The sequence below is a fragment of the Melospiza melodia genome, chromosome 16 (assembly GCF_035770615.1).
Source record: "Melospiza melodia melodia isolate bMelMel2 chromosome 16, bMelMel2.pri, whole genome shotgun sequence".
Classification (NCBI taxonomy): Eukaryota; Metazoa; Chordata; class Aves; order Passeriformes; family Passerellidae; genus Melospiza; species Melospiza melodia.
Window position 1 is genome coordinate 1,880,909 of NC_086209.1, and position 54,132 is coordinate 1,935,040.

Sequence of the window (54,132 nt, forward strand, 5' to 3'; positions counted from 1 at the left end):
CTGGCTTGAACCCCCACCCTGCAGGCCTGGCCCCCTCCTCAGCCATGAGCCAAGGCTCAGGTAAAGCTGTGCCTGAGCCCAGAGCAGGAGCAAGGTCCTGAATCCCCCCCAGCTTCTCCAGGGACACACACACACTCCTGCAGCATGGGAGAGCAAGAAAACAGAGTCTTTCCCCCAGTTTCGGTTAAAAACATTCTTGTTACCAAGTAAATTTCAGCCTGGAGTATCTGACTTCACCAGGAAATGGATTTTCATGGGATCTGCTCTCCCAGGAAAGCACAAAGACCTTTTCTCATGAGGATGCCCCACAGCTGGCACTGACTGATCCTTGTTCTGCCACGTCCAGGGCAGCTGGGTGCCAAGAGCTGTAACCCCACAGCTCATTCCTGCAGGAACAGGGCTGTCTGCAGGGAACCTGCTCCAGCCTGGAAATGCAGGCAGCTAATTCCATGGCAAGGGGGTTTTACCAAATCATTCCTATGGCAAAGGTGATTCCTGCCCAGAGAGCCTCACAGCCCAGCCTGTGTTTGAACAGCTACAGCAACATCCTGTAACATTTTCTGGTATGTATTTTCTGGCGGTGAGGAATCCACCAAGCCCACTCCAGAGCCCAGAGCTGCCCTGGAACATTTCCTGCACTCTGCGCAGCCCCTCCCTGATGCTGAGGGGGAGGGCAGGGCAGGATCCCTGCAGTGCCCAGGGCTTTGCAGAGGTGCCACCAGCCCCAAGCCCAGCCGTGATGAGTCGCAGGGTGTAAAACCACTACACCCATTTGTTACAAGGGAATCCAACTGGTTTTTCATGAGGTGTCACTGCAGAGCTCTGCCAGAACGCCAGGCCTCACCTTCCTAATAGCAGGTGGCAGCAGGGCATTGTGTGTCCCAAGGATTCCCTGCAGGAATACAGCAACCTGCCCGTGCTCAGGGACACACCTGCACCCTCCTGGGGCTCGGGAGTGCCAGCACAACACAAAGTGGTGCTGTCAGCAGAGCTGGGCCACGGCAGAGGCAGCGCTGTGGCGGGGACACCGCGGTGCCACCGCAACACCCAAAGCCGCTGTGGCGCAAGCAGGAGATGCTGATTTATCCTCAGCAGCTCGGCCAGCTCCCTGCAAACAAGGCTCTGAGGCAAACAAGCTGCTCTTCCCCCTGCCCTGACAGGGCAGGGTTGCACCACTCTCCCCCGTGGGCCTGGCACCGGCCCGGGGCTTGCACAAGCACAGCGAAACCGGGAGAGAATTCTCCCGGGAAGCAGAGCCAGCCCAGCCCGCCCCGGCTGGGGCTGTGGGAATGTCCTGTGCTCCCTGCCACCAGCACATGGGGGTAACTGGGTGTACTGGCACAGAAAACACCCCTTCCACAGCTCCCCGAAACGCTGAGCTGGAGCCCTGCAGCGAGGCCTGGATCCTGTGTCTGGGATCCCCCAGTGCTTGCAGGGTGCACGTGGCACACTGCTCCCAAACCTCACTGAACCGTGGAATGCTGTGGCTTGGAAGGGAGCTCAAAGCCCCTCCTGTTCCACCCCATGGGCAGGGACACCTTCCACTGTCCCAGCTTGCTCCCAGCCCGGCCCTGGACACCTCCTGCACACCCCTGCAGTGCCCCCTGAGCCTTTTTGCTCCCTGGACATGCAGGGTCGTTTCTGACCTGCTTTCATCCATTTTTCCTCTTACCTATTTCTGGTAATTACATCCAAGCCACCCTTTTTCCTCTCTGGAGGTGTGTCTGGACCAAGGCTTCCCCCACGTTCCAAGGGCAGCACTGAAAGGAATTCCTTGGTCAATCCTCCTGAGCAAGTTCCCTTTGCAATCCCTGTAAGAGGGGAATGGAGGTTTTGGTCACCTTAACCCCACCTAGAAAAGCACTTGTAATCCTCTCTCTTCCCTCCCTCTCCCTTCTCCAGGATAAGCAACAGAAGATCTCTCCTTATCTCTCCCAGAGCCAAAACCAATCTCAGGTCAGCAAAATGAGGAGCTGCAGCAGGAAAAGCCAGGGAAGCAGAGAGAGGGAGATAAGGAGTTTGATGAGAGTGCTCCAGGGAACTCTTTGAAGTCGTGGGGAGCTCCTGTTGAGTGTTCTGACAGGGACAGACTGCACCTGCATGTGATCCTGCATGTTTGGAAGGAAAGTTTGATAATGGCAATTTTGCTTCACAGCCTCTGCTTGCTGACACACATAATACAGACTGGAAGCCATAAAAATCCCACAATGGTTTGGGTTGGAAGGGACCCCAAAGCCCATCCAGTGCCACCCCTGCCATGGCAGGGACACCTCCCACTGTCCCAGGGTGTCCCAGTGTCCAGCCTGGCCTTGGGCGCTGCCAGGGATCCAGGGGCAGCCACAGCTGCTCTGGGCACCTGTGCCAGGGCCTGCCCACCCTCCCAGGGAACAATTCCTAATTCCCAATATCCCATCCAACCCTCCCCTGTGTCCTGTCCCTCCCCCCATTGTAAATTGTCTCTCTCCGTGTTTCCAGTTGGCTCCTTCAGGCCCTGCAAGGCCACACTGAGGTCACCCCAAAGCTTCTCCTGTCCAGGCTGCTCCATCCCAATTCCCTCAGCCTTTCCTCCCAGCACAGCTGCTCCATCCCCCTGAGCATCCTGGTTCCTCCTCTGCACTCTCTCCAGCAACTCCACACCCTCCCAGTGCTGAAGAGGTGGCACAAAAACACATCCAGGCAGGGCACAACAGCAGGATCTCATCACTGCCCCAAAAATCCAGGGCAGGATTTATGCCTGTTAGAGCTGGAAAACAAGAGGAGGAGCTGGAGCAGGGCTGGAAGAGGCTGTGGATGGAGCAAAGCCCTGCTGTGTTGTGGCCAGGGATGGAGGCACAGCCAGGATCCAGCACTCCCTGTTTGCCTGGGCTTGGGAAACAGCAGTGCTCAGAGCCAGAGGAACCTGGCAGCTCCTGACTGCACCGGGAGAGCTGCCAGCCCAGGTGTGCACAGCCTGCCCTGGGTGCCACCTTGTCACTGTCCCCAGCCAGGTGTGCACAGCCTGCCCTGGGTGCCACCTTGTCACTGTCCCCAGCCCAGGTGTGCACAGCCTGCCCTGGGTGCCACCTTGTCACTGTCCCCAGCCAGGTGTGCACAGCCTGCCCTGGGTGCCACCTTGTCACTGTCCCCAGCCAGGTGTGTACATCCCTCAGTGCCACCTTGTCACTGTCCCCAGCCAGGTGTGCACTGCCCTCCCCTCAGTGCCACCTTGTCACTGTCCCCAGCCAGGTGTGCACAGCCCTCGGTGCCACCTTGTCACTGTCCCCAGCCCAGGTGTGCACAGCCTGCCCTGGGTGCTGCTCCCCAGCCCAGCAAAGCTCTGGGTCCCCCCTGGGACAGGGAACCCCTCTCTGAACCCCTCTCTGGTCCAGCTGAGCTTCCAGGGCCTTCAGCACCCCTGCCAGGACAGGGAGAGCAGTGACCCTGCCCTGCCTGGTGTCCAGGCACAGCCACGGCATTTTTTGGGGTGCATTGGAGCTGCCGGGCTGGGAAATGCCACCTAGAGGCTGAAGGTGATGTGTGGGCAATGAATTTGTAGAGAATTTTTAAAGTTTGATAGAAAGTTTCTGATTGTAATAGCGTGAATTTTAACATCTGTATTGTCTAACTCTTCACATGAGACTGAAAATGGAAGAGAAGTTTTAAAAACGCCTCTCAGCTGCCCCATCTCTAAGTCAGAAAAGGGCATAATCTGACAGGGATGTAGTGACTTACCTCTGGTTTGGCTTTGGGAAATTCTGGATCCTCCCCCTTCCACCAGAGCCCATTCCCTGCCCCGGGGCTGGGCAGTGCCCAGCAGGGTGAGGGCAGCTGGCCCAAGCACCTGGACAGGGATTGCTGCAAGGCCAAGGTTGGTAAAACCAGCTGTCAACCAGCAAATCAAAATTGCCAGGAAAAAAAAAGCCCAATGTGGGGTTTTTCCCCCCCAGAAAACAGCCAGAAGTTCAAATAAAACCCATTTAATCAGATATTTAATCAGACTATAGCAGCACATTGAGGTTAAGGAGATTGTGGCTGCCCCTGGATCCCTGGAAGTGTCCAGGCCAGGCTGGATGGGGCTTGGAGCAGCCTGGGACAGTGCAAGGTGTCCCTGGGGGAGGAATGGGATGAGCTTTAAGGTCCTTCCCAACCCAAACCATCCTGGGATTCCATAACTCTGTGACTGAGGCATTTCCCATCCTTCTGAAATTTGAAACACCAGAACTGCCAGGGATCCAGGAATTTGCACAGGGCAAAACTCCAGCTCAAACCTAAACCCCTCATTTAAAACCAAACCAGAACTGAAGTGCTTAGAAAGATTAGAGGGCAAAGAATATTTAACATACAAGTCAGAGCAAATAGCTTGGGGACTGTTGCTTTGTGTCCATTTCCTTGTGGAAAAGAGGTTTTTTCATGGACTAAGTGGTCAGAGCACCAAAAATCCCTGTGAGCAGCACTGGCAGGGCAGGGAGGAGCAGCTTGGGGCTGCAGATGTGCAGAACAGTGCTGGGGCTGCTCAAAGGCAGCTCCCAAAGATCCCTGCCCCAAAAGGGAATCATTTACATCCTGTTTGTGCTGAGAGTGGGATCTGCCCTCTCAGAGATGGGACACAAAGCTGCAGTGTCAGCTCTGTGTGATTTACTTGGGTTCTTTTGGAACAGAAATAAATCCTGCATGGACAAAGGAATGAAGCCACAAGTGAACACACTCCTTGTGGGTTCCTTCTGCTGCCTCAGGGAGAAGCCAAACCACCCCCTGATCATGGAGGGAAAACCAGAAGAGCTGCAATGATTTAGGAGATGGTGGCAGAAGTCCTTTCTGGCACTGGGCTCTCTTGTGGAGAGCAAAGCCAAAGTGCAGAGGGGAGCCAGCCCCAGGAAGTGTTTGTGCCCCAGTCTGGGAAGGGGTGGCTGCTGTCACCAGAGCAACAAAACACGGGACAAGGGTGGAGGGAAGGGAGCAGGAATGCTGGTGTGCCTGCTCAGGATTGAAGAGGGCACAGCAGGGTGTTTATTCACAGCCCAGAGAGTTCAGCAGCACTTTCCAAACACGAAGTCACATCCAAGAAACAAACTGTCAGCACAGCTCCCACATGGAATGACGAGGAGGAGGAGCAGAGACTCCAGAAAACTCCCCTTTCCTGGGAACTGCTGCCCTGTGCTCCACGTTGAGCTGTCAGAAATGATGGCCCACAGGCTGGAGAGGCTGCAGGCAGGGAGTCAGGCCCTGGCCCGGCGCAGGCTGGGGTAGCTCTGCACAGTCCTGGCGATGGCCTCGTCCAGGCTGACCACGGGGCTGTAGCCCATGGCCCTCTTGGCCCTCTCACAGCTGTAGTAGTGGAAGGTGCCAGCCAGGGCCACCCTCATGGGAGTGAAGGTGGCCTTGATGGTCACCAGGGGCCTGAGCAGGGCCAGCAGCAGGGCCAGCAGCAGGGCCAGGTAATAGGCCAGCCAGTAGGGAATGTGGTACTTGGGAGGGTCGTAGTCCAGGCCGGTCAGGATGCGGGACATGAAGGTCCAGAAGGGAATTGGTTCATCGTTGGTGATGTGAAAGGCCTGGAAGAGAGGAGAGGAGAAGCCAGGGGTTAAAATTGTGGTGGATTGTCACAGACATCTTTTCATTAAAATCCTTTTGTTAGGCTTTTGTTGTGGTGTGCTGTAATGTCCCATTTTGGCCTTCCAGGTCATTTCCCCAGGTGTGCCAATACCTCTCTCCCTTCCCCCTTGCCCCCATGCTGAGTGAGTCCTGTCAATCAGGCTGAACATTCCAGCAAGGCCTCGTGTGGTTGGTCAAGTTCAAAGGATGCCCCTATGCCCAGAGGTCATTGGCCTGTCTGGGTGTCACCTTCCCCTGAGACCCTGCCCCTCTCACCTGGTTGGTGGCTCACCTGTCCCTCCCCTCCCCCTGTCCCTGAGCTTAAAAAGGTGATCAGACCATGCGGCCATCGTTCTGTTGGAGCAGTTGCTCACGTTCAGACCTCTGTAACCATGGAATAAACCTCTGGACATTAAACCCTCCAGCAGAATCCTCTCCTTTTTCTCTTCACCATCGCCTGAAGCTATTCCTCCTGAGGTAAACGGGGTTCCTAACAAGCCTGGACTTGTTCAGTGCCCAGCTGCAACCACCAGCAAGCCAAGGTATCTCTGGGGTGATACACTGCAGTTGCTGCCTTTGGCCCAGCAGCGAGGGTCAGACTGGTCCAGGCACAATCTAACTGGGAATATTGGGAGCCAAATTCCAATAGGCTTTTTCCTGCTGAAGCTGAGAAGTTTCAGCAGCAAAGTGTAAACAATGGTAATCTGCTGCTGTGGGATGCAGCAGGTGGATCCGTGATTGCTCTCCTGTGGATGTTTGCATTTACTGACCACTCACAGCAGAGCTGGGTCTCACTCTGTGCTGAGACACAGACCTTTGTTATTCACTCCTTTTCTATTCTTAGCTTAGCTAGCCTTCTGAGAACTTTTCCTTCTATTTCTTTGTAGTATAGTCACAATGTAATACATATATATCATAAAATAATAAATCAGCCTTCTGAACATGAGGTCAACATTCTCGTCTCTCTCTCACCCTGAAGACCCTTGTGACCACTGTCACAGTGGATTTCCCAGGTTTGGCTCTGTGCTGGCCCCTCTCCTGCTCATGTGAGGACATCACACCCCTGACCTGGGCCAGAGCACACACCATCCTCACAAACTGCTTTGCACTGCCCACCTCTGAGTGAAGAGGGGGGAATCCCTGCTCTTCCAAGGAAACCAGCTGCTTCCAGCACTCCAGAGGCCAGGATTCCTCATAAATGTCAACCAAACTGGCTGCCACAGCACAGAGCAGACAGCTTAAAACACCCCAGTGTGCCCAGAGCACAGCAGGACCTGGAAAAGCTCCTCCTGTTCTGAATTGTGTCCCAAAAGCTGCTGTGTTTCCATGTGTGCCTCCTGGCTGCCCCCAGTTCTGCCTGGATTGCCCTTCCCAAGGAGTTTTAGAGCAGCAAATTCCAGGATATCCATCCAGCTCAGCCCAGCTGGCTGCACTCAATGCTCCCCACAGATGGAAAACCTGGAGCTGCTGGCCTGCAGGATGATGTGCAGGGCCCTGAGGAATCAGCATGGATTCCACAGCAGAGGCTGGGGATCCCTTCCCTCCCCTCCCTTCTCACCTTCCCACACAGGGGGGAGCCTTTGTGCAGCTTTTCTGCAGCCAGGATGTGCCCATGCACCACGTTCTCCACGTAGGTGAAATCCACCAGGTTCTTTCCATCCCTGCACACAGAAAAGGAATTTAGCCCCAAGGCAAGCTGGGCTGAGAATCTGCTTGAGGCAAAAAGGACTTCCAGCAGGATAAATTCATCCCAAGCTTCCTCTTCTCCCTCTCTCTGGTGCTGCAATTTCAGGCCATACTTTTAGTGTTTCATATTTAATAAGGATTTTAATTGCCAGAACCTCAAAGACCACAAGTGGTATAAATTAACAGCAAGTAATCTGAGCTGTCTCATATTAATGGCACTGCTCTTTAACAGCTCAATCCATACCAGCTTTTCTCAGGGATATTCCTCTGGCATTATGGACACTCACCATGGCAGGGAGAGAGCCCCTGCCATAGGATTTTTAAGGAAAAAAAAATGGAAAGTGAAAAATAACAGAAATAACACAACTGATTTCCTTTTGTTTCCTTCCAAAAGGGCTTTGTAAATCCAGCACTGACTTTGCCCCAGCTCTGAAATGCCTGGGCCTTGCTCACCCAATGATGAACTTCATTTTGCCACTCTGAGCTGCCTGGATGAGGATGGGAACCAGCTGAGGGTCCCTGGGACCAAAGATTCCATGGGGACGGATTGCAGTGGTGAGGAAATTGTTGTCTGGGTCGTTTGCACTGAGCACCTCCTGCAGGGAAAGAGGAGAAGGAAATCAAGAAGGAAAACAGAGCTCAGCAATGCATCCCACTGTGGAGCCTTAACTTCTTTTCTGGCAGGGTTGGGATTAAACTGGGAGATGGTATTTCTTGTTGGGACTCAGATGCTTATTTATGTTACAATCTCAAAAAGCCTGAGTTCTACAGCACTTCACTCTAACAAACTAAAAATGGAGCCCCAGCCCTCTCTCTACAAGGCCTTTTAAGGATAAACTGTCCAGTTAAGAAATGACACCTCAATTATTGTTGTTTTTAACCCAATAACCAACAACCTGTGGCCTGCAATGGGGACTTTTTTATCCAATTACCCAAAACCACCCAAACCTATGGAAAAGAAGGTGGAGAAGAAGGTGGAAAAGAAAGGAAAGGAGGAGGAAAGGAAAGGAGGAGGAAAGGAAAGGAGGAGGAAAGGAAAGGAGGAGGAAAGGAAAGGAAAGGAAAGGAAAGGAAAGGAAAGGAAAGGAAAGGAAAGGAAAGGAAAGGAAAGGAAAGGAAAGGAAAGGAAAGGAAAGGAAAGGAAAGGAAAGGAAAGGAAAGGAAAGGGAGGTGGAAAGGGAGGTGGAAAGGGAGGTGGAAAGGGAGGTGGAAAGGGAGGTGGAAAGGGAGGTGGAAAGGGAGGTGGAAAGGGAGGTGGAAAGGGAGGTGGAAAGGGAGGTGGAAAGGGAGGTGGAAAGGGAGGTGGAAAGGGAGGTGGAAAGGGAGGTGGAAAGGGAGGTGGAAAGGGAGGTGGAAAAGGAGGTGGAAAAGGAGGTGGAAAAGGAGGTGGAAAAGGAGGTGGAAAAGGAGGTGGAAAAGGAGGTGGAAAAGGAGGACCAGCCTCTGCCCTGAAACCTCCATCTTGCCTTATACATATTACTATATTCTAAACCCTTAAACCCTAAGTTTCCCACCCTGTGATGTCATACACTTCTATCCAGACTCCACACCCACAATCCCAGCTCTGTCATTCTATTCTGGAAGCTTCTCCACAGCCTCAGGTCAATGTAGAGCTCTCCTGGCAGCACAGAAAGTGTGAAAATCTCAGCACCCAGGGCTCCAACATCCCACAATGATCACTGAAGGGGCTGGGGGCTCCCCATCTCCCTGGGAAGAGCCAGTGGAAGAATTATTATCCCCTCCTGTCTTTCCAGGTGATCCTTCCTTTGTTCTCATCTCTTTTCCCAGTTCTCCTTGATAAGAAAATCAGACACAAAGCAGTTTTTATGGTTGAGCACTTAATGAATTGACAAGGGAAGGGAACACCCCAGAAGCCAGAGGAGCTCTCCAAGCTCCTGCACTCCATGAACCCTGTGCAGGAGCTGGAGCAGAGGACACTCAGGAATTCCATTTCTGTCCCTCCCAGCAGCTGTACCCACCCCAGCCCTCCTGGATCTGCCTCAGGAGGGGGTGATCCCACCTCCCTGGAGCTCCAGCAGCACATTCAGCAGCTCTGGAGCAGATTTCATTCCCTTGGGAGTTCCTAAACCACGTGTTTTCATTTCCAGCAGCTGCTGGGATTTCTATGGAGGAGGCACAGACAAAATCCTTTGAGTTTCCCCCAAAACAAAGCCACAATCAGCAGCACTGGGGCTGCCCCTGATTGCTGCTCCTCAGCTTCCCCTTTATCAGTTACTGCAAAGTGCTGGGGAAGGAACAGATGTTTGCACAATTTAAATTAATGAAGCTCCAGGGGAGGAAATTCCTTCCAGCCTCTCACACTGTCAGCATCAGCATGGAAGGGACTCTGAATTCTTGTGGCACAAAAAGCACAGATTCTTCCCCAGCTGAGTGCAAGCCATGGAAAAAGGATCCAGGAAAGGTCTGCTGCCTTTGATTGAAAACATTGTTACCCCAGATTTAAACCACAGATGCTGCAGCAGTAAGAGCATGAGAAGAGCAGATATTGGTGCTGTGCAAGTGTCCAAAGCAGTGAACTCTCAGATGTGTTTTACCATGAATATTTTCAGTAATGGCCTGTGCCCCTCAGCTCAGGCCATGTTCCCACCTCCTCTCCTCCTCACTCAGTGCCTTTTTCACATTCCCAACTCCAAATTCAGGATAAAAATCAGGAAAAGCAGCAGAGAGGACAAAAACCTCCCCTGAGTGCTGTGAAACCAAAGCTGTGGCAGAGAACTGGGATTATCCTGTGGCTCCTCCATGGCAGTGACACCTGTGGCACCTTCTCTGCAGTGTCACACAGCATTTCATTCAACCTCTGTGGTAATCCATGGCACAGCTTGATTTTATTCCCTTTTTATTAATTGAATACATCCCAAAATAACAATTTAACCATTGGCAAATACCTTCTCCTGCAGGATCTTGGTCTCTGTGTAGTAATCAATGGGTTTTTGTGCATAGGGCAGATCTTCTGAGCCATTTTTTATGTCTGTGCCCTCAAAAACCACACTGGCACTGCTGGTTAACACCAATTTCTGCAAGAGATAGGGGAGAAAAGAGTTGTTTAAAGCCTAAAATAAAAAGGTCATTATTTACAAAGGCTGAGTAAATATAATAATGATAATAATGATAATAATGATAATATTTAACCAACTGATCCTACAGAAAATAACCTGAGTCTAACAGAAGATGAATAGAAACTGCAGGTAAGAGAATTCCTCCTTTTTAATTCATTCTGTCCCATCATTTAATGCTACCCAAAGGAGATTAAAACATTCCAACAAACCCCCAAGGCAGTCAGTGCAGGGGAAACATCTCCAGGAAAATCAGAGGCTTGGAACACTTAACACACCCCCAGTGTTTTACACAAAGATTTGCCCATCTTGGCAGTAACAGATCACAGTGGATTTAACAAAAAAAAAAAAAAAAAAAAAAAAGAAACCTTGGATGTTTTTGTTTGGTGACTTAAATGAAATAAATGAAATTAAAATAATAGAAATTAATATAATTAATAAATTTTAAATAAATTAAATTAATTAATTTAAATGATATCATGGGATATCAAAGTAATTTAGGGAGAAAATTCAGTCTCCAATTCCAGGCTGGCTTCCTCAGGCTCTTCCTTTTGTGGGCAATTGACTTTCTAAACCAAAAGGCACTGAGATTATGGCACAAGTGAGCTCCTCCTCATTCCATGGTGAGGAATTCAGGGAGGGAGTTGATGCCATGAATATCCCCACTGCTGGAAAAGCCATCTCTGGGCTGTCCCCTTATAAAAGCAGGAAAGAAGCCACTTGTGAGGTGTTGTTCTCCCAGGGTGACTCTCCCAGGACAGATTTTAATGGAAGCTTTTCCATTCCAATCACAATGTGGTTTTCTGTGGCAATCAGGGATTGAGTTTACACCAAGCTGGAGGCCCAGAGTCTTTTCCACTGGTTTTCATGGGCCAAGTGGGAATTCATTATCACAGAGCCCTTTGTCCCCTCTCAGACAAGGCTGACCCTGGCCCGTGCTGCCAATGTCACAAAGTCCATCAGCCCCTCCTGCTCTCAGGGCTTTTCCAGCTTTACCTGCACTCCAGCTTCTTTGCAGGCTTCAATGACTGCCTTGGTTCCCATAAAATTCACCTTGTAGAACAGCTCCCTGTTGTCACTGGAAGGGGCTGGTGAGGCACAGTGGAACACCACAGACACCCCTTGCAGGGCTGGCAGCAGAGCCTGCAGGAAACACGGGGGAGAAGGGAATGGAGCAACAGCCATCAGGAGAAAACAACAGCAGGGAAATAAACCAGCTTTTTTTCATGGAAACAGCTGCATTTCAAACCATGTTCCTCCATAAAGGTGGGCAGCTGGATGGGACTGGCATCCAGGATCTCCACAATGTCCTGTGCTCAGCATACACCACATCCTCTCTTCTCCCCAGAGAAATCCTGGCAGCTTCCCCAGAGCTGGAGGCTGGCCAGGCTGCACTCCCTGCAATCCCCAGGTGCAGGCACAAGGCTCAGGACTCCCTGGAGTTGGGTCCCTGAGGAAGCAGCAGGTTTAAAGCTCCCCATGGTACTGGCTGAGTGCAGGTGACTGTCCCAAAGTCACCTCCCACATGGCTCACACAGGCCATGGCCAAGGCTCCCTCTCATCCTGCCCTGACTGTTGGGAGTATGAGCTGTGCCATTCTCATGGAGCTGAGAAGGGCTGGGAGAGACCCCTGCAATTAGCTCAGGGGCTCTAATTACCCTGTAAATCTCAGCTAACAGTAATGTCATGTAAAATCTCAGCTAACAGTAATGCAAAGCACCAGGCACAAAGCAGTCCTGTGTCACAGACACGTTTTCTGAAAAATCCTTTCCTTAGGATTTTTCCTCCTGAGAAGCTGGGAGGCCTCAGGAACAAAATGCAAACATTGATTATCTGCTGCTGTGGAATGCACCAGGTGCATCTGGGATTGGTCTCATGGGGTTGTTTCTAATTAATGGCCAATCACAGTCAGCTGGCTCAGACTCTCTGTCCCAGACACAAGCCTTTGTTACCAGTCTTTCCTTCTGACGAAATCCTTTCTTTTAGTATTCTTTTAGTATAGTTTTAATATAATATATATCATAAAATAATAAATCAGCCTTCTGAAACATGGAGTCAGATCCTCATCTCTCCCCTCATCCTCAGACCCCTGTGAGCACCGTCACAGTCCTGCCCTTTCCAGCTCACAGCAGAATCCAGACATCAGACACCAGATGTGTTTCCTTCAGAGGCTTCCAAGGAAAAGTGCAAGGCCTGCCTGTGCCCCTGCTCCTTGCTCACCTCCTTGTCACACAGGTCTCCCAGGAAGAAGGTCACCTGCTCACTCTGGAAGCTCTGCTGGATGTCGAAGACGTTGACGCTGTAGCCCTTGGCCAGCAGCTGCTCCACCATGTGCTGCCCCAGGAACCCCGAGCCCCCGATCACAGTGCAGCTCCTGCCAGCCTGCAGGGACAGGGACAGGGACAGGGACAGGTCAGGACAGGGAGAGCCTCCCTGCAGGGACAGGGACAGGGACAGGGACAGGGACAGGGACAGGGACAGGGACAGGGACAGGTCAGGACAGGGAGAGCCTCCCTGCAGGGACAGGGACAGGGACAGGTCAGGACAGGGAGAGCCTCCCTGCAGGGACAGGGACAGGACAGGACAGGGAGAGCCTCCCTGCAGGGACAGGGACAGGGACAGGACAGGGAGAGCCCCCCTGCAGGGACAGGGACAGGACAGGGAGAGCCTCCCTGCAGGGACAGGGACAGGTCAGGACAGGGAGAGCCTCCCTGCAGGGACAGGGACAGGGACAGGTCAGGGAGAGCCTCCCTGCAGGGACAGGGACAGGGACAGGACAGGGAGAGCCTCCCTGCAGGGACAGGGACAGGTCAGGACAGGGAGAGCCTCCCTGCAGGGACAGGGACAGGGAGAGCCTCCCTGCAGGGACAGGGACAGGGACAGGTCAGGACAGGGAGAGCCTCCCTGCAGGGACAGGGACAGGTCAGGACAGGGAGAGCCCCCCTGCAGGGACAGGGACAGGGACAGGTCAGGACAGGGAGAGCCCCCCTGCAGGGACAGGGACAGGGACAGGTCAGGACAGGGAGAGCCTCCCTGCAGGGACAGGGACAGGACAGGACAGGGAGAGCCCCCCTGCAGGGACAGGGACAGGGACAGGTCAGGACAGGGAGAGCCTCCCTGCAGACACACAGAGCAACCAGCCTGAGCTTCCCTGGGGCTCAGTGAGCTGCAGTTCTGCTCAGCAGCTCCACCAGAGGAATCTGAACTCGGACATCAAAGCTCTGTGCTGTCCCAGGGAGTTGTGAGTGCAGACACTCTGGTTTTGGGGTTCTGGAAGGACTCTGCGTCCTGCTCACAACCAGGAGGCTCAGGGAGGAGGGAAGGAAAAGAAGATTGGCCCCCATGAACTGTGCTTGGATAGCAAAACAAACAGAATGTGAAGGGAGCCTGCAAGATAGAGAGAGATGGTTTACAAGAGCATGGAGAGGCAGGACACAGGGAACGGCTCCCACTGCCAGGGGGCAGGGATGGATGGAATATTGGGAATTGGGAACTGTTCCCTGGCAGGGCAGGCAGGCCCTGGCACAGTGCTCAGAGCAGCTGTGGCTGCCCCTGGATCCCTGGCAGTGCCCAAGGCCAGGCTGGACAGGGCTTGGATCACCCTGGGACAGTGGGAGGTGTCCCTGCCAGGGCAGGGGTGGCACTGGAGGAGTTTTATGTCCCTCCCACCCCAGAGCAGCCTGGGAGTCTGGGCTGATTCTGTGATTTGCCTCAGCCTCCTGCCACAGCTACCTCAGAGCATAAAACCATCACCATGATCAGACCCTGTGACCCTCAGGGCCAAGAAAGCAGCCAGGTAATGGCAGGGGCTGTCCTTTTGGGCCATCAGTCCTCCCTTTCTCTTTCTTTAGGCTTTGTAAATCAGTGATTGGAGACACTAATTAACAGAGTTCAGTCTGGCCACTCGTCTGACTGGACTGAGCCCAAGCACCTCACTGGCAGCACAGAACATCCAGGCCCTGAGTCCCAGGGAGCTGTTACACAAAGAATGCTCTGTGCTGCCTGGAGAGAGTTTTACTCCTGGTTGTAACACAACCCCCACCTCTGCAGAGAGCTCTGAGGGAGCCACACAAAGACAGGGATTGTTCACAACTCTTGAAAGGCCACATCCTCAAAGGATCTGCTGCCAAGTGTTGGGTGATCCACAAGAGAAATGTGAGGAGCTCCCTGAGTTACATCAAAGCTGCTGCAGGTATTTGGGATGGGCCTTGCAGAGGAGAGTCTGGTCAGGGTCTGGAGCTCCTGTGAGGGGCAGCTGGGAAGGGACTGAGGCTGGAGAGGAGCTGGGAAGGGGCTGAGGGAGCTGGGAAGGGGCTGAGGGAGCTGGGAAGGGGCTGAGGCTGGAGAGGAGCTGGGAAGGGGCTGAGGGAGCTGGGAAGGGGCTGAGGGAGCTGGGAAGGGGCTGAGGCTGGAGAGGAGCTGGGAAGGGGCTGAGGCTGGAGAGGAGCTGGGAAGGGGCTCAGCCTGGAGCAAAGGAGGCTCAGGGGCCCTTGTGGCTCTGCACAGCTCCTGACAGGAGGGCACAGCCGGGGGGTCGGGCTGTGCTTCAGGGAACAGGGACAGGAGGAGAGGGAACGGCCTCAGGCTGGGCCAGGGGAGCTCAGGGTGGCATTGGGGACATTCCTGCACTGAAAGAGGGGCCAAGCCCTGGCACAACTGCCCAGGGAGGTCTGGAGTCCCCAGCTCTGGAAGTGTTCAGCCAACAAACAGATGTGGTTTGGAGAAGATGAGGGGATTCAGTCAGAGGGCGGATGGCTGCTGAGGGACTGACAGAAACTGTTTCAGCCTGTCCTCAAAGGCAGCCACTCCCTTCACGGACATTTCCCTTCTCCCTGCACCCCTTCCCATGAGGTCCCTTCCACCCTACACTGCTTTGGCATTCTCTAATTGTTGTGCACTCTCCAGGAGCCAAGAGCACCCGAACTGCTCTGAGATGTGCCTGAAGGGAAGTTTCACTGCAGCAGAATGCTGCCCTCTGCCTCTGAGCCCCACGGCACTGCAGAGGCTGCAAAGGAATCCCAGGATCCCAGACTGGTTTGGCTCGGGAGGGATTTTAGAGCTCATTTTATTCCACCTTCCACAGGGACACTTCCACTACCCCAGGGTGCTCCAAGCCCATCCAACCTGGCCTTGGACACTTCCAGGGATCCAGGGACAGCCACAATTATACATAATTTTATTATAAACTCTCTATAATTTGATATTGCACAGCATAATATTTATGGCAAGCCAAGCTACGTGTCTATATTGATTTTAAGGTATGAATTCAACCTACCCAAATTAAACCTTGGAAAATCATGTTTTCTCCCCAGAATTATCATTAATGCAGGATCAGCCTCATGTCTTCCCTAGTGATGTGCAGAATATTTATGAATTTGTTTCTGCAAGACAAAACTTCCCCAAGCACCATTTGAGGCCCCAACTCACCGATCTGAGGCGTGTGGCCATGGCTTGGGTGAGGCACTGTCCACCAGAATCCTTGAAAAAAGGGAGAATATTTTTTATTCCCAATAAAATAACACATCTCTAGTTACAGAAATCAAGCTTTGGAACCATTATGCTGAAGAAGGATGAAGAGAGGGAGTTAATGCTCCCTGCTCTTCCAAACTAAATCAGCAACTAAAGGTGCTGGCCTGGCTCTTTGGTGCTGATTTTTCGGAAACCCCACTTGAAATTCCAAGGAAAAAGAGGTGGGATCAGTGCCTGTCCAGCTGGAGCACTGAGCTGGTTTAAAGCAGGGGCACAGGGTGACCCCCCTCTTCCCTCTTCCACACCCTGTCTCTCAGCACCCATCCCTCTCCAGAATGCACTTTACGAACTGCAGCAGCTTCAGTTCCCCCTCAGCTCTTTCAGCCCCATCCCAGAGCCCCCCATCCTCCTCCTACCCTCGGCCTTGAGGGCCTCACCACAGCCCCCAGCACCTGCTCCGCTGCTCCCGGCACGTTAACACAGCTCCCAGCTCCTTCCCCACAGCCCCCAGGGCCCTTCCCCCGGCCCCCAGGTCCCTCCTCACGGATCCAGGCCCCGTCCCGCAGCCCCAGCCCGTTCCCCGCGGTTCCCCGCACCTCTCCCGGCTGCCGGACCCTCCCGGACCCCGCTCGCCGCCGCCGCCCTCAGGGAGCCCTGGCCACGCCCCCGCCTGCCCTTCACCAATCAGCGCAGCGCTTCCGCCCAGACCACGCCCCACTAGCCCTGGTCCCGCCTCTTTCCCTGGGGCGAGCATCGCGCCAGCCCGCTCCCGCTCGCTGATTGGTCTAACCCTCTTTCACTCCGGCCAATCGCGTTGAAGGAAGGAGGAGATTCTCCCACGAGCTCATTCACCTTTGGCTCCGCCGTCACGCCAGCCAATAGGAGCGCGTGTTGCCATAGCAGCAGCGTGGGGGCGACAGCCAATGGAAGGGCGCGATATTGAGGCTGCCGGGCGTGAAGCCGGCGGGATGGTGAGGGCGGGGAGCGGCTGTGAGGGCCTCAGCGGCGGTCAGGGGGCGGCAAAGGCGCTGAAGGGGCTGGGAGGGCACTGAGTGGGGCCGAGGAGACTCAGAAGCTGGGAGAGGACTCCAGAACTGTGACGGGTGTCAGGGGCTGTGATGGTGCTCAGGGGTTGTGAGGGGGCTCAGGGTTTGTGAAGGGGGCTCGGCACCTGTGGTTGGGGCTCATGGGCAGTGGGGGGGCTCAAAGGCAGGGAGGTGGCTCAGGGGCAGTGAGGAGGTTCAGGGACTGTGGTGGGGGCTCAGGTGCAGTGGGAGGGCTCAAGGGCAGGGAGGGGGCTCAGGGGCAGTCATGAGGGCTCAGAAGCTGTGGTTGGGGCTCAGGAGCTGTGAGGGGGCTCAGGGTTTTTGAAAGGGGCTCCAGGGCTGTGATGGGGGCTCAGGGGCCATGAGGGGGCTCAGGGGCAGTGAGGAGGGCTCAAGGGCTGTGAGGGTGCTCAGGGGGGTCATGATGGGGCTCAGGGGTAGTGACAGGACTCAGGGTTTTGATGGGGGCTCAGGGGCTGTGAGGGGGCTCAGGGACAGTGAGGGGAATTCAGGGTTTGTGAACAGGGCTCAGGGGCTGTGATGGGGCTCAGGGACACTGAAGGGGGCTCCAGGACTGTGATGGGGGCTCGGGGGCCATGGTGGGGCTCAGGGTTTTCACGAGGACTCAGGGGCTGTGAGGGGACTCAAGGGCAGTGAGGAGGCTCAGGGGCCATGATGGGGGCTCAGGGGCAAGGAAGGGGCTCAGGGGCAGTGAAGGAGGCTCAGGGGCAGTGAAGGAGGCTCAGGGGCAGTGCTGAGGGCTCAGAAGCCATGGTTGGGGCTCAGGGGCTCTGAAGGGGGCTCAGGGGCTCTGAAGGGGGCTCAGGGGCACTGAGGAGGGCTTAAGGGCTGTGAGGGAGCTCAGGGGCCATGATGGGGCTCCAGGGCAGTGACAAGGCTCAGGGTTTTGTTGGGGGCTCAGGGGTTGTCATGGGGGTTCAAGGGCCACGATGCGGCTTAGGGTTTATGGAGGGGTCTCAGGAGCACTGAGGGGGCTCAGGGGCCATGGTGGGGCTCAGGGGCTGTGCTGGGGGCTCAGGGGCTGTGAGGGGGCTCAGGGTGCTATGATGGGGCTCAGGGTTTGTGGAGGGGTCTCAGGAGCATGACGGGGTTCTGGGGCAGTGACAGGGCTCAGGGTTTTGCTGGGGGCTCAGGGGCTGTGAGGGGGCTCGGGGGCCATGATGGGGCTTAGGGTTTGTGGAGGGGTCTCAGGAGCACTGAGGGGGCTCAGGGGCTATGACAGGGGATCAGGGGTCAGGGACGGGGCTCAGGGGCCATTATAGGAGCTCAAGGGCAGTGATGAGGTCTCAGGGTTTGTGAAGGGGGCTCAGGGCACTCAGGAGGCGCTTGGGGCCGTGAGGGGGGCTCAGGGGCCATTATGGGGGTTCAGAGGCCATGAGGGGGCTTAGGGGCACTGAGTGGGCTCAAGGGCTGTGACGAGGGCTCAGGGACCATGAGGGGGGCTCAGGGGCACTGAGGGGGCTCAGGGGCTGTGACGGGGATTCAAAGGCCATGATGGGGCTCAGGGTTTGTGGAGGGGGACTCAGGAGCACTGAGGGGGCTCAGGGGCCATGAGAGGGGCTCAGGGGCTGTGTTGGGGCTCCGGGTTTTGCCGGGGGCTCCGGGGCAGTGCCAGGGCTGAGTCCCCGTTCCCCCCCGACCCCGCTGTCCCGTGCCGAGGCCTGCGGCTTTAAGAAGCCGTCGCTGGCGGCCGCGGCGCAGAGGAAGAAGGCGAATCCCAAGCTGGAGCTGCCGGAGGAGCAGCAGCGGGAGATCCGCGACGCCTTCGAGCTCTTCGACACCGACGGCAGCGGCAGCATCGATGTCAAGGAGCTGAAGGTCGGGGTTTCCCTGGGGCTGGAGGTCACTGAGGTTATAAGGGAACAGGGCCATAAATGCTCAAATAACGTCAAAAAGCACTGAAGGTTCCTGGGTTTCTCCCTCCTCCCTCCAGCAGAACACCTGGTGGGCAAAAGGCACGGTTTTCTCTTTAATTGCAGCTCTTTACTGCTCTTATGTAGTGTGTTTAGGACTAGGCTGCCCAAAATTTATGTATAATTCAAAATTCATGTATAATTCTGTGCTTTGCGTCCCAAATCTTTCTCTGTGCATAAAACATCATAAAAAGGGGTTGTGTCCATTGAAAAGGTGGTGGAGGGGTTCCTCTTGTTGAGGATTTTATGCTTTGTTTTTATTGTTATTGTTGTTGTTGCTATTATCTGGCCCTTTATCAAAGGAAGAAAACATTTTCCCGACAAGATTTTTATCACCGGAATGAAAAATAAACTTATTTAAATTCCCTGTGGTTGATCAGTTAAAGATGGCGAGAGTGTGTGTAGGAAATTCCTGGATTAGCTGAGGCACAATTCCAGAACAGGAATGTTTCTATCCCTGTTTTCTGCATCCTGATGTGAGTGCAGAGCAGCCTCACTCTCAGCCTGCCCCTGTTTTCTGGGAGACCCAGAATTTTGGAAACTTTTTCCCCCTCTCCTGTGGTTTTGGTGACAATTTTGTAGGATTTGTAACTTATTTTGTCCTTCCAGGTGGCCATGAGGGCCCTGGGGTTTGAACCTAAGAAAGAAGAGATCAAGAAAATGATCTCAGACATCGATAAGGAAGGGACAGGAAAAATCAGCTTCAGTGACTTCCTGGCAGTGATGTCACAGAGAATGGTATGGATGTTTCACAGCTCCAGAGGGAATTTTGAAGGTGGATGAGGAGCCTTTATTTCCTTTTGGGTTTACAGGGAGATTGAAGCTCTATATTTTAATATTTATTCTAAAATATTCTATATTTTAACCTTAACAATTAGATGTATAAATTTGGGGTAATCCCTATCCTAGAGTCTCTCATTTTTCAAGGAAAAATTAAAATCCTGATATTATTAACAGGTTTCTTTAACAAGCAGAGGTGAATTTTGTGTTGAAAAAAGGGAAAACAAGTTTTTCTCACAGCTGGAAACCAGCTCAGGCCTGCAGGAAGCTTTTGGAGGGTTGATGTCTGGCATGGGGGTGTTTTCTTTCCTTGAATTCTAATTTACAGATTAAATCTCTGGTTTGAAAAATCTTTTCAAAATCCAGATATTTAATAGCAGGGGACCCCGAAAGTGAAAGATATCTGGCTGGCAAGGACAGAAAATGATCCCTGAAATTCTGGAATTCTGGTTGTGTCTCTGTCTCTGTGTGAATTTTATGTGTAATCCTGCTGGTTGAGCTCCTTTATTTGTCCCCAAGGGTTTCTCAGTCTATCAGATCTTTTCTAACTTTATTTTGAGTGTCACCTACAGTATAACCACTCCTGTTTTACCTTAAACTTGTCCTTTCTTCCTTAAGGCTGAAAAAGATTCCAAAGAGGAGATTCTCAAAGCTTTCAAACTCTTTGATGATGATGAGACTGGAAAAATCTCTTTCCAAAACCTCAAACGTGTGGCCAAAGTGCTGGGGGAGAACCTCACTGATGAAGAGCTGCAGGTTTGGACCTGGTGCTTTTGGGGTCTTTGTGCTGGAGCTGGGAGGAAAATCCAGCACTGGTGGGAAGGGAGGAATTCCTGGAATCTGTGGGGTTTGAGCTTGAGGATGGGTTGAGCCCACATGGATGTAGGACTGGGATCATCCATTGCAGCTCTGTGCAGCAGCAGAGATGTGAAAGGAATCACTCTGCTCCAAGCACTTGGTTTCCCCCAGGACCTTCCCTATAACATTTCCTGCTCAGATTTCTCTGTAAATACCCCACCACAACAGATTGCAGGAAGTATTTTGTCTGAGCTTGAGCCAACACTGTGCCCTCCAGCACAGCTAAAGAGGGGCTGGAATTCTGCATGAATCAATCCAGTGATTCCCAGTAAAGGCAGAGCTGAGTGCTGGCCCCAAATCTCTTGCAGGAGATGATTGATGAGGCAGATCGGGATGGGGACGGGCAAGTGAGCGAGCAGGAATTCCTGAGGATCATGAAGAAGACTGGCTTGTACTGAACCCAGTGGGATTTGTGTACATTCCTTAGGGAATGGGAGCCTCATTTTGTGGTGTCTTGCTTTCTTTGGAGGCAGCAGAAAATACAGGTCAGTTCTGTTAGAAGTTTTTTGTGTAAACATTTTTAATGGCAAAGGTGTTTGGGACCAGTTTGCACCACTCTGTTTACAAGCAGCAACGTGATTGCTGGTTATGATGTTTACACTGCTTTGAATACACAAATCACATTTTTGGGACCAAATTTAGATCCTTTTCTGACTAAAAAAATGGGTCCAAACAATTCAATTTGGCAAAGACATGACTCAGAACCAGACAATGTCAATCTATTGCTCAGTGTAAATCTACTTTGGGTTTATGGCTTGGTTTTGGCCTACAGTGAACTCTTTTTATGACATATTTGCAGGAACCACCTTCTTACAACCTGTTTCATGGGATTATCCCTTCCCCCCTTTTCTAGGGCATTCTTTAAACTCAAAATAAAATTAAACTGCTGCAATTTACCTTGTGGTCAGTTCACATGGCTAGGGAAATCTTTGCAGAAGGAAATTCCCAGTGCTGCTGCTGAGGGCTCTGTGCTTGCAGGAATGCTCAGAGGCTGCAGATGGGATTGGATTTCAAATAAAATCTTATTTTTAAGCCATCAGAGTTGTGGAAAGAGTTTTGATCCCCACTTTGCCAAAAAAAGATGTGGCCAGGCTGGAGAGGATCCAATGGCCACAAAGATGATCCAAGGCCTGGGTAGTTCCCATGTGAGGACAGGCTGAGAGAGCTGAGCCTTGGAAAAACTGGGGTTTAGGGGAGATCTTGTCACCATGTTTGGTATGTGAAGGGTGGCTACAAAGGAGAAGGAAACTCCCTTTTTCTGAGGAATCATGGAAAGGACAAGGGATAATCTGTACAGGACACTCCTGGGGAGATTCTGAATGGGCACCTTGGCACAATTTTTCACCATGAGGCAATCAGCTGTTGGAAGTGGTGGATTCCCTGTGTTTGGGCACTTTGGGATCCATCAGGACAGGCTGCTGGACATCTTCTCTAGAGAGCATTTTTATCAAGAAAGGCTAGGCCAGGTAAGCCTTGAGACCCTTCCAACCTGGAATTCTCTGCTCCTGTTAATGCAGGAGAAGAATTTCACCTCTTGCCACCAGAGCTGGCTGGTGACACAGGGTTGGTCCTGCTCTCACCAGTGTCACATTCCTGCTCCAGTCTGGCTTCTGACAAACCCCAGCAAAACAAGGGAGGGGGGCTGGTGCTGGAAATTTCTTCCTGTATCATTTCCCCAACTGACCCAGGGGGAGAGGCAGACACAGAAGCAGAGTTCAGAATTCAGTAGAAGCATCAGGTTTTATTTGGTAGCAGAGCTGGGTTCCTTCCTTTGGCCACAATTCACTGCCTGAGGGAGGGCTTGGGGATCAGCTGACCCTGAACCCTGGGGGAGCCTGTGGCAGGGATAGGTGGGATTTTGGGATGGAATTCCTCCCTGTGAGGGTGGGCAGGCCCTGGCACAGGGTGCCCAGAAAGCTGCGGCTGCCCCAGGATCCCTGGAAGTGTCCAAGGCCAGATGGAGCAGCCTGGGCCAGTGGAAGGGGGCCCTGCCCATGGGAGGAGCCTGGCACAAGATGAGCTTTGAGGTCCCTCCCATCCCACCATCCCACGGCAGCTCCAGCCCAGCTCCCGCCAGGGAGTGACGCGTCCTTGGCAGAGCACGCCACCTCCAGGATTGTCCCTCCTCAGCAGCCACCAGAGCTGCGGGGCAGAGCCAGTGTCCCTTTAGCTGTTGCTGTGTGAGGGCAGGGACAGGCTCCACGGGGAGGAGCTGGGTGCCTGCGGGGGCTCAGGCCAGCCGCAGCACCTCCCTGACCATGCTGCCGATGCCGTCGTGCACCTGGTGGATGGGGGCGTTGCACATGAAGGCGCTGGTGCTCACCAGGCGGTTCCTGGCGTCCACGTGCGCCTCGGTGACCTGGCTGTTGACGTGTCTGCAGCCCAGCTCCTTCATGGCCTCGGCAGTCTTGGCATAAGGCCACCTGCAGGGGAACGGGGAAGGAAAACACGGAGTGGGGAATCTGCTTTATTGTAAATCAAAGGCGACTCCAATGAAGGGGAGAGAGAATGATGCATCTGACTCCATCATCAGGAGGCTAATTGTTGGGGAAGATGAAACAGGAAAGCCTTATAAATATGATTGTCTGGCAAAAGATTTTGAGAATATGGAAGCTATAAGCGAGATTGAAATGAAAGCAAGCTTTGAGATCCCTCAGTTACTGAACAACAGGAAAACAACGGTGTGGCCAGACTGAAGGTGATCCCCTTTTGATGGAACAACACCCTCTGCTTGCAGACAGGCCCAAGGGGCAGAGCAGGACCTGCCAGCTTGGCAGAAGGGGCCCAAAGAGGAGTTTTTAGGGTTTAACATGTAACACAGTATGGTGATGTAGTGATTCTTACAGGCTGTAGGTAAATGCTGTAGGATTTGTATATTGTACTAGATTGGGTAGTGAGAACTAGAATATTCAACACAGAAGAAGATTTATTGTATTGTAATAGGAACCTCACCCTCTTGCCTCCCTTACTCTCTCCCCCTCTCATCCTCTCTCCCCCTCTCTTCTCCCTTTGCTGCTCCAGCTGTGTTTGGCAGCTCCCAGCAGGGCCCTGCCCCCAGGCCCTTTGCAATAAACCCCAAGTTCCTGACCTGGCTGCAGAGATCTCTCGTTTCTGTCCTGACTGTCCTACCCCCCAATGCTCCTACAGCTAATGAATTAATTTATTATACTACACTATATACATTTCATCTAAATTGGATCTGCCCTGCACTCACTCTTGCTGACAATGCACAGAACTGCACTCCTCTCTGATTCTCTCATGACTGTCCTGTGACAGTCCCCCACACACACACCTGGCCCTGACAGGCCAAGGGAACCAAACATCCTCACTTTGGGCAAACAATCTCCATATTGCATTCTGCTTTAGTTCAACACAGGCACAGCAAGCGAGATAAGAATTGTGTTTTCCTTCTCTGCTTGTCTCACAGCTTCTCTTTGTTCAGGGGCCATGTGAATACCACACTCCTTCACTCTGTGCTTGGGGAAGGGCCAGAGGGAACATTCTGTGGTCACTGCACAGAACCTGCTCAACAGTATCCAAATCTCCCATTCCAGGAGTTTTCCAGGACTATACAACAGGAAAACCTTCTGTTCAAATGAGTTAAACATCTGAAGTAAGGCCAAAATGAGACCTGAAGTTCCACTTTGGATGTTCCAGTACCTAATTCTGCCCATTCCAGTGCTCATGTTAATAGGAGCCTGGGAAGATTTGGGTGAAAAGGGACCCCAAAGCGCTGCCAGTGCCACTCCTGCCATGCCCAGGACACCTCCCACTGTCCCAGGCTGCTCCAAGCCCTGTCCAGCCTGGCCTTGGACACTGCTAGGGATGGAGCAGCCACAGCTTCCCTGAGCAACAATTAGATTTAGGTTTGGGGGGAGTTTTTTCCACCAGCTTCCTCCAAGTTAGTGAAAAAACTCCTTTCTAGCAAAAGCCATCAACATTCCTTGCCTGCCCTTGGGAGAATCCAGTCACAGCTTCCCTGTAGGACTGAAAACAGTTTCACTCCCTCCTTCTCTTCCCACCCCAAGCCTTGGGTAACCATCCTATTCCTGCCTTGGACCTGCTTAGCTTGGAGTCAGCAAAGGCTTTTCCTACCCTGGGTCTGTGAGGTATCAGGGAGGTAAATAATTAATTTCAAATAAAGTGTCTTATTCAAAGCCATCAGAGTTGTGGAAACAAGTCACAAAAATGCAAACAGATCAGGTGTTACATCATTCCTTCTGCTGTGCTGAGAAATGATAAAATCAGTCTTCCAGAGTTTCTACTTTTCCCTGTTCTGTCCTCAAAAGGGCTGGAAGTGCAGCAGAGCTGAGTTCTCAGCAATAGCATTCAGCCCCTTGTGAGCTTCCACCACCAAACCAGAATCCCTGGTGACTTTGGGGGACCCTGGTGTGAGTGTTGAAGCCCCAAAACAGATAGCCTTCAAGAAATAATGAGTTAAAACATAGAATGTGAGGCATTTGAAGAAAGCATAGCATTAGGAAGCACATAAAGCAATATATCAGCTAAAGTATGAAACACAATGACAGGAAAGAGAGATAGGAATAGGGGAACTGATGGGCTAAGCATGTTCAGAGCCAACAATGTCAAACTGACCCTAAGAACTTTGCCAAGCCATAGAGACCAAGCCAGGTACAATGGGAATTGACCAAATTAGGAAAGAAGTTCAAAAGTTTAAAGAGGAAGACTCATCAGAAGACCCCAGCCCATGATGAAGGCAACCGGAACGACCACCAGGATGATCCTCAAAAGAGATGTCCCCGCCCATGCTCCGCCTACACCACGCCCCCTATGAATATTCATGCAAAGATATGATTATGTATATGATCTGATGTAATTTATATCCAAAACTGTATAAAAGGCTTGCCTTTGTTACGGGAAACTCAGAAATCCATTTTGTGATTTCTCCGACGCGTCGCAATAAAATACCTCCTGCTTATCTGACTTAGGCTGAGTCTCTTAAGCAGTTATTCTCGCCTTTTGGGGCAAAATTCGGCATCAGTGTCACCAACCCCCCTGGTCACTCACTGCTCACACTCGGTGTCATGGCCCACGGTGACCTCACAGCCCGGGAAGATTTTGGCTGCCAGCACGGGGGAGATGCAGCACAGCCCGATGGGTTTGTGGGCAGCGTGGAACGCCCTCAGCACAGCCTCCACCTCTTTGGAGACGCTGCAGTTCTTGCCCTGCGTGGCCCAAGTGCTCAGGTTTTTTGCCACCCCAAAGCCACCTGAGGGAAGAGAAAGAAGAGTTTAGCTGGAGATTATATCCAGGGCAGGATTTTTGCCAGGTGAGGCGTGGTGGAATGCTCAGGTGGATGGGATGGTTGGCAGCATTTGCCCAGTGTCACAGACATCTTTTATGAAAAATCCTTTCCTTAGGATTTTTTCTCCTGAGAAGCTGAGAGGCCTCAGGACCAAAATGTAAACATTGATTATCTGCTGCTGTGGGATGCACCAGGCCAACTGTGATGGTGTTCACAGGGGTCTGAGGATGTGGGAAGAGATGAGGATCTGACTCCATGTTTCAGAAGGCTGATTTATTATTTTATGATGTATATTATATTAAAACTGTACTAAAAGAATAGAAGAAAGGATTTCATCTGAAGGCTAGCTAAGAATAGAAAAAGAAAGAATGATAACAAAAGCTTGTTATCCGAGAGTCCGAGCCAGCTGACTGTGATTGGCCATTAATTAGAAACACCCACATGAGACCAATCCCAGATGCACCTGTTGCATTCCACAGCAGCAGATAACCATTGGTTACATTTTGTTCCTGAGGCCTCCCAGCTTCTCAGGAGGAAAAATCCTAAGGAAAGGATTTTTTATAAAAGATGCCTGTGACAGTCCAGTATCAAGAAATGAACTAAAATTAGCTCTCCTTCCAAGCCCTGCTCCAGCCTGTCTCTCTCCATCCCACAACTCCCACGCCCTTCCAGACCTATGGAATGTCCAAGCCGTGGCAGGCAGACCCCACACAGCCCTACCTGGGATGATGAGGGCGTCCAGCCCCTTGACATCCAGCGTGGCCAGGTCCTTGATGTTGCCTCTGGCTATCCTGGCACTTTCCACCAGGACATTGCGCTGCTCCGCCGTGGGCTGCCCCTTCACGTGGTCCACCACGTGCATCTGGGGGATGTTGGGAGCATAAACCTCAGCCTGGAGTGAGGGGAGAGGTTGTTATCCTTCAGCAATGATGGAGAAACATGGAAAGGCACAGGCAGTGAGTGGGAATGCTGAGGGGCTTTCTTGGGAAACAGTTGGCATGGAGGAAGGAGGGAAGGGAGGAAGGAAACTTTCAGTATTTAAGAACTGCTTGTCTGGGGGGCTGAAGTGTCCATCCATATCCCAATAAATCCCTCTTGCAGGGTGACCACCCAGACAGCTGCTGTCCCACTCCATCTCCCACAGGACTTGGAGTTTCCTTTCCCTACCAACTTTCCCAAAGCCAGAGTGTTTTTCTGGAAAATGCTCTCCCTTCCTTTAGCACTTTCAAGCTCATATGCAGAAATTAAGAGTGGAGGGTGGTGAACAGATTTTGGGACTGGCCCATCTGTGCAGCTCTGGGCCCCACAATTTAAGCAGGATTTAAGGAACACCAAGGTGTCCTGAGGAGGGCAGGGCTGGAAGGAATGTCCTGTGAGGAGCAGCCGAGGACTTTGTTATTATCTAGGTGGGGGACAAAGAAGCTGAGAGGCACCTCATGGCAGCTTTCCGTGGAGAGGGAGGTACTGAGCTCTGCTCCCTTGCAGCTGAAATACTCCATTCTACGCTGACCTTAGAAAGGGAGAGATTGAAATGACGCCCGAGTTTCCTCCACTAGAGGCCCCTGGCGATCCAGGGATGAGGGAGGGACGGGCTCCGAGCCTGCTGGGCCGGGAGATGGCAGGAGGGAAGCACTGCAGCAGCTCCAGGAGAGGAATAGGCAAAATTACACACGTCTGGCCAAGTCTCATCCTGGAGCCAACAGCGAGGGCAGGGTTGGAATGGTTTGGGATTGGAGGGGCTGGCGCGGGAAGGTCACCCCTGTGCCTCTGTGTTCCACACAGCAATTCCCATTCCCAGGGGAACAGCTCCGACCAGACCCGTGGGTGGTTCATAGCTGAGTAAGATGTCCCAGAGGCTTTCCCTCCCTCCCTCCCTCCCTCCTTCCCCAGTCTCACGGAGCGGCTCTCCCGACTTTTAGAGCAGCTGCACCTTTTTTACCGCTCAGGTTTAACTCACGCACCCCTGTCTGTTCTGTCATCCCTGGAAGTGTCCCGGGCCAGGCTGGACGGGCTTTGGAGCAGCCTGGGACAGTGGGAGGTGTCCCTGCCCATGGCAGGGGATGGGAATGGATGAGCTTCAAAGTCCTTCCCAACCCAAACCATTCTGGCATTCTCTGATTCTGTTTTCACTTCCACTCTTTGAATGTTTTAAAAAGATGAATCTCAAACAGCCCAAACTGTCTTTTATACAGAAATAGCAGGAGAGAAAAAGGATGTGAAGCCAGAAGCGAAGAGAGAAGGCATTCAGGAAAATGTGTTGGGGATTTGGATGCAGAGCTCCGCACCAATCCCTGTGTACAGCACAGCTGCGCAGGGAGCTCTCCTCACTCGCAGTGACTCCAGGCACCGCTGCTTGCCTTTCGGGGAGTTTTGAGGAGGGGAGAGATGAGGAGCAGAGCCGGGACAAGGAGCCCGGGCAGGACCGTGCCGGTGCCTCTTACCTGAGCCCCCTCCCGGCTGAGATGCACCAGCACCGCGGACGCCTCGTGGATCTCGCTGCCGTCGAACACGCCGCAGCCCGCCAGCAGCACGGCCACCCGCTTGGCCATGGTCCCCGCAGAGCCCCTGCGGCCACTGGGAGCTCCGCTCGCTGCCCCAGCCCTTTATAGCCACAGCCCTCCCTGGGAGCAGGTGGGGCCCCGAGGGCTGGGCTCCGTTTCTTACTGGCAGGGAGGTTTTATTTCCAGTTCCACAGGCAGGGCATATAAATATTATTTGTTTCCTCAACTGGCTGCTCCCTTACAGATCTTCCTCCCAGCACGTTGTCTGCAGAGCAGCCCCAGCTGACATGCCCTGCTCAATAGAGCAGCTGTGTTTTTCCTCCTCGGCTGTTGATTTTCCATTCCAGTTCAGACTGAAGCACCAAAACCTTTGCACAGGAGATGGTATCAAAGGGAGCCAGGATTTCAGCCAGTGCATTCCCCTCTCTGACCCATTCTTTGAACCCTGCACTGCATAGGCTGCTTCAGACTTTTAACACCAACATTTCCTTTTTGGATCCTGAATGTTCCTTCCCTCAGATTCCATCTCTCAAAAGTGGATATTTTACACTTTGCTGCAGTTGTTTGCTGGCTTTTGCACTCTGTGTTTAGGAAAGTTGGAAGGGACCTCACAATGTCCAACTCCTGGCCCTGCACAGGCACCCCAACAATCTCACCCTGTGCCTGAGAGCATTGTCCAAGCACTTCTTCATCTCTGGAATAATGGGATTCTTCATCAACAGAACCATCTCTCTGTTTATTTCATTCCAGGGAGGTGGCACTGGGAATTGTTGGAGCCCTGAGCTCTGGAGGGGCCCCTGGAGCTGAGTTCAGTGTCTGGAGCTCTTTCCTCCCACTCTGGCTCTGCTCTCATGGAGATGATCCTGTACTTCTCTATTTCAGCCTGGCCCTGGTGAAATAACTGTGCCCTGTGGAGGCTGAGAGAACAAAAAACTCCCAGAACATGGCTGCAGGGTGTTTTTCAGGGGTTATTTATAAGACATGTTCCTTGGGGCTCTGTCATTTCTGGGAGAGACATGAAGCACATCCTGTGGGTAATGAACTCGTGGCTTGGCAAGGTGTTCAGTCAGGGCAGGCCTGAGGAGGAGGCTCACTGCTGCTGCTTGGGACTTCATTTATGGCATGTTTCTCCCAAAATGAGGCATTTCAGGCACCCAGCTGCTACCTGAACAAGCAGGAACAAGAAATGTGTGACAGAGGCTTTGCAGTCCCATTAACCCAACCCAGACTGTGCCTCTCAGTTACTTTTATTGCCCAGAGCAGGAATTAAATTGAGATATGCATAAAAAGCACCCAAAGCCTTTCCCCTGTTTTTGTTTTGCTATCTAAGGAATCCTAACTATGGTTTAGGGGTATATTATTTCCTCTTGCATGGAAAAACAGCCGAGTGATGTTGCAACCTGAGCAGGTAATTTCTCCTTCCTGCAGCTGCTTCAGGAGCAGGCCCACTAGCCATGGAACAAAAGTAGCCAGAGGCTGAGGATTCCCACAGCCTGCCTGTTGCAAACCATATCAGCCACACCTGCCTGGTGTAAACTGGCTGGGCTGGTTCCCATCACTGGGGGAATTGGTGCAACTGGACCAGCCAGGCTTGTTTCCTCCCCTTGGGAAAACATCTGTCACAACAGACATGTCAGCCCTAAAGATGTCTCTGCAAGGGAGAGATGAATGATAAATGACATTTCTCAGCTGGGTTATTCCAGCCTGGATGGTCTTGGCTGTACAGGTTTGTTGTGGGCTTTGGTATTAACAAGTGGCTTTAATCTGCATTAAGGTTCTAGTGAGGAGGGGTGGGAAGGGACTCTATTCCTGCAGGGTGGGCACAGTTGGAGATGCCAGGAAAGTTTGTGGCAGTGAAGGGGATCCAGCTGGATCCAGCTGCCATCGTGCTGCAGCTGGCTCAGGGCAGGAGGAGCAGGGTCCTGATGAGCAGAGGGCCTGATGCTCTGGGGTTCTTCTGTATGCTGTCCCAGCTCCAGCACCCCTTGGATGATCCCACAGGCCTGACTGTGAGCTCAGTCAGTGCAGCTCCCAGCCCCATTGCCAGCAGCGTGCCTGGTCTCCTGCCCCGGCTGTGGAACAGGATTTATGGGGAATCACAGAGCAGGATCTGCTGAGGAGAACATCAGAGCTGGCTGCTGGAGGAGCTCTGCAGAGCCATCCCTGGGCAGCCCAAGAGTACCAGCTCTGCATGCTGTTCTGCACCTTTTGCCTTGTCAGGAGAGTGGGATTTGCTTTAACTGGAGCTGAGTTCCCTGAGGGAGCAGTCCCTACACTGCTCCATCCCCACAAACAACACAACAGAGGAACCAAGCTCTGTCAGCTGTCACAGAATAGTCCTCTGACAATTCCCACCCGAGCCATGACTCAACACGATCCCCAGGCCAGTGCTTTCTGCAGCCTACCCTCCATCCATAAACACCTTTGTGCTCTGACCATGCATTCCCCATGAGGAGCAGCAGGAAGCTGCCCACAGGTCCTTCATGTCCCCTTTGGGACACAATCCTGGCAGTGCTGGACACTCACTGCTGACCTGGAAAGCCAGCGAGGCTCTCCTGGGCTGGAGGAGCTGGATGTGGAGTGGCAGATGGACAGAAGTCACCTTTAAGGGAATGGCACTGAGTCTGCCCTGGGTTTGCCCAGCTCAGGGGGCTGGTGCCAGGCATTCAGAGCTGAGACAGGGACAAACAGCAGGCCCATGGCCAGGGTGAGCAGAAACAAGTGGTCCCCAAGGAGCTGCTGGGCTTGCAGAGGGCTTGTTTGCTCCATCAAGGTGGATGCTTGCAAAAACCTTCATTTTAACCAGTGTCATTTCCTCACTGGCAGGAGCAAAAAAAGGCAGCAACAGCAATAAACCCTCAGCCTTATTTTTCAAGTGTCTTTTTGAACAAGGGTTAATCAACAGTAAAATTAAGAGGCCCCTGGAGGGAGCTACCAGCAGCCCACGCTGACTCACAGCCCCAAATTTACTGCAGCCAGAAGTTCATTTGCATTTCCTCCCGCATGCAGAGAGCAGCCGGAACAGAAGAGGTTTGTAGGGAAAAGGGGTGGAGAGCAGGGAGGACCGGCGGCAGCGGCGATGGTTTGGTTATAAAGAGCATGGGAGGAAAGAGAGGCAGCACTCAGCCCTCGGCCGGGGCTGGGCGCGCAGGGATGGGCGACAGCGGGGCTGAGTCACTGCATTCCTGCATCGGGCTCCTGGGCATTTCCGCAGGTAGGGACCGCTCCTGGCATCCTGGCACGGGACACGGGCTCGGGACGAGCTTTCCGGGACACCCTCCTTTTCCGAGGGGGCTCAGGAGGCTGTTTATCCGCAGACTTCTCTGCCTGGGGTGAGCTTTTCTATCCAGAGATCCCTGCGCCTGCTTTGGCGGCCAACAAAATATTTGTGTTGGCTTCCAAGGGCTGGCCTGAAGTTTTGTACTTGTTCCACGCTGGGAGGGAAGCAAATCCAAACTTTTTTATAGTCACTGTAGTAAATCATCTCGGTTTGGATGCAGTTTCCTCCCCTTTCCTTTTCCAGCCCTTCTCCCCACAGCTCTGTTTTCTGAGTTCACTCTCTTTCACTTGCTCCTCCTTTGTGTTCCATCTTCCTGGATTTTTTCAACTGGTTTTCCATCAGTACAAGGCTGGAGGGATCTGCTGCAGGGTGTGTTGTCTGTCTGCTTCTTGTATAACTGGAATAATGGATTTTTACCTTTATCTGGCAACAGGGGAGCACTTTCAGACTCTTTCATACATTCCCAGGATGGTTTGGGTTGGAAGGGACCTTAAAGATGATCTTGTTCCATCCCCTGCCATGGAACACCTTCCCCTGCACCCAGCTGCTCCAAGCCCCAATATCCAACCTGACCTTGATGGGATGGAGCATCCACAACCTCTCTGGGCAACCTCAAGTGACTAATTCCAAACTTTTTCAAACCAGGCACACAGGAAGAAGTGAGCCCTTGGGCACAAACCGAGCCACACTCCCCCAGCCCTTTAGACTTTCCTATTTGCAGATCTTTCACTGTTATTTTCTCTCTCTTCCCTGTTCTGTTTGCCCTGATTTTCCCCTGACTTTTGAGCCAGGTTTACAAGCTCAGTGTGTTTCTCCCCACGTCCCACAGGCTCTCTCCTGCTGGCCGTGCATTTCTACAGCTCCGCACGAGCGGCGCCGCTGATCCCCAGCACGGCTCTGGGGGTCCTGCTGCTCCTTGTGTCGGCTCTCCTGGCCTATGCAGGTAAGATCTGGAGCTGGCCAGCCCCAAACCTCCTTCCCACAGCTGTGCACATCCAGCTCTGCTCTGCCCACAGGATACAAACCATGGCAGCCTCGCTGGGCCACTCATCCCTCCTCCCAGAGGAGTGTGCTGTCTAGAGCAGCTGTGGCTGCCCCTGGATCCCTGGAAGTGCCCAAGGCCAGGTTGGATGAGGCTTGGAGGACCTGGGATAGTGGAAGGTGTCCCTGCCCATGGGATGAGCTTTGAGGTCTCTCCCAACTCAAACCATTCCATGGCTCTGTGTCAGCACAGCAAATTTTCCCTCTATAGGCGAGAGAAGAAATCAATGTTTGTTTTAAACAAATGCTCTACCAGGATCTCAGAGTTTTAACACACAGAATACACATTTATCTCCCAGGCTTTCTGAGAGCACTTTCAGCAGGCATGGATTGAAATGTCCATGGGTAAGTGCCAAAAGACAGTGACTGTACTTATCTGAGAGAAGAAAATCACTGCCTAGGACAAAACTCACACTTTCTAGAATGAATGTTGAATCATTTATTCTCTGTAACTCATAGCAACATGAAATCACAGAATCATCAAATCACGGAATTGTTCAGGTTGGAAAAGACCTTCAAGACTTTCAAATACAACCATCAACTAGCACCACCACCAAGCCATGTCCTCAGGTGCCACATCCCTGTGTCTTTCAACACTTCCAGGGATGGGGACTCCACCACTGCCCTGGGCAGCTGTGCCAGGGCTGGACAACTTTTTCCATCAGAAATTTTCCCTGATCCTCAATCTAAACCTCCCCTGGCACAACTTGAGGCCATTTCCTCTTGTTCCCTGGGAGAAGTGCCTGACCCCTTGCTACAAACTCCTTCCAGGCAGTTGAAGAGAGGGGTAAGAGTGGGATAAGAGTGGCCTCCTTTTCTTCAGGATAAATCCATCATCAGGCAGGACCTGGGTTGATCCTTGCCCCATAGTGATCCTGCTCCTTGCTTTTCCTAAGCCCTGCTTCCCACACGCTGTCCAAAACCACTGCCGTGTCTCTGTTTGTTCCGCAGGGATCCGGAGGAGCCTCGGGAGCGCCTCGCTGCTGGTGGCGCTGTGCCTGACCCTGTCAGCCCTCTGGAGTGGCTATGGGGTGATCCTCATCCTGGCAGGGCAGGGAGCGCTGCCCGGCCCGGGCGATGCCCGCGATGCCCTGGTGCCAGGCCTGGCCGCTTTCACCCTGGCCCTGCTGCTGCTGGCCGTGGTGGGCTTCCTCTGCGGGGAGCCCCTGCTGGGCCTGGTGGCCGCCGCCGTGTCCCTGGCCAGCGCCCATGAGGTGGCCCTGCACTGCAGCTCCTCGCTCGGGCCCTCGGCCGTGGCCTGCGCTCACCTCAGCGTCTGCTTGCTCGGGGGCTACTTTGCCCTGGGGAGGATCCTGCGCCTCCTGACCAAAGGGAGCCTTGCCCTCCCTGGCACGGAGCTCACCGAGAAGAAGGCCCAGGAGCAGGGCCGGGGCAGCGCTGGCGGCACCAACCCCTTCACAGCCCCTGGGCTGCTGCTGAACATGCTGTCAGCCAGTGTCTTCTGCTGCAGGCTCCTGGGCGTCACCCACAGGCTCTTCCTGGGCCACGTGCCCTGGCTGTGGGCAGCTGGCACCTTCCAGATTGGCATCTGTGTGCTGTCCTACCGTGCAATGGACGCGCTCATGGCCACGGCCTTTGGCTTCACTTCCATCCTCAAGTTCGCTGCAGGTTACTGCCTCCTGTACCCTGCCTGGCAGCCAGAGGAGCCATCTCTCCCAACCCCATTCCTGGTGGTTTTCTCCATTCTTTTTGCTGTCTTGGCTCTTTTTCTCTCCCTTCAGAGCCCTGTGGATGGCCTGTACTTGCTGGTTTTTGTCGCCTACTGCATTGCCTTGGCTTGCAGCCCCAGGGGTTTTTTTGCAGGTGGCCCCCAAGGCGTGGCCGTGGCCATTTTTGTGTCCTCGGCCTTGGTGGCTCTGATTCACCTGTACAATGTGAGGGCCAGGGCCAAGATCCCAACAGGGAAGGGGGCTGTGAAGGCCCTCCTTGCTCGCAGCAGCCTCCTGAAGCTCCGGGAGGGTCCAGACCTCCACGCTCCCTACCTGGGCTATTCCAAGTATGCCGATGCAGAGGTCCTTACCTATGCCTGCAGTGTCCTGGCTTCTTTTGCTCTAACAGCCTCAGGAGACCCTCAGGCTCCTCTTGCCACCGTGGTCATTCCATGGCTGGTGGTAGCTGGTGGGATCCTGAAGCTCCTGGGTGGCTCAGTGGCCTTTGCCCGGGGTAAAACCCTGGAGAGCAGTGCCTTCATCCTCTATTCTGTCATGTGGATCATCTGGGGCCTGACAAGGTACAGTGGCCTCTGTGGCACTGCCAGAAGCTTCCACGCAGCTGTGGGCATCATTTCCTTCATGCTATTCAACAGCTTCATTGTCTTCTGCTCGCTCTTCTTAAACACGGCCTGGTTCTTCTACTCCCTCACGTTCATGCTCATCGCTGTCAGCTTCCTGCTGGATGCCATCCATGCTCTTCCCACTGGATACGACATTGCTGCCACCCTTATCTTTGGGCTGGTCAGCTTTTACTGCTTCCTGGCTGCCCTGGCCAGCAGCACCTTTGAGGGCTGCTGCTTGCCCATGGGGAGGCCCATGGTGCAGCTCAGTGGTGTCGGGGCAGGAACAAGCAAGTGCCTTCACCTGCCTGCCAGGAAAGCTTCCTCAGTCAAGAGAATTGCAGGTAAGGGGAAAATAGAGGGCAAGATGCAGGGATGGAGGGGAAATTCTGGGAGGTTTTTGTAGCAGAACACTCCTAAAAGAACATTATCCCAATCAGAGAATCACAGAATGGTTTGAGTGGGAAAGGACCTTAAAGCCCATCTTGTTCCATGGGCAGGGACACCTTCTACTAGACCAGGTTGCTCCAAGCCCCATCTAACCTGGCCTTGCTGTGGAAACCTGGATGATGTGGGGATGTTTTGGTGAAATGGGCCAAGTTACAGGAGTCACGAGCTGAGTAGAGCAGCGTGTCTCCTGCTGTGTCTCCTGCATCATTTCCCTGTGTCCTCATCTGCTCTGAGACCCAGCAATGCTCCAGGCTGGGGCTACCACCCAAAGCTTTGCACAGAGAGAGCAGAGCCAATGCTTGGTCCTTGCTCTCTCCACTCTGGCCCAGAACCTCCCTAAATGCCAGATATCCCCTTAGGAAAATGCACTGCCAGAGCTGGGAGGAGGAGAGGAGAGGAGAGGAGCACATTGTGTGACAGTTCTGCCATGGGAATTACACCCCTCCCCTGTCACTCAAGGCTGGTGCCCTGTTCCTGTGCCCACAGATATCCTGAGGAACGGTGGCACCTGTGGCATCCCCACGGACACCGTGTACGTGCTGGTGGCCGCCTGCAGCCGGCCTGACGCCGTGGAGAGAGCTCACAGGTGAGTCCTGGCACCTGGGCTGGCCTCAGGAACCTGCCAGAAGCCAGAGCTGCTCTGAGTGCTGGCTGCAGCACCCACTGAGAGCAAGACAGCTCAGCCTCGGTGGGAACAGCAAGGGGGGGAGAAGATCCAGGTGAGGAAAGGAGGGAATTGAGCTGTGGATGTGTTCTGGGACACTGAAGGCTGATGGAGCTGGGTAACTTGGACACCACAAGAAACCCAAACCACTTCTGGCAAATGGGGCATGGGGTTATTGTTCTTACTTGGAGGTACGTGTTGTCACAAAAAAAACCCTCTTGTGTAAACTGGAGCCCCTCATATGGGTGGGGTTTCCTCAGAATTTGGGCTGTTGGGACCTCTACCCATCAGTACACAAGAAGTTAAAGCCTTGATTTGGAAGTAGACATTCCTGACTGGGAGTAGCTATTAAAGTTCCTTTCCATCCACTCCGTGGTTGAACAGTCCTACTTCTACTCCAGACTGGTGACCTGGGGCAGAGCCTGCACGTCTTCTCTTAGCTCTAGACCTCTCCAGCAGTTTCCTTTCCTTGAATTTAAATCCTCATCTCACTTCCAGCCTCACCTTTTCTTCCCTCCTTCCAGGTCCAAGCGCCAGGCTCAGGATCGCCCCATGTCCCTCTGGATTTCCAGCCTGAAGCAGCTGGAACCTGCCAGGCACTTGTTCACTCCCCTCCTCTGGGACTTCATGGAGGCTGCCTGGCCATCTCCCATTAGCTTGGTCATTCCCAGAGGTGAGGAAATGCTGGTAATTCCAGGCTCTCTGGAGAGCTTTGGCTTTGAAATTCCCAAAACGGTGAAGCCCTGCAACACCACATGTTCCATAGGGATATTCCCATTACAACCACCATGTTTGGGCTGATGTAAACCTCTAAGTGCTGAGTGACTCTGCTTGGTGCAGGTGAATGGGTGGATTTCCTGGGAATGAAGGACTCTGCCAAGTACGTTGGAACCCCTCAGAGTGTGGCCATCCGCATTCCCGACTGCTCTGTCACCACACACCTCATCGACCTGGTGAGTCCCAGCACCTCAGCCCCGTGACCTGAGCCCTTCTCTGAGGGGGGCTGGGGCCTGCAGGCAGCTGGGAGGGATCTTATGGCAGCAAAGAGGGGAAAAGGAGCAACCACCAGGTCAGGAAATCAGGAGAATGCCCTTAGACACAGCTTAATTTCCAATATAGAACACTGTTGGAAGCAGGGACTTCTCTGAGGCCAGAATAACTTCAGAAGGTGCAGAAGGTGGCCACAGGAGCTGTGATACCCTGAGTGTTCCAGGTGTAGGCAAGTGCTATTGCTGGAAAGCAAGATGTCATTTCATGGCCATCATCACTAAACCCAAATTTCTCAGTGCTAGTCACTCAAACGCAGTTTGGTGGGACTGTGGTTGCCTGCAAAAAAGGTGCCTCACCTGGGTGAGCCACACTGAGCTCTCTTCAGAGTCACAGATGGAGTTCAGAGCTTGAGTCACCTCTTTTATTCCCAAAGTCCTGCTCAGAGCTTTGACCCCTGTTTTTCCATCACCAGGTTGGTCCCATTGTGGTCACATCAGCCAACCCAACGGGAGAGGCTGACACGACCCACCACAACCAAGTGTATGCCAAGCTGGGAGATAAGGTAACCAAGAGATGGGGATGGAAAAGTGAAACCACTTCGTTTCCAGAAGGCAAATCAATAGAAGGGATCAGGAATCTGGGAAAGGCTCTAACTCAAAAAATCTCATGGATGCTCCTCCTGCTGGTGTCAAAGAGAAATTAGATTTTAAAGCACAGGTGTTGGTGTGAAACCAAAACTCTTCTGCTTTACACAGTGTAGTTATGGCTTGGCAACGTGAGTGGGTTCATATTCCAACACGGGATGATGGGAGCAATAAAAAATTCATTATTGCTTACAAGCAAGCAAATCCTGGTGCCTGGATGTGCCAGGGCTCCAGCTGGCATTGGGCTGTGGGAGCTCAGGGATTCCCATCTAAGGCTGGTCTAAAACTGGTGCCAAGCTCCAAAATATTGCTGGCTGTTAGAGCTCTCATGGAAGTGCCATGGTCATGGCCTTTCATTGTTTCGGTGGGAGATCAGGAAAGGTTCTTGCCCCAGAGGGTGCTGGCACTGCCCTGAGGCTGCCAGAGCTCCAGGAGCCTTTGGAAGGGTGGAATTGTTGGGGTTTGTCCTGTGCAGGGCCAGGGGTTGGGTTGATGGTGCCTGTGGATCCTTCCAACTCTGGATTATTCCATGATTCTAAGATTGCACTGCTGAATTCTGGGGGTTTTACATTTTGTGTCATCGTGACAGCTTTAAACAAGACGTGGTGCACATCTACCACCTCTAACTCCTCAAAAATCAAAACTTCATACACATTCTCTTTGTGGATGGGACTTCTCCAGAGCTCGTTGGCTGCTGTAAACCTGTCTGTGCTGTGCTGCTGACCTGCACCCCACAGAGCTCTCCCTGTCCTTGCTTTGAGGTTCATTCCCTCCAAATCTAACACTGGTGTCACTGCAGCAGGGCAGGAAGGAGCAGCATTGCCTTTGATGGGAATTATTTACTGTTGGGAGGGAAAACTCTCCCTTGCCAAGGGGAATTTGGTGAGAAAATCTGCTGGTTTTAGGTGGATGCAGTTCTTTGTGCTGGGCCTTCTCCAGAGAACATTGCCTCCACCGTGGTGGACTGCACCAAGATCGACAGTGGGAACATCGGATTCTTCCGAGTCGGCATCATCCCCAAGTCTCAGGTGAAATTCAGCCGGGTTTCATTTCCATTCCATTTCTCCATTCAATGAGTTTCAGCCTGGGGCTTCCTCATTCAGTAAGGAGACCAAGAACTCTGTGATAGCACGAGTAGTTATCCCAGGCTGGTGTGAGGGACAAGAGCAGAGCTCCATGCTTCTGTCCTGATCCTGCTCTGGATCCACTGGAGCACCTCTGTGGAGCTGGGGAATAGGCAAGGTGGGGCTGATTCATCCATGGAAAGGGCTCTGAAATCCAAGATCACAGACCTCTATGGGGCAGGCTCTCCAAGTCCACCCATCCAAGAGACCTCTGAGTGCAAAAATGATTTGTGTCATACCAAAACCAAGCCAGATGCTTGAAAGAGAAGATCTTGTGGGAGGTGTCCTTGCCCAGGGGGAGAAGATCTTGTGGGAAGTGTCCTTGCCCAAGGGGAGAAGATGTTGTGGAAGGTGTCCTTGCCCCGTTAAGGGTCACTTCCAACCTGTTATTTTATGTTTTTTTGATTATTTCAGCAGCTGGAGAAGAAATCACTGCTCTCCCCTAATTCCTGACCTACTCCCTACTCTGTCTACTCATTCCAGGTGCTGCAGATCCTGGAGCAGGTGCAGAAGAAACACCTGGTGGTCCCTAGCAGTGGCCCTTGCCCCACGAAAGGCTGGGAGGAGCTCCAGAGTCGTGGCCATGCTGTGCCCAACGGGGTGGGCAGAGCTGCCTTGGTGGAGCCGGACCCTGATCCCGATCCCGAGCACCACACCCGCTTCTGACTGCCACAGCTCCGTGCTCAGTGGGACACCAGCTGCTGGAAGATGCCATTTTGGCCAAACTGGGCAATGGGAGAGGCTCCCCAGCTGCAGGGGTGCCTCATCCATCTTCCTATGGACCCTGCTCAAATATCCCAGTGCGGTGCTGCGTGGCACAGCCCAGGCACCCAGCAGGAACACCTTCCCTTGGGGACACTGCCAGCTTTCCCTGGAGATCAGCCACGGCCAAAGCAAGCTTTCCTTTGGTGACAGCTGGCCCAGAGTGACAGAGCTTCATCCCTGACACTGGGAGGGAATTCCGTGGATTTGGGGCATGGAGTGAGGCCAAGCGGTGCAGAATTACCTGGTGGGGGAAAAACACTGCATGAAACTTGAATCACACAGAATCCTTTGGGTGGGAAAAGACCTCTCCAGTCCTTGAGTCCAGCCACCCCCCAGCACTGCCAGTGCCCCCCTGACCCCAAGTGCCACTCCTCGTGGGGAAGGAGGAGGGGAGATGCGTCCAGGTGCTTTGCTGGTGGATCCAATGGGCTTGGCAGAGTCTGGGCTGGGAGCTGGGGGTGTCTCCTGCTGTGTCCTCTCCACAAGGGAGGTCACCGTGTTTGACCCCTCTTGGGAGGTCTTTCCTCTGTTGGGAGAACCCAAACACTCCAAAGAAATGCCCTGACCTGAGGTGCCATTTCTGTATTTCACACTCCGTGTCAGGGTGGAATTCCCATCTGGATGACTCCAATATTATATATTTAAAGGTGCTGGAGCTTTAGGGAAGAGCCTCCCTTCCCGTGCTAGGAATTTCAGGAGGGCAATCTCCATGTTTGAGAATGCCAGGAGCTGGTCTCTTGCCTTACAGCCCAACTCTTCCCATCTCATGGCACGTTTCCTCCAGAGGGCAAATTCCATAGGATCAGAGGAAGGAATTCCAGCCACTCCAGGCAGTCATCTGTCTTCTCCAGCTTCTCTACAAGTTCCTGAAATACAGGGAAGGAGTTGGAGATGGCTCACCCATGACCTTACTGGCATCACTGGGACAGGGTGGGCTGCTCCTGGAGGGCAGCAGTGGGAGGATGTGGAGTTTTTAGGAAGGACAGGCAGTGTGGAGTGGTGGCTGCTGAGCAGGAGGAGTTGGGAAGGAGTCTCAAACCTTCGTGAGGAGTTTTCCTTGGCAAACACTGCAGTTATGGTTTGTTCCATCTCCAAAAACTGCTGGTCTTATTCTTACCTGACTCAGGTGCAAGGTGCTGATCAAACCCCAGCTGAAACCAATCCATTGATCATTGATTTCACCTGAAGCTGTGCTGGAATTTGAGGATTAAAGTGGTGCAGAGGAGACCAACCTCAATGAACTCTGGCAAAATGGGGTCTCCTCAACTTGTCCTCACAGAGCTGGCTCTCTTCCTGCAGAGTAAATTCCAGAGAATTAAGTGTGTTCAATAATTTTGCTGATCTACTTCCTGTATCTCCTTGGAGTTTATTAAAACTGGTTTTTAGAAAGCAATAAAATATTTTCAATTAACTGATCTCACATAGGGCTGTGCAATCATTAAAAAAACTTGTGGGGCAATGGGTTATGGATGTTGATGTTCCTGGCCATGCAGGATCCGAGCAGGATGTCAGGAGGAATTCAAATTGTGACACTTCCAGGGTGGGGAGAAGGAGGGAGGGAGAAGATAACTCCTCCCAGCAGCTCCTGGTACCAGCTCAAAAATGCCAAGGCTGAATTTCACCCCTTGATCACTAGAAAAACACCATAAACACCAAAATACGAGGGAATGTGATAAGGAGTGGAAATCTGAAGAGGTGCTGAGGCATCATAAAGCCTTTTGGTTAGGGAAAGCTGCCCTGGTTTAAATATACTGGAGGTGCTGCTGTCCTGTGCTGCAAATAATGATTTTTTTAGTGTGGCACAAATTAAAAGTGGTTCAAGAAACTGTGTTCTTCACTTGATGCTTCGTCTGGATCCATTTTTCCTCTTTGTCTCCATATTTTATTTTTTTTTTTGTTTTTATTCACAGAAAATGTTAGTTTCAGTCTCGAGACACTGTGGGAAGCATTTCTCACTTTGCTGAAGTGAGACAAGGAGAGGTTTCATTTCAGGCATGATCTTACCCCACCCACAGCTCTCCTGTGTACCAGCAAACCAGAAAGGAACAGCTTAGGGAAACGGGGATTTAAATGGGATCTTTCACTTAAATCAAGGCAAAAAACATATTTCTACTATTTCCACAGTTTCCCAGCATTTAAGGGGAAGCAAAACATTTTTGAAGAGGAGAGATGAAAAAAGTTGCTGTTTTAAGTGACAAATCCAGTCAGAAAGGGCTGAGATAAACATTTGAATATTGGGATACATGTGCTGAAAAATCACAGATCAGATCTATTTTGGGCTATCAACAGGAGTATTTTCATCAGTGAAACTGGAGGTCATGATCAAAGAAGGTTGTCCAGGCTCCTCAAGGGAGAGCCTCACGGAGTCCTCCTGTCCTGCTCAAGGGGAAAGAACTGCTCCCATGTTCTGGACAAGAGGGACAGGAGGGGGTGTGAGGTCCTCAGACCTCCACCACAGGAGGAGGAAAACCAGAAGAGGCTCCTCTGAAACCAATTTTGGTTGCATTGTCAATGTCTCGGAGATCTTTAGGCCTGAAAGGTCACCCTGGGAGACAAAACAACCTCATGAATGGGGCTCTTTGTGAACCAGCCAACTCTGCAATCCCACTGGGGCTGGAAACAGCCCGGGAAGAAGGGCTGTCCCACCTTCCTTCTGCCCTTTGTGGAGTCTAGACATCCGTGTCAATGGAAAAAAGCTTAAATAAGGATGTAAAAGAAGTGTATTTTCCAGTGGCAGGAAAAAGCCAGCTCACCCTTCGAGAATAGAGCGGTGCCGTGGGGACAGGAACTGACTCAGTGCCACGGCCAGGACGTGCCGTGGGGTGGGTGCGCCCTGCTCGGGGTGGGCAGAGCTCCTCCGAGGGGAAGGGCGGCCTCCCAACCACGGCTGGGGCCACACCAGCCCGGCAGAACCCTTGGGACACGGGCAGGGATGTCCCTTGGCCACTTACAACCTGCAGGAACTGGGAGCTCGGGGGGATGGGAACGTCAGATGATGTTGGAGATGATCTTGGAGATCTTCTCCATCCTTATCGGTTCTATGGTTTTGTGACTCTTCTCTTGTGTTCCCAAACAATCATAGAATTAACCCCAGAACTAACCCCCCAGAAAGACCAAACAAACATACAAACCATGATGATAAATCATCAACCAATCACCCACCAAATTTTACGTTCTTGTAGCTTATAAAAAGCATGACACTGAAGACGTCAAGATGGCTGCCACACACACCCAAGGACAATAGACTTAGTCCTAACCTTACTGTTAGTTTTTGCTAGGTATACCTGAAGAGTCAAAGTCTGCCTGTGCCGTGGGATGGGGTGTGGGGTTGAGGAAAAGCTTGGTTGGGTCATCTTCAGTCCAAGCCAAGCCCCGTGATCTTGGCAGGGTTGAGGGCACAGCTTCTGCGAACATGGCCTGCAGTGGGTTCTTGTCACGTTCACCTCGTTGCATTCTTCCTGCTGCTTCTCCCTTTCCCAGCAGCAGCCCAGGGTTATTCCTGCAAAATCACCAGATAATCAGCTCTGTCAACAACAGAGAAACACCAGGGTTCAAAATCCTGGGGCAGGTTTTCAGCCAGGATTTACCACCTGAGAGGGGCTAAGCTGTGGTGCCCAGCTAAGCACCCTGGTCTGGGGCCATCCTGGGGTCCCCACATTCCTGCCAGAGGGAATGCTGGATTTAGAGATGGCTGGGTGACAGCAACGGGGCCCTGAACCAAAGCAAAACTTAGCTGTTAAATCCCAGAATCCCAGACTGTCTGAGGCTCAAAGCTCATCTCATTCCGCCCCCTGCCATGGCAGGGACACTTTCCCCTGTCCCACGTTCCTCCAAGCCCCAGTGTCCAACCTGGCCCTGGACCCTTTGTCCTTTGCTGTGCATCTCCCTCGCTGTGACTCTTGGTGCTCCTGGAGCTACCTGCTATGGAACAGCAGAGAGAACATATCTGCCTAGGGAACAGATGGATTATGTACAAAATCTTGCAGGAAAAACCAGCTTTCTGGAAATCCAGTTTTTGAGACTTAACAACAATTAATGGGATTAATTAAACCCAGCTGTGACTCCATCATGTTCTTCCTCTGATTTGAAGATTTCCATCCCCTCTTTCTGCAGGCACTGCCAGCTGGGGCTGAGGGGGGAGAGGGTCTGTGGGAGCTGCATCCCTGGGCAGACCCTGGTGGGTTTATGGGATCACTGGATTCCCCTGCTCCATTCCCACGGGTGCTACCCCTCTCTCTCTCCTTCCCAACCCTACCATCTCTCCAGGCCCTTGCAAAACCAACTGAGTCTTACTGGAAGCACAGGATTCTCTTGTGGGAATTAGAAATGGCAAAAGAAGTGAGGAATGAGGAAGGGATAAGGAAGGAGCAGACATGGAAGCTCACTGCTGTTTTGGAAGTGAAAAAAGAAACCGAGACCAGGTGGTTGGACTGATGCTCCCAGTGCCAGCAGATCCAGGGGATAACAGAGCAGTCAGGGCAGGAGGTTGTGTGGGGCTGGATGGGGAGGTCTGCCCTGAACGTCCAGTTCAGCAGCTCCAATAAATACCTTGAGTGAAAATCTCCTGTTAAAAGGTCAACATTGTCAGTTCTTGTGAGAACTTTTCATTCCTTCCTGGAAAACACACAGAGATCTCACTCATGTTGTTATCTTGTTCTAGATAGCAAAACCCAGGAATTTCAGCAAATTCTTCTGCTCTGGCCACAAGATGGATGTCAGGTTTGGGACAGTTGTCCCAAGAGAGAGATTCATGTGTCCCAGCAGCTGTGGAACAGTCACTGAGGTCCCTCCAAGGCCCAGGCACCTCTGAGGAGCCTCATGTTCTCACATCCTGCTGCAGAAGAAGATTTGCCCCACCCAGCAGGAAGTAATGTGAGCCTTCTGTGAGGTGTTTTTGTTCCTTTTGTGAGGAGTTTCAGTAAATGCCCAGCCACAAATGCCTTCCCTGACACAGCACCAATTCCTGAAGTGCTACAGCACCTTCCTCCTTTGCTCTCTCGTGCATCTCTGCTGGTTTACACCACACAGCTGCTGTCTTATCTGCTGAATCAACCTGGATTCAGGTGATCATTCCCACTGCTGTGGGCTCCAGCATGACTCCGTGAAAACTCCCAAAGGACCAGGATATGTCCTGGTTTCCTTTAGGAGTTCCTTAGAATCCAGAGGGTGGGTGGGTATCAGCAGCACTGACCCTGCCCCAACCACCCTCACCTTATCTCCTCAAAATTCCCAAATGTCCCCAAACCACCTCTGGCATCCTGTGCCTGCGGCCTTCCCAAGGTCGCTGTTGTCCCACACTGGGTTATCAGATCCTACATGACCCAAGGGGTCCCACAGACCCCTCTCCCCCTCCTTCCCAACCCTACCATCGCTCCAGGCCCTCCTTCCCTTGCAAAACCAACCTAGTCCTAATTGGAAGCACAGGAATCTCTTGAGGGAATTAGAAATGGCAAAAGAAGTGAGGAATGAGGAAGGGATAAGGAAGGAGCAGACATGGAAGCTCACTGCTGTTTTGGAAGTGAAGAAGAAACCAAGTCCAGGTGGTTGGACTGATGGTTACCAACCCCAACAAGTCCATGGCTCCATGGCTGCTGGGATGTGGGGCACTGTGACCGTGCTCAGAGGGGTTCTTGGATGAGGGAAGAGACGAGGATCTGACTCCATGTTTCAGAAGACTGATTTATTATTTTATTACATATATTACATTAAAACTATACTAAAAGAATAGAAGAAAAGGTTTCATCAGAAGGTTAGCTAAGAATAGAATAGGAAAGAATGATAACAAAGGTTTGTGGCTCAGCTCTCTGTCCATGCCAGCTGACTGTGATTGGCCATTAATTAGAAACAACCTCATGAGATCAATCACAGATGCACCTGTTGCATTCCACAGCAGCAGATAACCATTGGTTACATTTTGTTCCTGAGGCCTCCCAGCTTCTCAGGAGGAAAAATCCTAAGGAAAAGATTTTCCATAAAAGATGTCTGAGACAGGGTACAGGCTCCTTGGCCACAGGAACAGCTGAGCTGGGCTTTCCACAGACCTTCAATGGTGATCCTGTTCTCCAGCTCACTTCCAAGGTCTCGCTCAAAGACCTGAGTTGTGAATCAATGGAAGGTGGAGGCCTTGTCCAGATCTCTTCATTGCTAAACCTTAACATGGAACAGCAGCTCTGGGGGTTCATATCTGAGCAGCTTGGCCCAGTGGAGCTGTCCCTGCCCATGAGAGCTCAATGAGATGGGCTTTAAGGTGCCTCCCAACCCAAACCAGTCTGGAGTTTTGGGTTTACTGAAATGGGTTTTGCACAGCAGTGGGTGAATCCTTTGAAGTTGCCTTGTCTGTGGTGCTACAGATTCTGGAGATTTTTGAAGTTTCTGGGCACGCTTTGCCCTGAACAATTCCTCCTGTCTGTTGAGGAAGTGAGTCCCACCAGATCCGTGGTGGAAGGATGGGAGTTGGTTGTGTACCTGTCTTCACAGGTTGTTTTTTCTTCCTACTCTGCATGAAATTACGTTTAAATGGATAAAATGCAAATTCACAGAGGTGTGACCTAACTACCACCAGGAAGATGCATTTTCCTGCCTCATAAAATTATCTGACAAATAGAGTTCTTTGATCAATCAGTGAAAAAGGCCCAAGAAGAAGGAAGGAGACAGGTATGGGCAGGGCAGAACTGAAACCAGCCCACAACAGCCTTGATGTGGGGCAGCTCCGGGAAGGGCGTCCCCAATTCCTGGCCTAGGAGGGACTTCCTTATTTTTAGAGTAAACCATGAGTTGGTAAAAGCTGCCCTAAGAGAGTCCAGTCACGAGGATGAGCTGGTTCTCTGTGCTGAGACAGAGATGGAAATCCAGTTCTCCGGGAAGCTGAGCTAGCCAAATCCTGCTTTCCTGAGAAAGGAGCCCCCTCCGAGGCACGGGGGTGCCCAAATGTGCTGCCACCCCCAGGCATTGGTGCCTTGGTCCCAGAACAGGCCTGGCCGTGGTCACTCCTCAATATTCCCTTCACAATCTCCTGGAGCACACATGGAATGTCCTGCACCACTACTGGCATGGGTGCGATTTAATTCCTTGACAATGTGAACACTCGGTTTTGTACCAGCACTTTCCACCAGTGTTTCTTTCATAAAAGAATTTATAAAATGATGCCCTGCTACCGAAAGCCTCCTCTCCCATCCCTGCCTCTCCTTCCCTCTCCCTGCACCCATAAAGGGCTGCTCCTCTCTGCCAAACCTGAAAATGATTTCACTGGAGCTCAGCTCACTTTGGAGCAAATACCAAGGTGAGAAGGGGTGGAAATTATTAAAACCATCCACAAGAGAGATTTAGGGACAAATATGACAAGGTTTGCATCCTTTACCCCTAACTGTGGTTGACATTGCTGTTTCCACTGGGAATTGAGCCTTCCCAGTTGGGAATGAGCCTTCCCCAGTGTGCAGCAGAATGGAAAACACAACAAGAGGTGTTAAAGATCAGCAATGGCTCTGATGAAAGGGCCTTGTGTTTAGAGAGCCTGACTGAAGGGATTGAGGGCTCCTGTTGTTGATCTAAGGGAGGTGTGTTTGTTTCCCTCTAAACTTGCAGGAACACCGGCAGGGGCTGTGGAGATCTGGGGAATTTACTTTGGAAGAATTGTGGGAATGTGACGATGGGGACCTTGCTCCAGGCCCCAACATTCTTGGGCTGGTTTGTGTGTCAGAGCCCCAGCACGGTGCTGCTCACCCCTCTGGGGGATGAGGTCTAAACCATTTCCCAGCCTGGTTTGTCCTGGGAGCTGCTCAGAGCCCAGTAACCAATTCCATCTGGATTTGGCTAAAGGGGCAGAACCAACAACCTAATCAAAGAACCCCAGAGTTATTTGGGTTTAAATATTTGGGAATTTAAAGAATATCTCCTGCCATGGGCAGAGACACCTTCCACTCTCCCAGGTTGCTCCAAGCCCCATCCAACCTGGCCTGGGACACTTCCAGAGATGGAGCATCTCCAGTATATCACTGCCATGAAAAAGTATTTTTGATAAAATGCAGTGAAATACATTTCCCAATAACATAGATTCTTTGCCATTTGTCTGAGGTTCATCAGCAAACCCAGCAAATCTTTGCTCCACAACCTCCATGATGTTGGTCAGAAATTCCCAGCTGTGTGTGCAAGGCACAAATAACCTGGTCCAGTGGAAGCAATTGGGAAAAGAGTTATTGATTGGGTTTGGTCCCTTCTGATCCAAACCATTTTAGGGTTATCTGATTCTCCCAAACATGTTTTTTTTTAAGGAAATATTCCCCTTTATTTAGCAACAACACTGAAAAATCAAATTTATTTCCTTCTTTGCAGCAAAGAGAGGTGAGAACGTGTTCCTGGCACAAACTGATTGTGCTGTTTGTTGTGTTAATTAAAAATCCTCTGTTTTTCTTCTTTATCACCTGATGGTGGAAAACAGGTGCAGAGCAAATACATCTGACCCATAATTACTCCTGAGTCACCAGAACATTCATGAGATGCAAGTGCCAAAGTGAGCAGCCCAGACTAGGGTGACTGTTTGGGGTTTTTTTTTTTTTCCTCTAACATAATTTGTTTGTTTCCTTACTCAGTAAATTATAAAAACTCTATTACTGCATAAAATTTTACACCCCTGGCTCAGTTGCCCATAAGTACAGACAGTTTATTGATTTCCTTGTGCTCTGCTGGGAAGGGATTCTTTACACACATTTTATAAGGAAATACTAATCCTGGTTCTCCCTGAAATGAAGTAGTAAAGTCCTGCCATTTTCTTATCTCGCCCCACTTATAAATTCTGGATTTTTCATCGTTCTGGTTGGAATCTGTTTCTATTACCCCCCCTGATTTTCAATCCAGAGCTTTCCTCAAGGCCTGACACATCTTGGGCTCCCTTTACCTGCTGCAGAGCTCCAGAGGTAATTTCTTACCAAATCCTGGCTGTTTGGTGTGAGCAGGGAAGGGGCACTTAGGGAATTCCACACCCTTCCCTGGAGCTGACACCTCCCATGGCACCAGCATGGAGATGGTCTCACCCAGTCCCAGATCACAAGTCAAGAAGGGACCTTCTCCTTTTCTACTTCCTTGGGGTTTTTCTGCTGTTCCAGCAGTTTATAGCCAATATTAACAAACCTCACTTGCTCAGGAAGTTCAAGTCGTTTTTCAAGCATTAAGGTGTTTAAACATGAGAGGAGTCCCGTGTTGTGGGACTTCACCACATGCCTTAAAGTTAAGCCTCTGCTGGGTGGTGATGAACCTCAGCTGGCGCCTACATCCGTTTATTGAAGGAGTGTTTATCACACAACCGTGCAATGGTTTGGCTTGGAAGGCACCTGGAAGCTCATCCCCTTCCACCAGCCCAGGTTGTTGGGCTGCCCTAAGGCATGTGCAGGGAGGAGAGCTTGACTAACTTCCACTTCCAGATGCTGGCACGGGCTGGGAAACCACAGGAGGTTGGGAATGCCCAGCTGTGCCCGCGCAGGCTCGCAGGGTCAGGAGGCTGAGGGTGAAGGGGAGCCTGTGTTCCATCCCAGGAACGGCTGCCAAGGATCTCTGACCGGGGTTTGGGGAGCTGCTGGGATGAAACAACATCCCTGACCTGGAGAAGGAGTAAGAGCTGCTATTTATGGTGACTCTGAGTGCAAATGGGAGGCAGCACCAGCTGGACAACAACGGCAGCGCCAAAGCAAGCGAGCACCTCGGGCTGCAGTTGGTGTTGACATGTCAGAAATGAGGCCTGGGTGGAATCCAGCCCCAGGGCTCCCAGATTTTCCTGCCCAGCTCCCACAGCAGCAGGAGCAATCCAGCCCCAGGGCTCCCAGATTTTCCTGCCCAGCTCCCACAGAAGCAGGAGCAATCCAGCCCCAGGGCTCCCAGATTTTCCTGCCCAGCTCCCACAGCAGCATCAGGTGAGCAGGTGGGATGTGGCCTGAGGGAGAATTCCATGAGCAAGATGCTCCAAAACAATGATAAGGAGCAAGAGAAGGGAAGGGTCTTGTCCCCTGGGGGATGGGAGGTGGGACTGCAGCTGTGCCGGGGGAATGACCCTGCCCAGAGCAGGAGGGAGGAGAGGGAACAACGACAGGGAACTGGCAGAGGTCTCCCACTTGGACACTGCCTCCAGGATGGGAAAAACATTACAGAAAACCTCCAATCTGTCACGCACCTTGCAGTGTTTTGAAGCCTTTGGGTCTAACTCATTGTTTCCTTTGTTGAGGTTTGACTTTAGTGATTGGATTCCCTCATCCCTGGCTCCCCCTGGGGCTTGTTTGCTTTGGGAGAGAGGGAGGTTTTGTTCTCGGCTCTTGGCAGAAACTTCTGCCCCTCCACAGCGCCTAACACGGGGACAGGGGTGGGGACAGCCCTGGGGACATGTGTGGGGACAGCTCTGGGGCAGCAGCACTCAGCCCAGGAGCAAGGTGTTGGGATGAGATAATCCTGAAGATCGCTTCCAACCCAAGCCAGCCCATGGCTCTGAGCCCTCGGCAGCCCCCAGCTTGGCCACGGATGTTCATGGATGTTCCTTTGCATTTTCCAGGAGCTGATTGCCCTGGGATGAGCTGGGAGTGGCAGGGAAAAAGGCAGGGAAGGAATGGAGTGAGTTACTTGCTGCAAACCCTCTGTCAGAGCTGTCCTTCCTCTGGTGCTCAGTCATGGAGCTTTGCCAGTTTGGGAGGATGAAGAGCTTGGTGGAGATCAAACGAAACACAAAGCCTTCTCCTTATGTTCCAAAAAGAGGATTTATTTAGTGGGTTTTAGGATTTTAAAATACACAGATGTGAGTGTTGTGGAGGGGGATGCACAAACATTGAGTTCACAGTCCAGTGCACTTCAGAAGCACAGGAGCTCTGGGAGTTCCTGCAGTAAATCATCAGCTCCTGGGCAGCTCTCCTGGAGATTCCAGGCACTTACTGGGGATAAACAACAAATCACAGCAGAAGGGTCCCAAGAGAGGCCCCAGCTGGGGGAAGTGCTGCCATTCCCAAGGAGGTAAGAGCAGATCAGAGAAGGAATGGCTCTCCCAAGGCCATGTGCTCCAGCCAAACATGGGACACCTCCTGATTTTTGTTCCTTTGATGAGGGAAGGTTCCTTCGGTTCAGACCACTCTGTTCTTCACTCTTTCAAAGATCTGCATCACTTTGCCAGCTGGGATGCAGCCTTCCCGCACGATGGTGATGCCACCTTCCCAGAGGGAGAATGAGCAAGTCAGGACAATCCCCAGAGTGGCACAGAAAGGAATGAAAAGGAACATCTCACACCAGCAAAGCCACTCAAAATAAACTTGAGTGGAAGGACCAGAAGTGAAACCACTGATGAACGCTGACCTCACATTTTGTTCAAGGGTTTGGTTTTCCACTAATGAATCCCTCTCAAATGTCAGCCAGAGCCACCCAGGACACTCAGTGTGTGCTGCTGCATCACTGTGGGCAAGCTCCTGTCCCACCCTTGTTGTGGTGGGCTGAGGCAGCACCCAGCATCTTTCCAGCAGCACCCACCCATCCTCCAGCAGCACCCACCTTTTCTTCCAGCAGCACCCACCCTCCTTCCAGCATCACCCACTTTTCCTTTCCTTCCAGCAGCACCCACCCTCCTTCCAGCAGCACCCACCTTTCCTTCCAGCAGCACCCACCCTCCTTCCAGCAGCACCCACCTCTCCTTTCCTTCCAGCAGCACCTACCCTCCCACTCAGAGCATTCCCACCCTGACGAGGCAGATTTTCCTTGCACAACTGTGTTTGTCCTCCTGCCTTGTTCCCTGTCAACACAGAGGTCCTCCCAGGACATCTTTTGTTTGTTTCCCTTCATCAACATGTTTGCAAATGTCCAGGCACTGCAGAGCTGTTACTCTTGGAGCACTGTGTGCTGCCAGACTGATACTGGGAAAGGCATGGAAGCCTCCCAGGAAAACGCCAGAGCTGACACAGGGCGGGTCTCACACTCACTTTCATCAATCTTGGTGCAGTTGACCACAGTGGACGCCACCACCTCGTCAGACTCTCCATCACACAGAACACCCTCCAGCTTATGGCCAAGGCGCCTGGGGGGCAAAAAATAGCAACAGCCCTTCTCAGACCTTGCTGTGACCTCGTGCTGAGGTGGTTCCCCTCGGTGCAGGGCACCAAAGCAAGGTCTGCAGCACTGAGGCAGGAGGGTGGCACGGCAGGGAGCAGGGACTCACGAGATGACCATGTCGTGGTGGGTGCTGTCCACCTCCCCGCTGGGGTTGGCCGAGGTGATGGCCAAGGGCCCGGTCATGTCGATGAGGTGCACCAGCACCGTCAGGTCAGGCACTCGGATCATGATGCTGTCCTGGGTTCCCACCCTGCTGTATCCTGCTCCGACCCCTGCAAGGACAGGCAGAGGGTGTTGGCAGGGGCACAGCTGGCACAGCCCTGTCGTGGCACCAGGGGGGATCTCCTGCTGCCTTTGGAAGGGACCCAGTTCCATGCAGCAGCTAAATGTGGATGTCTGTTCCTGAACAAAATGCAGAAATCTGTGAGAGCAGAGGTACAGTTTGGGGTCCAACTGGGTTAAAAGGAAATTATTCACAACTGGAGACATCACAGCTGTTTCCACAGACAAAGGATCTCCCAATATTCCAAAGTCTGACTTCCTGTGACCACTGCCCACCCTCCCATCCTCCACCACCTTCCTCTGCTGATAAATGTGCTTAACTCAGAATCACTGAATCCACTGAGTTGGGAAAGACCCTTGAGATCATCGAGTCCAACCTGCGACCCAGACCATGGCACCAAGTGCCACATCCAGGCTTTCCTTGGACACCTCCAGGGATGGGGACTCCAACACCTCCCTGGGCAGCCCCTTCCATTGCCCAGTCGCCCTTTCTGGGAAGATTTTTTTCCTAATGTCCAACTGAAGCCTGCCCTGGTGCAGATTAAGGCTGTGTCCCCTCCTCCTGTTCCTGTTCCCTGGGAGCAGAGCCTGATCTCCCCGGCTGTCCCCTCCTGTCAGGAGCTGTGCAGAGCCACAAGGTCCCCCCTGTGCCTCCTTTGCTCCAGGCTGAGCCCCTTCCCAGCTCCCTCAGCTGCTCCTCACAGGACTTGTGCTCCAACCCCTCCAGCTCCCTCATTCCCTGCTGTTTCCCCAGGAGCCAGGGTTGAGGTGAATCATCCCAGTGCCCACAGTGCCTGCCTGTGTCCGTGTGCTGGAGGCAGAGGGATGAGCAGGGATGACCACCAGAACCCTCTCATCTCCTGGACACTGCTCCACCCTGCTTTGCTCATTCCAGTGAGCAGCGGGGCGCTTGGGAGAGGGGACCCTCCCAGGCTGAGGAGCCTCCCTTGCCTCTGGTTAAAGAGCTCATCCTGCTGGCTCCCACTCTTGATGAGTCATTCCAGCTGATTAACACCCTCTGCTAAACATCCACCAAAGCATCCGGGAGCTCCAGGGAGGACTTCTTGGAGAAAGTGACCGGAATCTCTCCCCATCCCATCCCAAAGGGTGTTGGGATTGCAGAGCTGCCCTGCTGAAAACATGAAAGGGAGACAGGAGGGTTGTGCTGCTCATCTCACCCAGCTTCTTCAGCCACTCTCCCTTCTGGATAATGCAGCCAATGCCGCCGGGATAAACGCTTTCCATGAATTCCCAGAGCAGGGGGCTGATGGGTGGCGCAGCTGCTCGCAGCTGCTCCAGGTTGGAAATAAAGATGCAGATGGGCTTCTCTTGAGGCCTGTCCTGAATAAAACAGAGGGGGAAAATAGATAAAGAAGGACAGTTTGCCTGGGGAGCCTTGAAGCCTGCTGGGATCCTGGTTTGTGTGTTTCCCATGGAGCAGGAACTCCAGGCAAGGAAGATGCTGTCTCTGCACAAATGCTGAGCTGTGATGGATGCCCCAGCTCAGATCTGCACGTGCAAATTAAGGAGGAGACAGAGCAGCAGCCTGCCCTTGGGAACTTCTGGGATGCCTCCAATTCCCTCTCTTTAAGCACATCCATCACAGGGACAGCAATGCTCCACTCAGTGTCAGCATTTTTGGGATGTTGCACACCAGGGGCCTGATTTTTTCCAAACTTCTGCTGATGTAAACCAAAGTCAAACACACCAATTTGTGATGGGATAAGGGATGGAGAGCTCAGCCCCCTGCAAACCAACATCTCCATTATCACCCCTCCAGAGCTTTGAAAGAAGCTTGGTGAAATAAGTTCAGCGTGAAAGCAGCAGTGGAGATGGAGGGGAAATAAAACAAGCTTGCAGAGCGGTGTCATTTCAGTCCTCAACTGACATCAGCTTCAGTGGGGCCAGATGACTCAGGAACTGGGCATGTATTTACATTCTGTTTGTATTCTCTCATCGGCAGGGAAGGTCAGCACTGGCACCAGGGCAGTGCAGAAGAGACGGCCTTTGTGCCGCTGCTCGCGCTCGGCCAGCTGAGATCGTCTGTTATGGTTATTTCTCCAGGCTAGCCAGGAAATTGCCTCATGGACAGCAGACAGGGCCAGGTTGCAAAAGCTGGATTGAAGGTGCAAACTCTGGGGCTGGTTCCAGCACTGAATGGCTCCAAAAGTCTGGGGGAATGTAGCCCTGGGATTCTGATTCAGCACTTCACGAGGACAAACACAGGTTTGGACCTGCTTGTGAGTGGCTGTTCCTGTTTGGGGCTGTGCTCTGTCCATCCCCAAGGATGTTGCTGCCTAATTACCAGTGCTGCAGCCTGGAGAGGAAGGGTTGTACCCTGGGTTGCTCAG

General features: G+C 52.4%; 4 protein-coding genes across 6 annotated transcripts; 2 read left to right on the forward strand and 2 right to left on the reverse strand.

The window, feature by feature from the left end:
* Window positions 1–3,940: 3,940 nt before the first annotated feature.
* Window positions 3,941–16,465, reverse strand: NSDHL (NAD(P) dependent steroid dehydrogenase-like). 2 transcript variants are annotated; one of them, XM_063170276.1, is made up of 8 exons: window positions 16,397–16,465; window positions 15,759–15,809; window positions 12,552–12,713; window positions 11,328–11,474; window positions 10,164–10,292; window positions 7,711–7,853; window positions 7,130–7,232; window positions 3,941–5,531 (listed from the first exon to the last, which is right to left on the reverse strand). In XM_063170276.1, exons 2-8 carry the CDS (start codon window positions 15,777–15,779, stop codon window positions 5,196–5,198), a joined length of 1,041 nt encoding a protein of 346 aa, XP_063026346.1. In that variant the 5' UTR covers window positions 15,780–15,809; window positions 16,397–16,465; the 3' UTR covers window positions 3,941–5,195. The 2 variants fall into 2 exon arrangements, with proteins under 2 accessions (XP_063026346.1, XP_063026347.1); XM_063170277.1 differs by lacking the exon at window positions 16,397–16,465 and adding an exon at window positions 16,217–16,236.
* Window positions 16,466–16,683: 218 nt separating this feature from the next.
* On the forward strand, window positions 16,684–25,294 carry CETN2 (centrin 2). Of its 2 annotated transcripts, none has more exons than XM_063170280.1 (6): window positions 16,684–16,771; window positions 18,527–18,685; window positions 19,390–19,518; window positions 20,179–20,316; window positions 20,727–20,903; window positions 23,973–25,294. In XM_063170280.1, the coding sequence occupies exons 1-5, from the start codon at window positions 16,724–16,726 to the stop codon at window positions 20,814–20,816; spliced, it is 564 nt and encodes a 187-aa protein (XP_063026350.1). In that variant the 5' UTR covers window positions 16,684–16,723; the 3' UTR covers window positions 20,817–20,903; window positions 23,973–25,294. The 2 variants fall into 2 exon arrangements, with proteins under 2 accessions (XP_063026350.1, XP_063026349.1); XM_063170279.1 differs by lacking the exon at window positions 23,973–25,294 and adding an exon at window positions 21,272–21,454.
* Window positions 22,140–28,242, reverse strand: LOC134425562 (putative glutamine amidotransferase-like class 1 domain-containing protein 3B, mitochondrial). Its single transcript, XM_063170278.1, has 4 exons — window positions 28,126–28,242; window positions 26,405–26,576; window positions 25,447–25,648; window positions 22,140–22,841 (listed from the first exon to the last, which is right to left on the reverse strand). The coding sequence occupies exons 1-4, from the start codon at window positions 28,231–28,233 to the stop codon at window positions 22,649–22,651; spliced, it is 675 nt and encodes a 224-aa protein (XP_063026348.1). The 5' UTR covers window positions 28,234–28,242; the 3' UTR covers window positions 22,140–22,648.
* A 3,096-nt stretch (window positions 28,243–31,338) lies between these two features.
* On the forward strand, window positions 31,339–40,851 carry LOC134425877 (uncharacterized). The gene is made up of 9 exons (XM_063170895.1): window positions 31,339–31,399; window positions 32,295–32,408; window positions 33,347–35,143; window positions 35,736–35,835; window positions 36,438–36,586; window positions 36,754–36,866; window positions 37,376–37,465; window positions 38,453–38,575; window positions 39,155–40,851. Exons 1-9 carry the CDS (start codon window positions 31,339–31,341, stop codon window positions 39,335–39,337), a joined length of 2,730 nt encoding a protein of 909 aa, XP_063026965.1. The 3' UTR covers window positions 39,338–40,851.
* The last annotated feature ends 13,281 nt before the right edge of the window (window positions 40,852–54,132 follow it).

What these genes read in the sequence shown, in the direction of transcription:
- NSDHL (XM_063170276.1), bottom strand. Translation starts at nt 15,779, where the DNA reads ATGGCCACACGCCTCAGATCG. An exon ending in CCAAGATCCTGCAGGAGAAG is followed by an intron (nt 7,854 to 10,163) that starts GTATTTGCCAAT and finishes CTTTCCCTGCAG; the next exon opens with GAGGTGCTCAGTGCAAACGA. An exon ending in AAAATGAAGTTCATCATTGG is followed by an intron (nt 7,233 to 7,710) that starts GTGAGCAAGGCC and finishes TTCTGTGTGCAG; the next exon opens with GGATGGAAAGAACCTGGTGG.
- CETN2 (XM_063170280.1), top strand. Translation starts at nt 16,724, where the DNA reads ATGGAAGGGCGCGATATTGAGGCTGCCGGGCGTGAAGCCGGCGGGATG. An exon ending in CAGTGATGTCACAGAGAATG is followed by an intron (nt 19,519 to 20,178) that starts GTATGGATGTTT and finishes TTCTTCCTTAAG; the next exon opens with GCTGAAAAAGATTCCAAAGA. An exon ending in TCACTGATGAAGAGCTGCAG is followed by an intron (nt 20,317 to 20,726) that starts GTTTGGACCTGG and finishes AATCTCTTGCAG; the next exon opens with GAGATGATTGATGAGGCAGA.
- LOC134425562 (XM_063170278.1), bottom strand. Translation starts at nt 28,233, where the DNA reads ATGGCCAAGCGGGTGGCCGTGCTGCTGGCGGGCTGCGGCGTGTTCGAC. An exon ending in TCAGCCGGGAGGGGGCTCAG is followed by an intron (nt 26,577 to 28,125) that starts GTAAGAGGCACC and finishes CCCTCACTCCAG; the next exon opens with GCTGAGGTTTATGCTCCCAA. An exon ending in CATGACACCGAGTGTGAGCA is followed by an intron (nt 22,842 to 25,446) that starts GTGAGTGACCAG and finishes GTTCCCCTGCAG; the next exon opens with GTGGCCTTATGCCAAGACTG.
- LOC134425877 (XM_063170895.1), top strand. Translation starts at nt 31,339, where the DNA reads ATGGGCGACAGCGGGGCTGAGTCACTGCATTCCTGCATCGGGCTCCTG. An exon ending in GGCTCTCCTGGCCTATGCAG is followed by an intron (nt 32,409 to 33,346) that starts GTAAGATCTGGA and finishes ATCCATCATCAG; the next exon opens with GCAGGACCTGGGTTGATCCT. An exon ending in GCCGTGGAGAGAGCTCACAG is followed by an intron (nt 35,836 to 36,437) that starts GTGAGTCCTGGC and finishes CCCTCCTTCCAG; the next exon opens with GTCCAAGCGCCAGGCTCAGG.